The following is a 72,089-nucleotide window of genomic DNA, read 5'->3' as shown; positions in this document are numbered from 1 at the left end:
AAAGTACATGAAAGATATATTATATTGGACTGTAGCATTCAGGGTAAATTCCAGTGTTGGCACTTTGTGATAAATAAGTGGGTTTTGGGTTGCAGTTTGGGCACTCGGTCTCTAAAAGGTTTGCCATCACTGCCCTGTGCTGCCACCTTGTGTTAAGAAGCATTAATGCACTGTAAACTGGGAAAACTGATGACATTTTGTAAACATAGGTGTAAAAATAGCACATTAAAATATCTACTGGCTACCTATATAGCCCTTTTTACCTTGACATTTAACATGTTAACACCTTAAGGGCATTGCCTATTTGGCCTTTTTTCAGATTTTTTTATTTTTTTATTGTTGCATTCAGAAATTATTATTTTTTTAGCTCTATGAGGACTTGTTTTATTTAGGGCGATTGTATTTCTGAATATAACTATTTTGGGGTGCATATAACATCAGCAAAATTTTATTAACTCTTTTTAGGTTGGATTAAAGAAAAACCTTTTTTTTTTTCTCTTTCTTTCTTTCTTTCTTTCTTTCTTTCTTTCTCTCTCTCGCAATTTTTATTTTTTATTTTTGCATAAAAAATCCAGCCTTTTAAAATGTCTTCATTTTGGTGATTTTTATTTTTATTTTTAACACTTTATTGAATTTTTAAAACTTTTAACAGAAATTTTTCTAATTGCAGTGTATTATATAGCTGTCAGCATAATGCTAACAGTCATCCTATTAGACCCCGTCTTTGCCAAGGCCTAATAGGTGTACAAACGTAGCAGACCTGGGGGCCTTTATCTGACCTCAGTTGTCATGTAGACTCATCAGCACCCCGCAATCACATTGCAAGGGGGTCTATGGTGGTGTCACACACTGGGCCAGATTTACTTATATGTCTGCACCAAAAATCTGTCTAAAAAGTGGCACAATTTGGCTGAGTTTGGCACAGTTTGGGAGCCAGGTTGACACAACCGTGGGGGGGGTCAAAAGGACCTGGCCTTATTGCCGGTGTGCTGCCTTGCCACTGCCAGAAAAAACATTGACCTAGTGGGCTATGAAAGACAAGTACTGTACCTGTCCGTAAGAGCTGCTCCAGGTATCCACCATGGCATGAACCTCACTGCACAGTGAGAATCGTAGGGAGTGGCGCACATTGTCCTAGGCAATATTCGAATTCGCAATATTTCACAAATTTTCTGCCCGAATATTTGCCATAAATTTTGCAAATTCGAGAATTCGTAATCTCCAGTCATTATTTACTTGATTATGAAAATCAGCAATGTAATATATTCGTGATAAAATTTAGCGATTAGAATATTCACGATCAACACTATTCGCGAATACGAATATATAGCACTATATTCTAAATATTTGCAAATTCTCGAGGTGGGGATATTCGCGATAAAAAATTTCAATTTGAATATTCGCGCTCAACACTACTCTTTATTGCTGCCACCATCACCCTCTGCTTCTGATGTTGCCTTCTCCTCAGCACACTAATCCAGCACCCAGGTCCTGTCCAGCACACAATCGTCATTGGAATCCTCACCCTCCTTTCCACTTCTGTGGGACATCATGGTGGGCTCTTTGCCCTCCCTTTCCTTGTTCTGCTCTGACTGCAACTATCGCTGCCCCTGGCACCAATACCACTGTACCTGGGGTCTGTTTTGTGGACACTATTTTGGCTGGCTCTGAATCAGATTCTTATGGTCTTTTTTGTGCCTAACAAGAAAGTGAAATGGTGCCTTAGACCCTACTCAAATTAAAGAAGGGATGGAATGTGGTAAAATGAAACCACCCTCTCCGTTCTCAGTATCACTGTTTTCTCCCTCACTGATGAAGTGAAGACTACCACCCAAATTAAATAAGACACTTATTTTATAGATGAGTGAATTGATTCTAACAAATTGGTTTGTCTTAGCGGGGGGTTCTTCTGCTGTGGGGCGCTGTCTGGTTTTGTCAATCTTGTTGTAGGTGGGCACTTCTTCACCTCCAGGGCAGCCCCATAGGTGAAAAAGCCCTGCAGATAAGACAAATCGATTAGTTCGAATTACAGTAATTTTCTCATCTCTAAGTTATTCGCTAAAGAAACGATGGACAAAAATTAAAGGGGTTTTCTGAGCCCCCCATTATTTAGATAAAGGCAAGACATGTTATAAATTAACAAAATAAGACTTAGTCACCTGCTCTATCCTGCACCAATCCAGCTCTGCCACTCTGGTGCTGATAGTCTCCATAACTATATCAATGGCTTTCTCGACTACCCGACGGCCAGTTGCTGGCCTTAGTAATCATGTGGGGTAGTCAGTACAGATGGCCTTGTGGTTCGCCCGGCAGTCGTTCGCAGTGAAATTTGCTCGTTCACAATTCGCCGAACATGCGAACATATGGTGATGTTCGCATGCACCATATTCTTTTGCATTGTGCCGAACTTTGACCCATGACACATCCATCAGGTGGGACAGGACAGCCAATTGAGATATTTCAGCACATGGACACACCCCCACCCTATAACAGAACCCGATCTGGCAGCCATTTTACATTCTTTGTTTCTAACATAGAAAGTATATTATAGTGCATTTGTATTGTGCAGCAGTTGTGTGCGGTTCTGCTGAGATACCGCAGCTAGATAGAGGGACAAATGCTATTAGAACAACTAATTGCAACTGGTGTGATATACCTTTTGCCCCTAAAAAAACTGATTGAGGGGTGTGATATACCTATAGTATACTTTCTAACATAGAAAGTATATAGTGCATTTGCATTGTGCAGCAGTTGTGTGCGGTTCTGCTGCGATACACCAGATATATAGAGGGACAAGCGCTATTGGAACAACTATTTGCAACGGGTGTGATATACCTGTTGCCCCCCCCCAAAATAATGATTAAGGGGTTTGATATACCTGCTTACACAAAATACTGATTGAGGGGTGCGATATATCCGGCTTCCACCAAATATTAATTCAGGGGTTCTATATACCTGTTTCCACAAATTGCTGGATGAGGGGTGCGATATACCTGTTTCTACAAAATACTGATTAAGGGGTTCTATATACCTGCTTCTACAAAATACTGATTGAGGGGTGCAATATACCTGCTTCCACCAAATATTGATTGAGGCCTGCGATACAACGGCTTCCACAAAATACTGATTGAGGGGTGCGATATACCTGCTTCCACCAATATTGATTGAGGCCTGCGACACACCGGCTTCCACAAAATACTGATTGAGGGGTGCAATATACCAGCTTCCACAAAATACTGATTAAGGAGTGCGATATACCTGCTTCCACAAAATACTCAATGAGTAGTGCGATATACCTGCTTCCACAAAATACTGATTAAGGGGTTTAATATACTGTACCGGCTTCCACAAAATACTGATTAAAAGGTGCAATATACCTGCTTCTACAAATGAATGATTAAGGGGTTCTATATATGCCTTCTTTCACAAAATACTGATTGAGGGGTGCAATATACCCGCTTCCACAAAATACTGATTGAGGGGTGCGATATACCTGCTTCCACAAAATACAGATTGAGGGGTTTGATATACCTGCTTTCACAAAATACCGATTGAGGGGTGCGATATACCTGCTTCCACCAAATATTGATTCAGGTGTTCTATATACCTGTTTCCACAAAATACTGATTGAGGGGTGAAATATACCTGCTTCCACAAAATACTGATTAAGGGATTCTATATACCTACTTCCACAAAATACTGATTAAGGGGTGGGATATACTGGTTTCCACCAAATACTGATTGAGGCCTGCGATAAACCTGCTTCCACAAATACTGATCTTCTCTAGGGACTTTGGCACAGGGTCATTTTCAAAATGACAGGCAGAGGAAGAGGCAGGCTGTTCCACAAGGGTGGTAAGGGTCGGGCAGGTGCACCAGGTCGGATCCTAAGTGGGAAGTTGGAGAAGGTACGTGCGATTAGGTCAAAGGACGCACCAGAGTTGGTTGAGTGGCTTACTCAGCCTTCCGCTTCTGCGCCCCCCTCATCCTCTCTATCTGCACCCTCTTCACTCTCTGCTGTGTGCACCCCCAAAGACACCACCACCATATCCCCTCTGCTCAAGTCAAAGGAATTATTTTCCCATCCATTATAAGACCTTACCGATGCGCAGCCATTCTTGGCATCAGATCAGCAAGAGGAGGTATCCATGGTCGCCACCCAGCAGTCTGACAACAGTACCCAGATCATCCCAAGGAGGGTGGTCCCCGCTGTTGCTGCCTACTCCGAGATCTTTAATGTCAGTGGTGGTGAAGGTGATGAATCTGATGATGACGTGTGTGCCCACAAGAGAGGAAGAGGAGGTGAGTTCAGAGGGAGAGACGGAGCAGCAGATAGGGAGGAGAAGGTGTCCCTAACAGCCTGTCCCAACCTCTTCCTACACTGGCAAAACACTGAATGTAAAATGGCAGCCAGATCAGGTTTATTTATAAGGTAGGGGGTATGCCCATGTGCTGAAATGTCTCAATTGGCTGTCCTGTACCACCTGATGGATGTGTCATGGGTCAAAGTTCTTCACAATGTAAAATAATATGGCGGGCGCAAATTTCTCCATATGATCGCATTTTCAGCGAATCGCGATTACGCAAAGTTCGCCGCAAAACGACTGCCGGGCGAACCGCAAGGCCATCTCTAATACCTAATGTTTGGGGCCTGTACTCCACTGGCTTGCAGTAAAATTGTTATCCACTGACCGCCTAATATACCTCCAGCCACATAATCACTTGTTTTTTTCTGTCCAGTGAATGCATTATTTTTGGGGCCTGTACTCCACATTTGACTGTCTGAATAAAGTACGTTTAAAAACATTTTATTGAAAACTGAATAAAAATTGGTTCTCCACCAAATTCAAAAATCTGGCTGGTGGTGCGGGTTTGAGTCTGGAATCTCATATACAGTCCTGATCAAAAGTTTAAGACCACTTGAAAAATGGCAAAAAATCATATTTAGCATGGCTGGATCTTAACAAGTTTCCAAGTAGAGCTTCAACATGCAACAAGAAGAAATGGGAGTGAGACAAAACATTTTTTGAGCATTCAATTTAATGAAAACAACAAATAAACTGAAACAGGCTGTTTTTCAGCTGATCAAAAGTTTAGGACCACACCTCCAAAAAAAAACTAAACCCCCCCAAAACAGAAATCCAACCTCCAAACATGAACTCAGTAATGAGTAGCTCCGCCGTTATGGTTTATCACTTCAAAAATTCGTTTCGGCATGCTTGATGCAAGAGTTTCCATGAGGTGAGTGGGAACATTTCTCCAAGTAACATAGTAACATAGTACATAAGGCCGAAAAAAGACATTTGTCCATCCAGTTCGGCCTGTTATCCTGCAAGTTGATCCAGAGGAAGGCAAAAAAAACCTGTGAGGTAGAAGCCAATTTTCCTCACTTTAGGGGAATAAAAAATTCCTTCCCGGCTCCAATCAGGCAATCAGAATAACTCCCTGGATCAACGACCCCTCTCTAGTAGCTATAGCCTGTAATATTATTACACTCCAGAAATACATCCAGGCCCCTCTTGAATTCCTTTATTGTACTCACCATCACCACCTCCTCAGGCAGAGAGTTCCATAGTCTCACTGCTCTTACCGTAAAGAATCCTCTTTTATGTTTGTGTACAAACCTTCTTTCCTCCAGACGCAGAGGATGTCCCCTCGTCATAGTCACAGTCCTGGGGATAAATAGATGATGGGAGGGATCTCTGTACTGACCCCTGATATATTTATACGTCTTTTTTCTAACGTGAATAACCCTAATTTTGATAATCTTTCAGGGTACTGTAGTTGCCCCATTCCAGTTATAACTTTAGTTGCCCTCCTCTGGACCCTCTCCAGCTCTGCTATGTCTGCCTTGTTCACTGGAGCCCAGAACTGTACACAGTACTCCATGTGTGGTCTGACTAATGATTTGTAAAGTAGTAGGAATATGTTCTCATCACGGGCATCTATGCCCCTTTTGATGCAACCCATTATCTTATTGGCCTTGGCAGCAGCTGCCTGACACTGTTTTTTGCAGCTTAGTTTGCTGTTTATTAAAATTCCTAGATCCTTTTCCATGTCAGTGTTACCGAGTGTTTTACCATTTAGTATGTACGGGTGACTTGCATTATTCCTTCCCATGTGCATAACTTTACATTTATCAGTGTTAAACCTCATCTGCCACTTATCTGCCCAAGCCTCCAATCTATCCAGATCCCTCTGTAACAGTATACTGTCCTCTTCAGTGTTAATTACTTTACACAGTTTAGTGTCATCTGCGAAAATTTATATTTTACTATGCAAGCCTTCTACAAGATCATTAATAAATATATTGAAGAGAATAGGGTCCAATACTGACCCCTGAGGTACTCCACTAGTGACAGTGACCCAATCTGAGTGTGTACCACTAATAACCACCCTCTGTTTTCTATCATTGAGCCAGTTACTTACTCACTTACAGACGTTTTCTCCCAGTCCGAGCATTCTTATTTTATATACTAACCTTTTATGTGGTACAGTGTCAAATGCTTTGGAGAAGTCCAGATACACGACATCCATTGATTCGCCGCTGTCAAGTCTAGAACTTACTTCCTCATAGAAACTGATTAAATTAGTTTGACATGACCGATCCCTCATGAAGCCATGCTGATATGGCGTTATTTGCTTATTTCCGTTAAGATGCTCTAAGATAGCATCTCTCAGAAAACCTTCAAACAGTTTACCCACAACAGATGTTAAACTTACCGGCCTATAGTTTCCAGGCTCTGTTTTTGGACCCTTTTTGAATATTGGCACCACATTTGCCATGTGCCAATCCTGTGGAACATTGCCTGTCAGTATAGAGTATGCAAATATCAGAAATAAGGGTCTGGCTATGACATTACTTAATTCCCTTAGGATACGGGGGTGTATGCCATCCGGTCCTGGCGATTTGTCTATTTTGATCTTTTTAAGTCGCTGTTGTACTTCTTCCTGGGTCAGACAGGACACTTTTAATGGGGAATTTATTTCAACATTCAGCATTTCATCTGACAGTTTATTTTCCTCAGTGAATACATTGGAGAAAAAAATATTTAACAGCTTTTCTTTCTCCTCGTCGCTCTCTGCGACTCCCCCCTCATTACTCTTTAAAGGGCCGACACCTTCAGATTTATACTTTTTAACATTTATATAATTGAAGAACATTTTAGGGTTAGTTTTACTCTCTTTGGCAATTAATCTCTCGGTCTCTAGTTTGGCAGCTTTTATTTGTCTTTTACATGTTCTATTTTTTTCTTATAGTTTTTCAGTGCTTCCGTGCTACCCTCCTGTTTTAGTGTTTTATATGCTTTCTTTTTGTCATTTATTGCTTTCTTTACAGTTCTGTTTATCCACATTGGTTTCTTTTTGTTCCTTAACCTTTTATTCCCATACGGTATGTACCTCTCACAATGAGCTTTTAGGATGCTTTTAAAGATATCCCATTTTGTGGCTGTATTTTTATTTGTGAGGACTTTATCCCATTTAGTTAGGCCTATGGCCTCTCTTAGTTGGCTAAATTTAGCTTTTTTGAAGTTTGGTATTTTTGTTCCTCCCTGTAGAAACGCTCTTTTGAATGATAATTGGAAGGTTATTACTTTATGGTCACTATTTCCCAGGTGTCCCCCAACCTGCACGTCTGTTGTTCTGTCAGGTCTATTGGTTAATACTAAGTCCAGTATGGCCGTCCCTCTAGTCGGGTCCTGAACCAGTTGGGAGAGATAATTGTCTTTGGTTATTGCCAAGAATCAGTTTCCTTTATGAGATATACAAGTTTCAGTTTCCCAGTCTATATCTGGGTAGTTGAAGTCCCCCATAATAACCACCTCATTATGATTCGCCGCCTTGTCTATCTTGTTTAGTTGTAGATTTTCTGTGGACTCTGGTATATTAGGCGGTTTATAGTAAACTCCTATTAGTAATTTATTGTTGTTTTTAGCTCCATGTATCTCTACCCACAGTGACTCCACATGTTCATGTCCCTCACTTATATCTTCACGGAGTGTGGGCTTTAGACAGGACTTTACATAAAGGCAGACCCCTCCCCCTCTCCGGTTTTGACGATCCTTTCTAAAGAGACTGTAACCTTGTACATTAACCGCCCAGTCATAGCTATCATCCAGCCATGTCTCAGTTATTCCCACTATGTCATAGTCCTCCTCACACATCACTAATTCCAGTTCACCAGTTTTATTAGTCAGGCTTCTGGCATTAGTATACATACATTTGAGAGGTTTATGTATATTTTTTACCCTACACCTTTCCTTCTGAACTGTTCTAGTCTCTCCTTCCATTCCTCCCCCAGTCCCACTACCTTGCCCCCGGTCTCTATCTGCACTATCTTCCCCTTCTATAGTGTAATTACCCTCCCCCCCAGTCCCTAGTTTAAACACTCCTCCAACCTTCTAGCCATCTTCTTCCCCAACACAGCTGCCCCTTCCCCATTGAGGTGCAGCCCGTCCCTACGATAGAGCCTGTAGCCGATAGAGAAGTCGGCCCAGTTCTCCAGGAACCCAAACCCCTCCTTCCTACACCAGTTCTTGAGCCACTTGTTAATTTCCCTAATCTCCCGCTGCCTTTCTTGTGTGGTTAGGCAGTATTTCGGAAAATACTACCTTTGAGGTCCTTGCCCTAAGCTTTTGACCTAAATCCCTGAAATCATTTTTAAGGACTCTCCACCTACCCCTAACTTTGTCATTGGTTCCGATATGGACCATGACCGCTGGATCTTCTCCAGCCCCTCCCAGTAATCTGTCAACCCGATCCGCGATGTGTCGAACTCTAGCGCCAGGAAGACAGCACACTGTTCGGCGATCACCGTCTTTGTGACAGATTTCCCTATCTGTTCCCCTAATAATGGAGTCTCCCACTACCAGCACCTGTCTGGCCTGCCCTGCTCTCCTGGTCCCCTGCTTACCGGAGCTGACATTCCCCTGACTGGCAGAGGAAGTGTCCGGCTGCGGCAGTGCCGTCCCTGGACTGACATCCCCCTCATCTGCCAAACGTGCAGATCAGGGCTAGCCTCCCTGGCACTCTTCCCTCTACTGTTACCCAGCTAGCTACCTCACTTTCCTCAGCCTCCTCTCTATCACCCTCCCCCTCATCTACCCCAAAGAGTGCTTGCTCGGTGAGAAGCAAACTCTTTTGCAAATTGTCAATGCCTCTCAGTGTTGCAACTTGCCCATTTAGAGACTCGATTAGCGATTCCAAACGGGTAATTTGCTCACATCTTGAACAAAGATATACACCCTTAAACGGCTGTTCCAGGACTGCATACATCATGCAAGATGTGCACTGGACTGCGTTGTCAATTGTGCAACTCATACTAAATGGGGATTACACCACAAAAGCGAAAAATACAATATAATGTAGTATTAAGAAACTGGCTAATTGCAGTCCTCCACTGAAGTCCCTGAATCTAAAGTCACTTAATCTTAAATCACACACTTACGCAACCACACTTAATCAACTACGCGTCGCGGTCAAACTAGCGTTATATATCTCCTTATATAAATATAAATGCAGCTCACTACACCAGCCTGGTTTGTTTCCCCTCTGGATTCAAAAAGGCTGTGCTGCTCTCACTGCTGAGTTTTTATAGTCTCCTAATTAGACAGCCACACCCTAATTAGACAGCCACACCCTAATTGCTCACCTGTGCAACCCCTGGAGAAGGAAAAAAAAAAGTGTTACCACACAATACAGTCAAACACACAATACAAGTGGTGAAGAAGGCCGCATGAAGGCCATCTACTGTCTGGAACTGTTGTCCATTTTTGTAAACTTCCCTTGCCATCCATCCCTAAAGGTTCTCAATTGGATTTAGATTAGGGGAACACGCAAGATGGGCCAAAAGAGTGATGTTATTCTCCTGGAAGAAGTCGCTTGTCATGCGGGCATTGTGTACTGTAGTGTTGTCCTGTTGAAAAACCCAGTCGTTACCACACAGACGAGGGCCTTCAGTCATGAGGAATGCTCTATGCAACATCTGGACATAGCCAGCGGCCGTTTGACGCCCCTGCACTTCCTGAAGCTCCATTGTTCCACTGAAGGAAAAGGCACCCCAGACCATTATGGCACCCCCTCCACTGTGGCGCGTAGAAAACATCTCAGGTGGGATCTGCTTGTCATGCCAGTAACGTTGGAAACCATCGGGACCATAAAGGTTAAATTTTTTCTCATCAGAGAATAAAACTTTTTTCCACCTTTGAATGTCCCATGTTTGGTGCTCTCTTGCAAACTCCAAACGAGCAGTTCTGTGGCGTTCAAGGAGACAAGGTATTTGAAGACATTTTTGTTTTTGAAGCCCTTCAGTCTCAGATGCCGTCTGATGGTTATGGGGCTGCAGGCGGCACCAGTAAGGGCCTTAATTTGGGTTGAGGATTGTCCAGTGTCTTGACGAACAGCCAATTGGATCCTCCGGCTCAGTGCTGATGAAATTTTTTTGGGTCTTCCACTTGACTTTTTTGTTCCATAACCCTCAGGATCATTTAAGAATTTAAGAAATTCCAAATGACTGTCTTACTGCGTCCCACCTCAGCAGCGATGGCGCGCTGTCAGAGACCCTGCTTATGCAGTTCAACAACCCAACCACGTTCAAAAAGGGAGAGTTTTTTGGCCTTTGTCATCACAACGTGTGACTACCTGACAGAAAATGACAATGAATCCACATCTTTGCACAGATTTGGCCTTTTAAAGGCATGTGGTCCTAAACTTTTGATCAGCTGAAAAACAGCCTGTTTCAGTTTATTCGTTGTTTTGTCTCACTCCCATTTCTTCTTGTTGTATGTTGAAGCTCCTACTTGGAACCTTGTTAAGATCCAGCCATGCTAAATATGATTTTCTGCCATTTTTCAAGTGGTCTTAAACTTTTGATCAGGACTGTATATATATATATATATATATATATATATACAGTACAGACCAAAAGTTTGGACACATCTTCTCATTCAAAGATTTTTTTTTTTTTTTTTATGACTATGAAAAGTGTAGATTCAGACTGAAGGCATCAAAACTATGAATTAACACATGTGGAATTATATACATAACAAACAAGTGTGAAACAACTGAAAATCTGTCATATTCTAGATTCTTCAAAGTAGCCACCTTTTGCTTTGATTACTGCTTTGCACACTCTTGGCATTCTCTTGATGAGCTTCAAGAGGTAGTCCCCTTGAGGTTTTCACTTCACAGAGGTTTTTACTTCACAGGTGTGCCCTGTCAGGTTTAATAGGTGGGATTTCTTGCTTATAAATGGGGTTGGGACCATCAGTTGCGTTGAGGCGAAGTCAGGTGGATACACAGCTGATAGTCCTACTGAATAGACTGTTAGAATTTGTATTATGGCAAGAAAAAAGCAGCTAAGTAAAGAAAAACGAGTGGCCATCATTACTTTAAGAAATGAAGGTCAGTCAGTCAGCCGAAAAATTGGGAAAACTTTGAAAGTAAGGGCTATTTGACCGTGAAGGAGAGTGATGGGGTGCTGCGCCAGATGACCTGGCCTCCACAGTCACCGGACCTGAACCCAATCGAGATGGTTTGGGGTGAGCTGGACCGCAGAGTGAAGGCACAAGGGCCAACAAGTGCTAAGCATCTCTGGGAACTCCTTCAAGACTGTTGGAAGACCATTTCAGGGGACTACCTCTTGAAGCTCATCAAGAGAATGCCAATAATCAAAGCAAAAGGTGGCTACTTTGAAGAACCTAGAATATGACATATTTTCAGTTGTTTCAAACTTCCACATGCGTTAATAGTTTTGATGCCTTCATAGTCATGAAAATAAAGAAAACTCTTTGAATGAGAAGGTGTGTCTAAACTTTTGGTCTGTACTGTATATATATATATATATATATATATATATATATATACCAGCTCTGCAAAACTCCCCCCACAAATATCTCAGTGAAAAGATATAGGGGCTGATAGAAGCCCACACATAAAGTGGGGTGGTTGAAATCCAAGCCATTATAACTTGGTCTGTCCTAATACAATATTAGTATGGACAGACCAAGTTATAGTGGCTTGGACTTCAACCACCCCACTTTATGTTTGGGCTTCTATCAGCCCCTATATCTTTTCACTTAGATATTTGTGGGGGGTGTGAGTTTTGCAGAGCTGGTATATATATATATATATATATATATATATATATATATATAAGATTCCAGACTCAAACTCGCACCACCAGCCTGATTTTTGAATTTGGTGGAGAACCAATTTTTATTCAGTTTTTAATGAAATGTTTTTAAACGTACTTTATTCAGGCAGTTAATAGTGTTATACACCTTAGTACGCCAAATAGTTGTCAATCCAACAGTTAATTACCTGTACTCCACAGGCCTACAGTAAAATTGTTATCCACTGACCGCCTAATATACCTCCAGCCACATAATCACTTGTTCTTTTCTGTCAGGTGAATGCATAATTTTTGGGGCCTATACGTCACTGGGCTACAGTAAAATTGTTATTCAGTGAACCCCTAATGTACCTCCAGCCACATAATCACTTGTTCTTTTCTGTCAGGTGAATGCCTAATGTTTGGGGCCTGTATTCCACTGGTCTACAGTAAAATTGTTATCCACTGACCATCTAATATACCTCCATCCACATAAATTATAAAATCAGTGATACAGTCCTAACCTCAGTATCTGAGGAAAGGGATTTAGGGGTCATTATTTCAGAAGACTTAAAGGTAGGCAGACAATGTCATAGAGCAGCAGGAAATGCTAGCAGAATGCTTGGATGTATAGGGAGAGGCATTACCAGTAGAAAGAGGGAGGTGCTCATGCCGCTCTACAGAGCACTAGTGAGGCCTCATTTGGAGTATTGTGCTCAGTACTGGAGACCATATCTCCAGAAGGATATTGATACTTTGGAGAGAGTTCAGAGAAGAGCTACTAAACTGGTACATGGATTGCAGGATAAAACTTACCAGGAAATATTAAAGGACCTTAACATGTATAGCTTGGAAGAAAGACGAGACAGAGGGGATATGATAGAAACTTTTAAATACATAAAGGGAATCAACAAGGTAAAAGAGGAGAGAATATTTAAAAGAATAAAAACTGCTACAAGAGGACATAGTTTTAAATTAGAGGGGCAAAGGTTTAAAAGTAATATCAGAAAGTATTACTTTACTGAGAGAGTAGTGGATGCATGGAATAGCCTTCCTGCAGAAGTGGTAGCAGCAAATACAGAGAAGGAGTTTAAGCATGCATGGGATAGGCATAGGGCCATCCTTCATATAAGATAGGGCCAGGGGCTATCCATAGTATTCAGTATATTGGGCAGACTAGATGGGCCAAATGGTTCTTATCTGCCGACACATTCTATGTTTCTATAATCACTTGTTCTTTTCTGTCCGGTGAATGCATAATTTTTGGGGCCTATACTCCTCTGGCCTACACTAAAATTATCCACTGATCTTCTAATATACCTCCAGCCACATAATCACTTGTTCTTTTCTGTCAGGTAAATGCATAATTTTGGGGTCTTTACTCCACTGGCCTTCAGTAAAATTGTTATCCTCTGACCGCCTAATATACCTCCCGCCACATAATCACTTGTTCTTTTTTGTCCAGTGAATGCCTAATGTTTGGGGCCTGTACTCCACTGGCCTGCAGTAAAATTGTTGTCCACGGACAGCCACGAAACGTCCCGTCCGAGGTTCATCTATCACTAGTAGTCAGAGACATCATCACTGTAGAGGGACCAAGTATTACAGCAATGACTCTGCTTACTTAAACTTTGTAGGGTCTGGGAATACCTTTAACCATGATCTACTGGTTGACTGCAGATAAGCGGGTAGGAGATTTGGATGACTGACAACTTTCCACCCTTAGAAAATGGCTACCTTAAAAGAAAGCAGATAAATGGAGATAGTGATGACACAACATATATAACATTACTCCAAGACTGACTTGTGGCTGCAGTAGGGGAACGGAAAGAGGTGTGCCATATAAGTATCTGTGGACCGGCATGGGTAAGAGAAGTACAATAGGAAATATTTAACTGAGAGGTGTTTACGGGCCTCTGTGCCAGTTGTTTTCCCTCCAAAACGTATCTCTGCATAGTCATGGTAACTGTGGAAAATTACCAGCTTCTTAGTGCACAGGCTGGAAAGTCCCAAGGTCTCTCAGTATTAGCTGAGTGTATATTGACCCTTTCCACAGTGCACTGCAAATACAATTGGATAACAGTGCTATATAGGGCATCTTTGGCTATCAATTTTACAGAGGGAATCTGTGACTGGGGTATGCTGTAACAGGGGTCTGTGTGATTTGTGCAGGCTATAACAGGGGCATCTGTGACTCATGCATGTATAAAAAGAGCATGTGTGACAGTGGAGACATTTGTGACTGGTACAGACTATGACAGGGGCATCTTTGACTGGTGCAGGCTATAATGGAGCACTTGGGACTGGGACAAGCCATAACAGAGCATCTGTGACTAGAGCAGGCTATAATAGGGGCATCTGTGACTGTGCAGTCTGTATTTGGGAATCTGTGATTGACGTAGGCTATAATGGGGCATCTGTGACTGGTGCAGGCTATAATAGGGCATCTGTGACTGGTACAGGCTATAACAGGGGCATCTGTGACTGATGTAGGTTACAACAGAGGCATCTTAGACTGGTGCATGCTATAACAGTGCATCTGTGACTGGTGCAGACTATAACAGGAGCGTCTGTTACTGGTGCAGGCTATAGTGGGGCCTCTGTGACTGGTGGGAGCTATAATGGGGCATCTTTGACTGGTGCAGGCTATAACGGGGGGATCTGTGACTGATACAGGCTACAACGGAGGCCTCTATGACTGGTGCAGGCTATAACAGGGTCATCTTGACTGGTTCAGGCTATAATGGGACATCTGTGACTGGTGCAGGCTATAATGGAGCATTTGGGACTGGTGCAGGCTATAACGGGGGCATCTGTGACTGGTACAGGCTATAACTGTCAAGGTCCCTCACATGACAGAGGTGAGAAGATCAGAGAGACTGGCGGCACGTGAGGGTATCTGACAGTCTCTCTGTTTTCTCCTTTGAGTGTTGTGTTTGGTATGGTAATGACCACACCTCTTGTTTGGTGCAGCTGATGGTCATTACTGAGGCTATTTAGTTCTGACTCACACTGCTTACCTTGCGGTTGATATTTCCTTCTGGAGTTGGTTGAACTGGTGTGTTGTTTCTTTGGATCTCCTGCTCCTCCATTCTGCTTTAAGCTAAGTGCATTTTGTCTTGCATTTTGTTATTCGCTTGTGTGTGTTGTTGTCTAGGCCTCAGGGAGACGCTGGTTCCTTCATCTGGGGAGGAACCAGTAGTCTCCTTCCCTGCCACCATTCCTAAGGCCTTCCAGGGTCTTCAGGGTCTAGGTTACGGTGTATGAGTATTTCGATCTTCAGGGTCTACTTATACTGGCAGGAGTCAGAGAGAGGTCTAGGGATTCCTAGGAGGTCACCATCCCTCTCGCTTAGCTTTGAGGCCTAGACTCTAGTCTATTTCTTCTGTGTGTCATTTGGCGTTATCCCCTCCCCATTACTCGTCACAATAACAGGGCATCTGTGACTGGTGCAGGCTATTATGGGGCATCATTGACTGGTGTAGGCTAAAATGTGGCATTTTTGACTGGTGCAGCCTATAACAGGGGCATCTTTGACTGGTAGAGGATATAATGGAGACATCTGTGACTGGTGTAGGCTATAATAGGGTCATCTTAACTGGTGCAGGCTATAACAGGGCATATGTGACTGGTACAGGTTATAAGTGGGGCATCTGTGACTGATGCAGGCTATAATGGGGCATTTGGGACAGGTGAAGGCTATAACGGAGGCATCTGTGACTGGTGCAGGCTATAAAAATGGGGCATTTGGGATTGGTGCAGGCTACAATATAGGCATCTTTGACTGGTACAGGCTATAACAGGGGCATCTGTGACTGGTGCAAGCTATAACGGGGCATCTGAGACTTGTACAGGCTATAACGAGGCATCTGTAAGTGGTACAGACTATAACAGGGGCATCTGTGACTGGTGCAGGCTATAACTAGAGAATCTGTGGCTGGTGCAGGCTATAACTAGAGAATCTGTGGCTGGTGCAGGCTATAATTGGGGCATGTGTCAATGGTGCAGGCTATAACTAGAGAATCTGTGGCTGGTGCAGGCTATAACTAGAGAATCTGTGACTGGTGCAGGCTATAGCGGGCTTCTGTCAATGGTGCAGGCTATAACAGGGCATCTGTGAATGGTGCAGGCTATAATGGGGCATCTTTGAATGGTGCAGGCTAAAACGGGGGCATCTGTGAATAGTGCAGGCTATAATAGGGTCATCTTGACTGGTGCAGGCTACAATGGGGCATTTGGGACTAGTGCAGGTTATAACGGGGGCATCTGTGACTGGTATAGGCTATAACAGGTCATCTGTGACTGGTGCAGGGTATAATGGGGCATTTGTGACTGGTGCAGGCTATAATGTGGCATCTGTGACTGGTATAGGCTATAATAGAGGCAACTGTGACTAATGCAGGCTATAACAGGTCATCTGTGACTGGTATAGGCTATAATAGAGGCATCTGTGACTAATGCAGGCTATAACGGAGGCACCTGTGACTGGTGCAGGCAATAATGGGGGCATCTGTGACTGGTGCAGGCAATAATGGGGGCATCTGTTAATGGTGTAGGCTATACCAAGACATCTGTGACTGGTGCAGGCTATGTATCGATTATATGTCCTGTATGAACCTTCAAATGTATTATCTCTAGTAAGCCCAAGGAAGCCGAGTCCTATACTGTTTCTATGTATGATAACTTAAGTAAGATCACTGATAGAATTTCTGCAGATCTTTTTTTGGACACAAGGTGGCAGTGCTCTACAATTTTTTTTTTGTGTCTATTTTTACAGTAATTAAAATCTCGGCCATTTTTCTCCCAGTGACTAAAAATGCAAGACAATTGCAGCAGTTTATGCTCTCGCTGCTCTTTAGGTGGCTCTTGTTGCTACGGAAACTCACCCTGCGATAACCAGATGTTCGACTTGCCTGGTGCTTTAGCAGGAAAATTAATATAATGTCTGAGGATCAGTCAGAAATTCAATCAAATAAACAAGGAGCTGATAGCTTCAATTATTGCCAATTACAGTGGTGTTTACGGCAAAGACAGGGAAATGACTTTACTTGGGCTTATCGCAGATATCGTAATGCTAATAGAAATAGGTTTTATTAGGTTTATAGGATGTTTTAGCAACATAAGTAATGAATAGATCAAATTTTATCTTATAAGTATTAAGTGTGGAGTAGATCTCTTGTGTCTTCAAGTGCTTTCTTTCAGAAACAGTGCTACATCTGTCCATGGCTGGTATTGCAGCTCTTTCTTTATTAAAGTGAATGGCTCTGAGCTGCAATACCAGACACGGCCCATGGACAGTTGTGCTGTTGTGTCTAGATGACTTCAGCCATGTTTTTCTAACTCTGGACAACCTCTTTAACTCCTTGACGACATCTGCCATATGGAGTGAATGCCATAACCGCCAGGTGCCTGGTGTTTCACACAGCAGACACCTGGGGCTAAACTGTACAAATGGGATTGCAGAAATTTAGACCCTTAGATACCATAGTCAAATAAGACCACAGCTAGGGATGAGCGAATCGACTTCAGATGAAACATGCAAAGTCGATTTGCATAAAACTTTTTTGTAATACTGTACGGAGCAGGAGCTATTAGAATGTATTGGCTCCGATAAGCCGAAGTTATTGCTTCGTGAAGTCTCCATAAATTAATTTGTACTGTTAAAAAACATTTGTTTACATTATTTTCTTATGTTTTTTTACAGTACAAATGAATTTATCAAGTTATTGCGCAAAGCAGTACGTCTCCTGAAAATACAGTCTAGCTAGGACTGTTCTCTGTGGTCTTGCTGGGACAATGGTTGTAACATTCTTCGGAGCATTGCCGTGGCATCTTCTAGGAATAGAATCATCCGGTTCTATTTTCTCACTTAGTTCTGAATTAGGTGAGCCCCTTTCTTCTTCTTTTCCAGTAGAGATAGAGGGTAAATCCACACACCTTTTTCCTAACACTGGACTAGGCCTCTCTTTGTCTTTCTGAGCAGGGATGGAAGAATAATCACTTATTTCCTCACTAAGTGCTGGAGATTTCCTTCCATTCTCCTGGGAGTATGTAGAAGAGTAGGAGTCTGCTTCTTCACTTAGTACAGATTTGAACCTATGACTAATTTGATTCGTATACTCTTCGTGTACTCTGAGTCTGGCTTCTAAGATCTTAACTTCTTTTTGCCTTTCCAGACTTTTCAATTCAGCTTCCATTTTATGGCGCTGTGCCTCCATTTCAGCTTCCATTTGATGGTGATGTGCCTCGATGGCAGCTTCCATTTCAATTTCTGCTCTCTTGACAGCAAGTTGTTCAGCTAATTCCTTTCTTTTGGCTGAAGTATTTGAGGACTCTGATTTATGGGTGGCACTTCTGCTAGCGAAGGAAGTCACACTTGAGTTTGTGGTTCCCTCTAAGGATCTAGCATAGTCTCTCATAAAAAGCTCATTCATTCTACTTCTTGCTTTAACTTCATCATAATTAGCTGCAGATGAAAGTTCTCTCATGAGCTTCACTAAATCTTTAGTGACTGCAGTACATGTGTCGCATCTTCCTTACAATATCCTGGGAAGGTGTCGTAAGCGACCGCAGGTTGACATATGCTGCCATAAGCTCTGATTCAGATTCTTCTACCGTCTCTATCATATCACTCAAGTTCCCTTTTATACTTTCTTGCTTTAGCTTTTTATGAATGTCTTTAATGTATAATTTCCACTTATCATACATTCTGGCAACCTTTTTTCCTTTCAGTTCTGCTTCTTGCTCCAAATTTTCCAGCATCTTTGGGGTCGGTTTTCTGGCACGTGATGAATGTCTTTGTTTGAGGCAAGATGCTGCATCAGACTCTTCTACCTCCGACAGATTCCCTTGCTCTTCAACTTCTACTCTATCTATCTTTGCATCCTCTAACAGTGGCATGGTAATACTAGGCTCAAACATTTTACTTTAAATGCTATAACAATCAATACGAATATTAAAGGACCTTTCACTTTAAATGCAATATTGACAAATGCAGAAATAAACGACTTTCACTTTAAATGCAATACTGACAAAATGCAGAAATAAATGACTAACTTTAAATGCAATAACAATAGATGCAGGCAATAAATGACTTTCACTTTAAATATTTTTGAGTCTATATACTACAAACTGTGCTTTGTTTTTACTTTAAAATCTCTTATTTCTGAACACAAAAATGTCTCTTTATGCCAAAGCCTATATGCAATGATAAGTAATAAAAGGAAAGCTCTGACCTTATTCTGAAGAGTAGGAACAATTGTCAGTCTTAAAGTCGATGTGTCTTTTTTTTATATGATGCGATGCTCTGCGCTAACTTGCGATGCTCTGTGCTGACTTGCGATGCTCTGTGCAGACTTGTGATGCGCTGGCTTGGATATGCTGCTTCCGATGTTCTGTGCTGACTTGATATTCTTTGTGCTGACTTGTGATGCGCTGGCTTGAATAAGCTGCTGCAAGCTTTGGGCCTAGTGACACGAAACTAGCTGGCTGCAGTATGTGGTCTCTTTATGGATAGAGGTGCGGGCACTCTTTCTCTAGACTTTGGCCTCCCACCATGCATCTCTTTCTCTCTCTAGGTATTGCAGGATGGTTGGCGCTCTTTCTCTGACTATTTTGCCTTTGCCGTTCTGTCACTTTAAGAGTCGGCTGCAGTTTGATTAATGCACACGTTCTATGGCCTTTATGGTAGCTCAGCTGAGGTGTCTTTGCTTGCTCACTCAGGGAACAGTTTCTGCGCAGCGGTATATGCTGGCGCTCCTCTGCTCTAATGTGCTCTTTATTGTGCAAGTTGAGGAGCGCTATCGCTTTGCCCTCTGAGGGTAATAGTTCCACTATGGCAGGCGCAGCACTATGAAGTGCATTTTGCGCTGTGGCATTAGAAGAATTCTGATATCTCTGACTTTTAGTCTAACCAGACTGTCTATTACTCTGTAATTCCTCTAGCGCCGGAAACAGTAGGTTTAAAGAGCACACCAAATGCTTGAAATAATTTTTTTATTAACTTCAACTTTTTATAACACTGCTGCCTCCACAGCAGATAGTCCATGTACAAAACACGTGTTGAATAAAGTATCACAAAATGGCGGTATGCATAAGATGGTGGTTCAACTGTTCAATCTTGTCATTCAACATAAAATTGTGGATATATTTCTCTCTTCAGTATCTGTACTCTCACTTTAAGTTGAATAAAGTATCACAAAATGGCGGTATCAGGGGTGTACATAGAAATCATTGGGTCCCAAATCAAGAATTTAAATTGGGCCCCCATGCCCATTCCTAGTCCCTCCCACTATACGCCCTGGCTCTTCTCCCTAACTTCTCCCCTGCCCCACCTCATGCAGCAATATTTTGTTCTACAAAATAGCAGTACCGAAACCCAACAGACTTATTATAGTGAATGGGATCTGGTAGGTTCTGGCGGTGTTCAGCATATTATGACAAGAATCTAGGGCATTACATGATGTAATACCACCCAACTATCCTGCTGTCCAGCATGGCACATGCGCAGAGACATGAGAAAAGTTTGAGGAAGTGAGTGCCCCCCTTCCCCCATCCTCTGTGTCATGCAGGACAGCTGGGAGACAGTGACATTACTTGCTATCCTGCATGACACATGTGCAGAGACATGAGTCTCTGGGAAAGCTGAGTGAACCCCTCCCCCCTGCCTTTCCATGTTCTTATTATCTACATTTATGCCTTGCAGGATAGCAGGAAATCTGAGTGACCTTACATGATGTAATAGCACCCAGCTTTTCTGCTGTCCTGCATGGCACATGTGGAGAGACATGAGAATAGTCTGAGAAAGAGTAACACAACTCCCACCTACCCTCATATCTTATGCCTCCGCACTTGTGCCATGCAGGACATCAGGAGAGCTGAGTCACATTACATAATAGCACCCAGCTTTCCTCCTGTTCTGAATAGCATATGTGCAGAGGAATAGCCTGGGAAAGCTGAGTGACCAGACCCCCCCCGCTGTCCTCACCTACAAGTCATCACTTCATTATTGGAGGGGTTGTGGCAATTGCAGAGGAATCAGGCATGGTGGAGCTAGCAGGTGGGAGGCGGAGCTAGCAGGTGGGAGGCGGAGCTATCAGGCAGAAGGCGGAGCTAGGAGACGGGAGGCGAAGTTAGCAGACAGGACACAGTTAGGAAGATAGACAGGGGCGAGGACTCTCCTCCACTGTGGGCTCCCCTTCCTCACAGGCCCCAGAGCAGCTGCGTGGTCTGCCTATATGGCAGGTACACCACTGGGCGGTATGCATAAGATGGTGGTTCAACTGTTCAATCTTGTCATTCAACATAAAATGGTGGATATATTTCTCTCTTCAGTATCTGTACTCTCACTTTAAGTTATTTAAGCACTTTATGATCTCTCTGAGAGGTATATCTGAGGTTTAACCAATAGTTCTACTTGCTCTACTTAGTTTGCAGTTTGCTCTATACAATTGCTTTGAGCACTTTGAATGCTTTTATGCAATTTGGTTGCACTTTGCAATTTGAAATTTGCAGTAAATATTTGCAGATTGGTTCAGTATGATCTGGTATGGTTGTATACAATTTGGATTGCAATATGGAATTTGAATTTGTATGTGAACTTTGTAGTTTGCAATTGGTGGAACTGTAAGTAAACACACATATAACTGGTTCAGTATACAGTTCTAATCACTATATTAACAGTAGGAACATTATACCTAAATACCTATTTTGGCCTCTCTGCTTACATAAAACACAGCTCTTAGTGGAGTGAATGTCTGTTCAGATTCTCTCCTCTGGTGTAATGATTCTAGCAGAGCTTCTGCTAGGGGAATTTTCCACACAGGATGTGTGTGAGGCTGGCTGTGATTGGTCAAGACTCCTGCCCAGCAACAAAGTTTAACTCTATGCTTTCTGTTGTTTCTGCTATGTCATTGAGCTTACCTTACATTATATAATGAATCTTAAAGGCATATTATCTTTTCTGCTTCTGTGAACACAGTATATAACAGTTTTATGACATCCAAACATGAATTCACTGTAAATAACTCTGCTTTTGTCTTTAACACACAAACATAAGAACGGTAATAAGGTTATTGGCAGGTTTAGCTGTATAAACATATAAGCTATATTAGCAACCTAGGACAGGTCTTAACTGGCCAGCTACAGCCATTGCACCAGTTTCTCTGGTGCACGTCTCTTGCATAGTATTTATTAATGCAATTTTTCAAGATGCCAGTCTTGATGCCTCTTAATAGATTAGGCGCATCTTTGACAGTCCATGTCCCAATAGAAACCACAAGTCTCTAAGGGCTCATGCACACGAGCGTCTGTGCCCCGTGCTCGTATTTCGGACCACAAACAGCTGCCATGTGTGTTCCATATCATGGTTACAGAGCCACTGACTTTAATGGGTCCACAATCCTCAAGACATGGAGCGGAGCAGAGCAGAAGCCTGAATTGTAAGCCCATGGAAGCACTACAAAAATGTCTCTTCCTAGCAAAAAAATAGAACATGTCCCGACCGTCTCTTGCGGATCGCTGATCCATTCAGGTCAATGGGTCCGCATCCACAAATGGCATGCACACGAAGGGTGCCCGTGCATTGCAGACCACTATTAGTAGTCCACGTCATGGGCACGGGTCACACACGCTTCTCTGCATGAGCCTTCATACTGCGTAGACAGTCTGCAGCTAAAGACCCCTTGTTCAATCTGAATGCATTTCCCCATCAGGGGATTTTCTTAGGTAAAGACTAGAGATCAGCGAACCCGAACTGCAAAGTTTGGGTTTGTACCGAACTTTACAGGTTCACGGACCAGAACCTGAACCGGACTTTGTCACTGAAGTCTGGGTTCGGTGTTTAGGTGGGTTATGAATTCCATTTCTATTTTCAATTTATAAAGGAATTCATAAGGCGTCATAATAGTCTATAACATATCCGTCCTGGTTTCCGTTATGCAAGATGGAAAACAAAATCATGTCAATTTCCATCCTGCATAAGGGAAACCAGGACGGATACATTATGCTTGACCATATACTTTTATTATGACGGAATGCCTCTAAAGGTTTCCATTTTGCATTCAGTCTTATGAATTTCTTTATTTTCCGTTAGAACCATGTTATAACGGAAAACACGTTTGTGCTCTCATTCACTTCTATGGAGTTCAGGTCTAGCTCGGTGAACCCGAACCGAACTTTCACCTGAAGTTCGGTTTAACTCGGAGAACCTGAACATCCATGGGTTCGCTCATCGCTAGTAAAGACCAAACAAACGGTAAGAGTTTGCATAAATGCTAAATCTAGATGATGACCATGAAGGAACATGTTCTTGGATGTGTTCTGCAGGGGACCCTGGCTGCAAGTGTGTTCAAATCTCCTGCAGCGCCAACACAGGGGATATATAATACCCCTATATACGTAGCAACAAGGGGTCCTCCATAGAAGAGTTGCTGTTCATAGCTACTTTCTGCTCCTGCCAGTTGATGGAGGTTCCAAATGAGGGACTTCCAGTACGGTACATCTATTAAGGGGTATTCCAGTTGCCTCCCTTCTTGCTTGTGGGCCATTGAGAAGGCTGCAATGTCTTTGTCAGGGCTTAGCAACATCCCTAGCAACCAATAGGAAAGTTGCCTACCCCTTACTATATAAGAACCTCCCCAGCAGCCATTTTCTACATTTTTTTTTAAAGATCTGAGAGAGAGACAGCAGTGTCATTGCTGTGCTCTGTGCTTTCCACACTACATTAGATAGTTAGATATCTTATATATATATATATATATATTACAGATAGTTAGTGGGAGATAGTCAGTGTAGGTTATATCCTGATATAGTGTAGCTGTTGCAGTGCAGTATGTTAGGTAGTGTGATAGGTTCTGCTGTCCATACAAACTTGAAAAATGTGAATATCGTGCAAATTTCATTTATTTCAGTAATGCAACTTAAAAGGTGAAGCTAATATATGAGATAGACTCATTACATGCAAAGCAAGATATTTCAAGCCTTTATTTGTTAGAATTTGGATGATTATGGCTTACAGCTTATGAAACCCCAAAGTCACAATTTTGAGGTACCCTTTGCTCAGGGGGTATGGATTATTAGCTGACTAGAGTGTGACACTTTGAGCCTAGAATATTGAACCTTTTCACAAAATTCGAATTTTAATTCCTTTTAATTTGCATTACTGAAATAAATGGACTTTTGCACGATATTCAAATTTTTTCGAGTTTCACCTGTACACGCAGACCTGCTAAAATGTGAAGTTTCACGTATTGCGCCAAAATATTCGCATCATTAGTGCCGATTAGCGAAATCGCAAATATATTGGAGCACTCTATCTGCATATAAAGCCATTTTTAATGTTAAGCCATGCCAACCATTTTCTCCAGTCTGAGGAAACTTCTAGCAGCTCGGAAAATGTAGCAAAAGTGACCCACGCCTGTATTTTGCGCACATTACACGAATATTATATTGCCGATTTTTCGCAATCAAGAAAATAATCTCGAATTCGCAAATATATGACGAATATTCGCCCAAATATTCGTGAAATATCGCGAATTCGAATATACGTAGCCCCTGCCGCTCATCACTCGTAATTAGATCTTCCTCTGCTATTCTATAGAATAGGACGAACAGCTGTAATTACACAGCACCACCACCACAAGGAAGATGGCTCTGAAGAGGATGCTGCGCTCTTCAAACAGCTGATCGGCGAGGGTTGCCAAGAGTCGGATCCCCACCGATCTGAAACTGATGACCTTCCCAAGGATAGATCATCAAATTTATGAAACCAGAACAGCGATGGCCAACCTGAGGCTCTCCAGCTGTTGCAAAACTACAACTCCCATCATGCCCAGACTGACAACAGCTATCAGCTTACAGCAGGGCAATGTGGGATTTGTAGTTTTACAACAGCTAGATAGCCGCAGGTTGGCCATGCCTGAACCAGAATAACCCTTTAACTCTGAGTGCCCTAAAATAATGTCCAACTTTTTTTTATTTTTGTAAACCTAACCAGACTTTTTTTTTTTCGTACCACACAGAACGTATGTTACTAGATGATAACACAATGCCTGCTCTGTACAGTCTGTATCTTAATACACAATTTGCAAGTCAACTTTATCCCCTTCATGGCGGTAGTACTTTTGGCAAAATGACATTAGAAGTCTAAGAAAGTTCTGGACTAATTCCAGAGACATGAAAGTGCAGTTAGCTTTAGGGCTTTGCACGCGATCACTTTGTAAGCATCTTTATATGTTGGCATTGAATGCAAGAACAACATTACAAAAATACCACAGGCACTTGTAACATTTATCCCCAACAGTAGTGTTCACATGGGAAACCGGACCCCGCAAAGTGTCTGTCAACTCAACATGCTGCAGAGTGCGTTCTCCAAAAACTTACTCCAAGACGGCCTAAGGGTCAGTTCTCATGCAGATTACTGAGCAGAGTGACGCTCTTCAGCTTGTACTGTACGAACTGGGGGTAGGATCAGCAGTTTTTTCATCAACGTCAGAATGTGGAGGCTTTTAATAAATGTAAACACTATCTTCTAAATCTGGAGGAAGATAACACCGGATCACACCATTGAAAATGAGTAATATGGATGGCTCACCTTCTCCCTCTCAATGCTGTTGCAAAAGCTCACGCAAGATGAGTCTCACAATCAGGCCTCATGCACACGACCGTTGTGTGCATCCGCGTCCGTGTTTCCAGTCCGTGAAAAAAATAAGACCTGTTCTATTTTTTTCACGGACAACAGTTCACGGACCCATTCAAGTCAATGGGTCCGTGAAAAATCACGGATGCACACAAGATTGTCATCCGCGTCCGTGATCCGTGTCCGTTTTTTTTCCTATAATTTCAAAGGCAAACTTGACTTAGATTTTTTTTCCATTTTTCATGTCCATGGATCCTCCAAAAATCAAGGAAGACCCACGGAATAAAAAACGGACACGGATCACGGAACAACGGAAACCGTTTTTGCGGACCGCAAAAAAAAGTCTGTGTGCATGAGGCCTCATTATGTAAATAAAAAAATAAAAATAATTCAATGCAATCAGGAAATAAAAAAGATTATTAAAAAATATGTCATTAAAGGGGTTGCCCCATGAAATATTCTACCGTTTTCAAACCAGTACCTGGATCTGAATACTTTTGTAAATGCATGTAATTAAACATTTAGTACAGCTATTGGGTTATTCTCTGAAATCTATCTGTATATCGCCACCTGCTGTTTGTTTGTTTTCTTATTTCTTTGTCCTACTGATAGTGTTGAGCAGATCGAGCTTCGGATGCTAGATCCGAAGTCGATTCACTACAAATTTTGTTTTAATGCAGTACGGAGATAGGTCCGGCGAGGCGAAGTGAGATATTCTCGAAGTCTCAGTAACGAAGCCGACTTTGGATCCATGTCTTACAATGGTTTTAAAGTTGAAAAATCAAATCCTGAAGTTATTCACCAAAGTCCAGCGAGACTTCGGTAATGACAAATTTCCCTCGCTGAAGCCCATACATTCGAATTCTGTACGGAGACGAATCTTCCTTCGTACAGCATTCAGATTAAGTTTTGAACGAATCGACTTCAGATGTAGGATCCGAAGCTTGATTTACTCAATAATACCTACTTACTGAGATGGTCGCACATGCTCAGTTTCATCTTTCAACTGCCTCCTGAGCTGTGATAGGGAGAAAGCTGCAGAACACGCCACCCGAGAATGGACTGTCCCCTTGAGCTGCCAGCTTGATATAAATCTCGTAGAGCAATTGGAGCAATGAATGGTGCGATCTCTGGATCCGTGTGAGGTACAGGGCTGGTTCTATCTTTGTTAGAAAAAGATTGTCATGTCCTATATCATGTCTGATTTTCATTTTTTACATTAATCATGGGATAACCCCCTTTAAGATAAAAGGTGATTGTTACAGTTATGTATCAAAGACGCCCCCATTGCTCCTAGAGGCTCATTTGCATGTATTAAAACATCACTTTTCTCAGCAATGCGGGCACATACTGTATGAACATGAGACCAACACAGATGCCTTCAGCTGCCAAGCGCACATGTAACAGGTCAGTGAGTGTCATAGGGACAAATCTTCTGACAGATGTCCTTTAACCCTTCACAAGGAGATATGTACTTTGCATTAGGAAGATTTCCAAGTTGCAGTCCCTAAAATAGTAACAGGTTGGTGGCAGTAGCACTGATGTAGACATATCATAGTCAGGAACAGAGCCAAGGGTCATCACCAGGATTGCAGTCAGTATGCAACAGTCAAGAGGACACGATATGAGAGCTAAGTCTGGAATATAGCCAACAGGAGTCAAACAGGTATCAGGCAAACAGTACAAAAGAGAAAGGAACAAGATGCAGAACAATGCTACGATCAGGAACAAGCAGTAGACAGTCTGTATCCCTGGTGGTCTAGGACAGGGATGCCCAACCTGTGGCCCTCCAGCTGTTCCAAAACTACAACTCCCAGTATGCCCTGATAGCTGTAGGCTGTCCGACCATGATGGAAGTTGTAGTTTTGAAACAGCTGGAAGGCCACAGGTTGGGCATCCCTGGTTTAGGGTAATGAAGAGGTTATTGTCTTTATGTTGGGTGTTCGATGTCAGTATAGGTGCTCATGTCAGCATCCTTGGTGGTTTAGAGCAGTAAACGGGCTAATATCGATATACTAGGATGTCTAGAACAGTGAGGGGGTTCATTTCAAAATCTCTGATGGTTTAGGGCAGTTAAGGGGTTACTGCCAGTTTACATGGTGTTCTAGGGTAGTGAAGAGCTTAGTGTCAGTATACCTGGTGGTCTAGGGCAGTAAAGGGTGCTTTCCAGTATCCATGGTGGTCTAGGGAAGTGGAGGAATTAAAAGCATACCTGCTGGTTTATGGCAGTGAAGAGGCTAATTTCAGTATACCTGGTGGTTTAGGAAATTATAAGGGGAAAATCAGTATAATTATTAGTCTATGGCAGTAAAGGGGTTAATGTCAGAGACCTAAAGCAGTGAAATTTTTAATGTTAATATTCCTGGTGGAAGACAGTGAAAGGGCCAATGCTGCAAGCCTGGGGTATAGTGCCTATTCACTTCTCCAAACTCAAGCGTTGACCTGCCTGTAACTTCTTGTTTCCTCTGTGCACTGATCATGGAGATGAGGGAAGGGAGGTACAGATGTAGCAGGGTTAACACACAAACTCTTAACTCAAATTTATTAACTCATCGCGTTATCTTTAAACAAAAGCCATTGAAAAGCAATCGAAGGTGTTTGCTTAGCGCATTTAGTTTAGATAACATGTCTCAGAAAGCATGTGCGTTAACTCTACTACATCTTTAATAGAAAGGAGCATGCTGTAACTGAAAGGCTGCAGAGTTCTCTCTATGTTCAGACAGAGTGAATTAGGAGTGTTTAAATCCCAGGTTAGGCTACTTTCACACTAGCGTTTTTTGCGGATCCATCATGGATCTGCAAAAACGTTTCAGTTACAATATTACAACCACATGCAGCGGTCATGAACGGATCCATTTGTATTATGTCTTCTATAGCCATCATGGATCTGTCATGAACACCATTTAAAGTCAATTGTGTGAGCGAAAACGGATCCGTCCCCATTGACTTACATTGTGTCTTGCTCCGCACCACATCGCGGACAGAAAAACGCTGCTTGCAGTGTTATTCTGTCCGCAATGGGAGCTCAACCAAACGGAACGGAATGTATTTTGCAGTTCAGTTTTGTCCCCATTGACAATGAATGGGGACAAAACAGAAGCTTTTACCCCGCTATTGAGATCCTATGATGGATCTCAATAGCGGAAAGGGAAAACGCTAGTGTGAAAGTAGCCTTAGATTGGACTTTTGTACTGTAACTATGTCTATGCAGGGAAATCAGAGCTCTGTGTAAACCAGACAACTGATGACTGACAACTGACTCCTATAAAGTTTTATTAACAATTTAGACCTAATGGGACCCTAAAGTAGACCTAAGGGAACCAGTCAGGGTGAAAATACAGTCCATCCTGCAGGCAGGATGGGACAGAGCAGGAGGAGCTAAGCAGGCTGATATATAGTTTTATGGGACAAGATTCACTGTCATTTGTCATTTATACATTTAAAAGAGTTGTCCCATGCAATATATTTTGCAGTTTTCAAACCAGCACCTAGGTCTGAATACTTTTGTATTTGCCTGTAATTTAAAATGTATTATAGCCACTGGGTTATTCAATAAAATGTTTCTTTATAGCGCCACCTGCTGTTTGTTGTTTTTTTTATTACTTTGTCCTGCTCACTGAGATGGTCGCACATGCTCAGTTTCATTCTTCAGAGTTGTGATAGGAAGAGAGCTCCAGCAGAATGGACACACACCCTTAGCTGCAGCATAAAAAACACTCCCCCTGTGTCTGATTTTCACGTTTACATTAATCATGGGATAACCCCTTTAAATCGCTGCTCACTCTGAACTTAGGACTAGTGTCGATCGCGAATATTCTAATCACAACTTTTTATCGAGAATATCGGCACTTCGAGAATTTGCGAAGATGTAGAATATAGTGCTATATCTTCGTAATCGCAGATATTCTAGATTGTTTTTTCATCAGTAACCTCCCTGCTTCTTGCTTGTGGGCCAATGAGAAGGCTGCAATATCTTTGTCTGAGCTTAGCAACATCTCTAGCAACCAATAGGAAAGTTGCCTACCCCTTACTATATAAGAACCTCCCCAGCGGTCCTTGTATGCAGTATTTTGAGATAGAGAGCAGTGACATTGCTGAGCTCTGTGCTTTGCTGTGTCATTACATTAGATAGTTAGTTTATATATATAATACAGATAGTTAGTGGGAGATAGTCAGTGTAGGTTAGATCCTGATATAGTGTAGCTGATAGGTTCCAGTGCAGGGTGTTAGGTAGTATGATAGGAATTACTGTACTGCGCATTTTCTCCAGTCTCAGGAAACTTCTAGCAGCTTGAAAAATGTAGCAAAAGTGACCCACGCCTGTATTGTGCTCGCAATACGCGCATATTATATTGCTGATTTTCGCAATCAAGAAAATAATGACTGGAGATGCCGAATTCTAGAATTTGCGTATTTATGGCGAATATTAGGCCAAAAATTCGCAAAATATTGCGAAAACGAATATTGCCTATGCTGCTCATTACTACTTATGACGGACCAGTGTGTAAACTCACTCATCAATTGGCAAACTTCCCTGTAGGAGATTGCATACAGAGAATGCTGTCAATCACTGACTAGGCCCTCCCACTGGACTCCCATATATATACTGCATGTATGGGTGAGTCTGCTCAGCTCCTCCTGCTCTGTACCACAATGCCTGCAGAATGGTCAACATGTACAATGTGACAGGTCAGGTTCAGTGTTTCCTTAGGGTTTTTATGTAGTTTTTGAAGCTAAAAGCAGAAATAGATAAAAAATAAAAAAAACATAGCAGAAAAAGAATCGCATGTCATATACTATGTACATTCTTTACTTTTATGAACCATATCTGGCTTTGGCTTTCAAACAGTCTCAAAAAACCTGAACAAAACCTGATCAAACCCATCACCTAAATGTGTACTAGCACCCAGAAGGTCATGAAAACTTCAAGTACAGTACATTATTCACTCCAAAGACATACTGATAGGGACCTTAGATTGTGAGCCCCATTGGGAACAGTTAGATGCTAATGTCTGTAAAGCGCTGCGGAATATAGCAGCGCTATATACGTTCATAAAATAAATAAATACATTATTTAAAGACTTAACCATGCACTCCTGAAGGTTAAACGTAGAACAAATAGGCCTTCTTATGCCCCCCCCACCCCCTTTTATGGTATCAAGCTGTGCCACCCAGAAAATTAAGGGGTATTTATTTTCCCATTTACACCCTTTAATGGCCCTTGGGGCAGTTCCTCAGCCCCTTTTCCATTAACAAGAGAAGGTAGTCCTTTGCAGGTTCATGCCTCACAGTAATAATGGGGAGAGGACCAACCATGACTGGGCCACTTTAAAAAAGGATAGGACCAACCAGGACTGGGTAGCTTTATAAAAATTATAGGACCAACCAGGACTGAGCCTCTTTATAAAAAGTTAAGGACTATCCAAGACTGGGCCACTTTATAAAAAAATAAAATAGGACTAACCATAACCATGACTGGGTAAATTTGTAAAAGGGATAGTACTAACCATGACTGAGCCGCTTTATAAGAGGGATAGGACCATCCAGGACTGGGTCACTGTATAAAGTAAATAGGACCAACCAGGACTGGGCTGCTTTATAAGAGGGATAGGACCAACCAGAACAGGCTCAATTTATAAAGAGTATAGGATCGACCAGGATGGTGCTGCTTTATTAAAGGGATAGGACAAACCAGGACTTGGCTATTTTATAAAAGACCAACCAGGACTGTGCTGCTTTATAAAGGTGATAGTACCCTTCAGGCCACATAATAAATGTTATAAAACCAACCAGCAATGAGTCACTTTAAAAAGGGGATAAGACCAATCAGGACTTAGCTGCCTTATTAAATGGCTAGGATCAACCATAACTGGCTCACTTTATAGAGGGGAGAGGACCAACCAGGATAGGGCTGCTTTATTTTAAAGGGATAGGTTAAACCAGGACTTGACTACTTTATAAACAGAATAGGACCAACCAGAACTGGGCTTGTGCAACGTGCCAGACCGCAGGGGTAGAACACGTGAGGTTCACGGTGGGTCGAAGCGTACAAACAGTTCATCGGTTGCTCAAGGTTTAGCAGATGCCTCCCTGGGCCAGCAGTGCAATGAAGGGGAGAACAGGCACTGGATTCTCCGGGGCACACTCTATTACAGGGGACACCGGCCAGGGGTGACTGAGGTGCCCTTGATGGTGTTTGGGTTTCTGAGTGCTTGTGCGGCTGGGCCCCTGACTTAAGTATTGTCGTGACGCCAGCACCTTGATGGTGCAAAATGTTGAGAGTGGTAGTGGTATGAAGTTAGAAGTTAGAAGAACGAGGCAGGTTTAAATCCAACGTTAAACTTTACTATAACCAGGTTCTTGATAACAGTTTACATCCAGTAATAAAGCAGTCTCTGATACACAAGTTGGATGTGATGAATCCCAGTAATAGGCTGTGCTGGTGGTAATATGTCAGGCTAGGGTAGTTAGTTAGGTTCTCACTGATATTCAGCTCCTTGCCTTGCTTCAGTCTCAGTTGAGGTAGTTCAAGTCCTAGTCTTCTACACACAAGTGATGCAAACAGAAATCTTATCTGTTCTTAGAATAATGGTGAGGCTGCCAGAAGCTTATAAGTCCTACACCCAGATACAAAGGCACCTAGAGCCCAGAATAATGGCTTTGTCCCTCCTTTGTCTTTCTCTAACAATAAACTTGACCAGAATTCACGTGCTACTCCGCAAGAGTGAATGGTAGAATATAGACTTCACCTCTGCCTATCTTCCTGGCTTGATACTGAGATCCACGATGGCTCCTCTGGGCCGTGGAGCCCAAGAGACAGAGCTGAGAGGGGAGGAGACCTCTCCTTCCTCCTCCACACTCTGCACTCAACCTCTACATCTTCCTAACTCTCCTTACTAGGCCTGAACTGTCCTATATATACTGTGGTGCTGCCCCCATCTAGTGGTGGAACGTATGTAATGCATCTGACAGCCTGGTAAAAGGGATTTCACATAAGAAAACTATACAGCATGATATTACAGATGACAGATACAAGCTTTTGCAGTGTCCACGTAAGCTAGTGGGATGTTAAACTTGTTTAAAAAGGAGATTGGACCAGCCCAAAGTGGGCCCCTCTCTCGCAGTGCCATATGATTTTCCCTGCATTCATGCCCTTGCTGAGAAGTTCTTCCCGATTCTGTGCCATGCATCCTTGTTAATCGATTTGCATATTTCTTAGATATAATGAGAATGTCTCAATCAAGAAAAACAATTATGTAATTGCCTTGGTGCCATTGGTGAGTTCATCCCTAGTTTTGCAGCATGCGATAACAGTCCTTTAATTTTATTTTCGCAGGATACAAAGCAACAGCCTTTTGTCTATGGATATAAAAAAATTAGGAAATCAGGCAAATCGTAAGTAAAAGCTTAATTGCTCTTCCAAGCTGCTCTATGCTGTGCGGCTGATTGGAGTGATATTTCACTGTTTGCCTGCGATGGTCACAATGGACTGAAATGCTGAAACAAAATAATAAAACAAAACCATCAAATCCTATCAGTCATTTATAACATATTCCGTTAGCCCTAAGAGGTGCTTATATATTAGTCTCACAGAACCTCTGAAATGATACGGCTTGTTTCCCTTAAGTACCTTCCAGAATTTGTTTATGAGGAAAGAAATCTTCTTTGCAGTTTTTTTTTGCTCCTGTATCCATGGAAACTCTACGGAGGCTACATCTAACGAGGGAGCGAGCTTAGGTTCATTAGCTATGAGCAACCAAAAATGTGCAACCTGAAAACCTTCTGTCTTTTCAGTTTTTTTTATTTGGAGATATTACACCCAATCAATCATATAACTGATGAATATAACATAACCTATAAGGGAATATAATCCATCTGGCTTTCAGCAGGTTTTATTATATCTTCTCGAGATGTTTTTCCTTACTTGGAGACCTTTATTATATCATTTATTATTGTAAATGGTGGTAGATTCAAACTTATTGTTATTGGAATGTTATACACATATGGTAGGTTCTCTAGATTTTTAACAGTTTTGGCCCACCACCAGACCTGTTTGGGGAAGAATAATTACCTGCCTGGTTTTGGCTCATCTGGTCCATTGCTGTGTTTGCCATGCTCTGGTCCCTGTCATGAATGGGGGTTACGTGTGCTGATCTAGTCAATGAATGGCTGTAACAATAATGAATCCATCAAGCGACACTTGACCCAGTGATGTGCCCTTTGGATGAAACATCACCATGGTGGTCAGTCTACGGCTGCGTAACTGCTGTCCACTCAGGAACTTTACAAGCAGAGAACCAACATGCAGTGAACTGAAGGAGCCAAAACCAGGCTAGGGGAGCAGAGTAATATCCTTCCCTCCTCAGGTCCAGCGAGGAAGGAGGGGTGCTGAAAAGTGTTTCAAAGCTGGACAATCCCTTTAACTCACAATCGGCTTGGCGCTGTCTAGACTAGCAACATAGTTTATGTTTAGGGTGCAGAGGTTAGAGGATCTCCCTATTCTTTACCCTTAATCCCACAAAGCCAGAGATGCCCAACCTGCATCCCTCCAGCTGTTGCAAAACTACAGGGAGTGCAGAATTATTAGGCAAGTTGTATTTTTGAGGATTAATTTTATTATTGAACAACAACCATGTTCTCAATGAACCCAAAAAACTGATTAATATTAAAGCTGAATATTTTTGGAAGTAGTTTTTAGTTTGTTTTTAGTTTTAGCTATTTTAGGGGGATATCTGTGTGTGCAGGTGACTATTACTGTGCATAATTATTAGGCAACTTAACAAAAAACAAATATATACCCATTTCAATTATTTATTTTTACCAGTGAAACCAATATAACATCTCAACATTCACAAATATACATTTCTGACATTCAAAAACAAAACAAAAACAAATCAGTGACCAATATAGCCAACTTTCTTTGCAAGGACACTCAAAAGCCTGCCATCTATGGATTCTGTCAGTGTTTTGATCTGTTCACCATCAACATTGCGTGCAGCAGCAACCACAGCCTCCCAGACACTGTTCAGAGAGGTGTACTGTTTTCCCTCCTTGTAAATCTCACATTTGATGATGGACCACAGGTTCTCAATGGGGTTCAGATCAAGTGAACAAGGAGGCCATGTCATTAGATTTTCTTCTTTTATACCCTTTCTTGCCAGCCACGCTGTGGAGTACTTGGACGCGTGTGATGGAGCATTGTCCTGCATGAAAATCATGTTTTTCTTGAAGGATGCAGACTTCTTCCTGTACCACTGCTTGAAGAAGGTGTCTTCCAGAAACTGGCAGTAGTACTGGGAGTTAAGCTTGACTCCATCCTCAACCCGAAAAGGCCCCACAAGCTCATCTTTGATGATACCAGCCCAAACCAGTACTCCACCTCCACCTTGCTGGCGTCGGACTGGAGCTCTCTGCCCTTTACCAATCCAGCCACGGGCCCATCAAGACTCACTCTCATTTCATCAGTCCATAAAACCTTAGAAAAATCAGTCTTGAGATATTTCTTGGCCCAGTCTTGACGTTTCAGCTTGTGTGTCTTGTTCAGTGGTGGTCGTCATTCACCCTTTCTTACCTTGGCCATGTCTCTGAGTATTGCACACCTTGTGCTTTTGGGCACTCCAGTGATGTTGCAGCTCTGAAATATGGCCAAACTGGTGGCAAGTGGCATCTTGGCAGCTGCACGCTTGACTTTTCTCAGTTCATGGGCAGTTATTTTGCGCCTTGGTTTTTCCACACGCTTCTTGCGACCCTGTTGACTATTTTGAATGAAACGCTTGATTGTTTGATGATCACGCTTCAGAAGCTTTGCAATTTTAAGAGTGCTGCATCCCTCTGCAAGATATCTCACTATTTTTGACTTTTCTGAGCCTGTCAAGTCCTTCTTTTGACCCATTTTGCCAAAGGAAAGGAAGTTGCCTAATAATTATGCACACCTGATATAGGGTGTGGATGTCATTAGACCACACCCCTTCTCATTACAGAGATGCACATTACCTAATATGCTTAATTGGTAGTAGGCTTTCGAGCCTATACAGCTTGGAGTAAGACAACATGCATAAAGAGGATGATGTGGTCAAAATACTCATTTGCCTAATAATTCTGCACGCAGTGTACAACTCCCAGCATTATGGAAGTTGTAGTTTTGCAACAGCTGGAGGCATCCAGGTTGGGGATCCTTGCACAATGCTATACAGTCTTTCTGGGTGAAATTATTACCAAGTCACATTCTTCCGAATAGTCACTGATTACTGATGGATGCGCAGTAGTGAAGAACTTGTAACAAAGAAGACAGAGAAATACTTAGAGATTGTCAACTAAATAACACGGAACTGATGTCAGGAGAAAGACTAGGAGTTTATACCAGGAACGAAACCACAGGAATAAGGTGACAGAATCTTTGCTGGCTGAAAAGTGTAGCATAAACCAGGAACTAGGTCAAGGTCAGGCTTCAATCAGAAGTCAGGAACAGATTCAAAATACAGGAAAAATAATGGCCCCTTTACATTGCTCGATGGGGTAGACGATTGTTGGGAAGGTAGCATTCCTTTCTGACAATTGCATGCTCATCAGTTAAGGAGACCTCTGCATTTACATGCAGTAATCCCTATCGCTCGTCCCCATACAGATTAAATGTTTTCCGGCAGCAGAGTGCTGTTTAGACACCATGATATGCTGCCCACAAATGATGATTAAGGTGACCGCACCAACGTTTCTCTCGTTCATCGGGTAATCAGCAGCATCTTTAAACGGACTGGTAATCACTAACGAGCGTTTGTACCAACCTGAATGTTGGGCACTGTAAAGGTACCTTCAGTCAAGCGAAGAATGTACCTTAATCTGCAGACCATTAAGTAAAAATGATAGTCCCTTTAAACAAAAACTGCTTCTGCCCCCACCCCGGTTGATGTCTGAAAGAAGCACCTGCTGCCATGACCGCAAGATTACTGTATATATAAACAAATAGTTATGTTAAAATTAACAATAGTTTTATTTGAAGCAAAACGGCCATATTTACTCTATTTGCTTGCTGGTCTGATACATCGATGATGTTTTTGTTTGGTTGCGCTGTAACTTCCTCAATGCCTTCTCTTCCAGACTTGTCTGACTTCTACTCTTCCCAACATAACATTTCTGTCATATCTGTAAATTGTGTGAAAGTCGAGGTATCTACTAATAGACAATTTAACTAAAATGAATATTATCCAAAAATTATACACAAAAAAAAGGTTTATTATAGAGCATGTCACAATGATATAGCATTGTTATGGACACAGAAAAATGGTATGTCATGTAGAATAAGATAATTCAATGCATCAAAACGATTGATTCCTTACCACCAAGCTGATGTAAGAAGGCTAAGGCTAGTTTTACACTAGTGTTAAAGGGGTAGCCCGAAGAGCTAAATCCGGACATACCCATAGTTTCGCCCAAGCAGCCCCACTAAGATGAGCATCGGAGCATTTCATGCTCCGATACTCTCCTTTGCCCTGAGCTGAATCGCGCAGGACAAAGGCATTTTCAGGAGATCCGCTCATGTCACTGAACACACTACTGGGCGGAAGCCTCCGCCTAGCAGTATGTGGAGGTAAACACACAAGCCCTTGCCCTGCCCGATCCTGCGCAGGGCAAGGGAGAAAATCGGAGCATAATATGCTCCAATGTTAACATCAGGGGGGCTGCCTGGGTGAAATACTAGGTATGTCCGGGTTTACTTCTGAAACTGTACAACCCCTTTAAGGTCTCTTAATCCAGGGAGAGATTCGGCCTCTACTTGGCAAATGCTGGTATATGTTGTGTGCAATGGTTTTTGTCCGGCTGAATCCCGGGATACAGTATTTGCCAACTAGATCTCCGCCAAATCCTATTAAAGTCAATAGAGCTGGCAGGCATTGCAGTAACATCCGGCTATGCCAGATCCAGAGATCTCCGGCTGGCTGTTCTCTGTTGGAACAGCCTGCCGGAAACTAGAGATGAGTAAAGTTATGGAAAATTCAATTCAGCTGCTTCATCGAATTTCCAGAGAAATTTGCATCATGACGAATTACTTTGTCACAAAGCGCATTTCTTTGTATGCAGCGGGCACAATGATGGGGAATGTCGATTGCACCTCCCCCCGTTATTGAACCCCTCAGATGCCACGTTTATTACTGATCGGGGCATCTGAGGCTACCATTTAGGTCTTTCAGGGGTTAATCAGGGTAAAAGATCACATAGACGCCGTCTCGGCCTTCTTGATTGAACATGGTCAGCGTGGTGTCATCATACGTCACTACGCGCGAGATTTCACATGGTATCTTCCATCGAGATGGCTGAGATGGCCTCATTGCGTGCAAATGGATGAGGTGAGCTTGTATTTTTTTGGGTTTTTACCGCCATTTCAGAGAAAATTGATTCGTTACCACGAAGAGTAATTAATGAATTCAAACAGCTGTATATTCTGCTCAAAGGGGATGGCCCATCTGGGACATTGATGGCATATCTCCTAGGATAGGTGCGGGTCCCACCTCTGGGACCCACCTTGGAGACTTGCTCCAATCTAGAGAACTGGGCTTCTGAAGTGAGGGGGAGCACACCACGCATGTGTGGCTTGGTCTCCATTCACTGCCATGTGACGTCCAAAAAAAGGTGAGTGAGCATGCGCGGCTATTTTTGGTAGTTCTGGTGAATGGAGAGGGCACTGTGCAAGCATGGCCACGTCTCCCTTTCCTGCTATGAGACTGCCCAAAATAGCTGAGCCAGCCTTCTGCTATTTTCAGGAACTCCCGAGTTGAAAAGAGGGTTGCCTTGCATGCACTACTGCTCTCTGACTTCAAATGTCTGGTTCTGGAGATAGGAGAAGGTCCAAATTGTTTGGATACCTACGCCACAGAGCCTCTTTATAGGCTGAAACTTTCTGTTCTGTAGAGATCATATCAAATCAGTCATCTCATTATCATCACAGACATGATTACAATGAAAAGGAACACCTATACATAGATAACACATGATCCACTATTCACAATAGGTGATGGCCACAGCTTATTTACTACCTCTTCCTGTACAATAACCTTTGGTCAGATCACAGAACATGCCCATAACACTATTCTATAGAAGTCAATGGGAAGAATAAACCATTGGATGTATGGTAATTTTATGGCATGCAAAAATTGCTAATTTTTGCACAAGTAGAATCCAAAGAAATTTGCAACTTTTTCCCATTTTACACCACTCTTGCCATAGCTCGTTGTTGAATTCAATATTTCTGGTGTATAGACTGCCAGAGGATGCTCCGTATCTATTATACACCTCTTAATAAATTTGGTGACATTAGAAATCATCGAAAAAACATTCTGAACCTCTGCCTTAGACACCAAGAGGACTTTTCCCATCCCCTCCTTAAAGGGCCTAAAACCCCCCTCCACATACAAAGACAACTGTATTATAAATGGCACAGATGGTTCAGATTTTACACTGGACCTCAGGGAGCTTAAGGTTATGCTATGTTATAAAACATTGTTTTCGTAGTGTTCCTCCAAAGAATTTGAAATTCTCCTAAAAAAAAAACAGCATTGTGATGAGTATGTTTTTTTAACATTTAGGACTCTCCCTAAACCCTCCTTAGTAACAGTGAATAGGGAAAAATATGGACCTTACACCTTATTACCTCCTAGGCAGTTTCCTAAAATGTCTTGTACATGTCCTGTCCATGTACTATGTCTACTACTTTTTCGGAGAAGTCACTATTCGTAGACTAGTACCACCTGAAAACAGGAGATGGCAGCAAATCATTACACATGGTTGTCACTCCTATGAACTGTATCCCATTAATCACATATGACAGGTTTGAAAAAGCACCTCTAAAGTTGATGGGTCTTCTGCTCTACTCTAATGCTTTGTCGTCAGGACTTTCTAAAAATTTCATGTTATTTCTCCTCATTTGTATCTGAAATTGCACTGCATTTTTTAATGAGAGAGCATTCTGACTCGAGATGATTCTAACAATTCATATCATCTCATTAGCCTGAATTCTTCACCTGTGGAGGGCTGTCCCCACAGGCGACAAAGCGCCCCCTTGCCGTATGTTTGAAATGGCTGGGCATGCTGTCAATATCCTGCCTATGCTGCTGACGAGGCTCAAATGTGGCTTCGGGAGCATCTACTGAGCATGCGCCTCTACCCGGAAGTGTAGCAGCGCATGTGCACTAGATGCTCCCAAAGCCGAATTTGAGCTTCAGCATTCCCTTAAAGGGGTTGTCTCACTTAAGTTATCATGTAGAGAAAGTTAATACAAGGCACTTACTAATGTATTGTGATTGTCCATATTGCTTCCTTTGCTGGCTGGATTCATTTTTCAATCATATTAATCTTTGCTCATTTCCATAGTTACGTAATCCATCAGTGGTGGTCGTGCTTGCACATTATTGGAAAAAGCGCCAGCCTCTCTGATGGCTGGGACCGTGGGAGATCTCATAGGCTAGTGCTTTTTCCTATACTGTGCAAGCATGACCACTGCTGCTCTATTGCAGGGTGGTCATAACCATGGAAATGAGCCGTGTATAATGTGATGGAAAAATGTATCCAGCCAGTAGAGGAAACAGTATAGACAATCACAATACATTAGTGTCTTGTATTAACTTTCTCTACATGATAAATGCTATACGCTGAAGTGAGATAACCCCTTTTAAAGCCATTGAGGTAAAGGATTGGCTCACCTGCTACTGGCTGTGGTACCTCATTCTAGCAGAAACCATAACCTATGGGATGGATCTTTATGGACCCAACAAGCAGTTTGCTCACCTTTGACCTCAGAGTCCCCACTAGAGGAAATAATTCTGAGGTCCACCTGCCATCTATATAGATAAAGTACCTGTCCACTTTTAATTGCATTGTACACTTTGTTGCTATTAGAGATAAACTTGATTTGCCTTGAAGCCGAATTTTCTCGTGCTTCGTGTCAGGGAATCGATTTAACCTGAAATAGTGCCAAAAAACTAAAAAAATCAAACTTACCTCCTCCATTTGCTCACGACAGGCCGCCAGCCTCCATCTTGATTGAAGATCTCGGTCGAAATCCCGTGCATGGTGACGTATGACATCACCACGCCAGCCGGCGTGATGACGTAATCTCGCGCCGCGCAATATTTCGCTCCAGATCTTCAAGCAAGATGGCGGCGGCCGGCCCATCGCGAGCAAATGGAGGAGGTAAGTTTGATAAAAAAAAAAAATATTGTTAATTTTACACTGTCTTTTCACTCAGATGCCGCAATCATGTATAAACGCGGCATCTAAGGGATACAATGACGGGGGCAGCGCTATCGCAGCTCCCTGTCATTCCACCCGCTACTTACAAAAAAGTAATTCGTCACAAAGCAAAGTTTTTTTATAAAGTTCGGCGAATCAGCCGAATCAAACTTTTCAATTATTCGCTCATTTCTCGTTGCTATCATTGTACACACAGGACATATCACCAATAAGCTCCCATAAAAAAATAGATCCTACTGGCAAGTGATTTACTCCAAAGACATCTCCAAATGAACTTGTCTTCAACCTTTGGGGCCCATTATTTAGTCAGATCCTAGGACCACCGGCAGATCCTCTGGCACTTTGATAGGAAGCTTCCTACTCCTGCCCATTTTATTAACTTCCCTCTAGTAATTTTCATTTATTTTTCGTTATGTGACAGTTGTTGTTGTGTTTACAGGGGCCCACTGGTTAATTAAGCTGGTTCAAGCTAAACCACAGCTAGCGCTGGAAAGATGTGTTAGTGGCTAAGCTGGACCGCCAGGCTTGATATTCTGCCAAGTTAATGGTTATGGAATGTGGTAGTTGCGGGATTGTTATTAGATTTATAGCTCTTATTATACCCTGTACCCATATATTTTCTTGAAATGCCAGGCACATTTTGAATTACAATCAGAACCGCCTTCATGCAATTTTACATCAAAGCATAATGTTTTGTAAAAACCCAAATGTTTGTGGCTAGAAGTCTGACCTAAGCAGAGACTGATTTACACAGAACTTCCTATAAAGGAGGAACTGCGTCGGCAAACATGGCATGGAGCTGAAGAGGAATGGAGTGCTGGACAACTGCATCGGAGCCCGGATATCCAGTCTGACCTGCACCACAAGGTGAAAGTGCAGTAATGTATCCATATGTGCAATGTATGTAGGGCAGTGTGTGATCTATCCACTGCACTACATACATCACACACTGCATCACACACATCTCACACTGATGTATGTGCTGCAGTGTGTAGTAAATGCACAGCAGGCTATTACAGCCAAGTGATAAAGTACAGGGAAGATCCGCCATATTAGACTGGACTTTATTATTTTGCCGTAATTGCTTAATGTTATTTAGACCAGTAATGGTTCCCTGCATACCCACCTCTTAGGCTATGTTCACACCACCACTATTTATATTTCTGTTGTTCTGCTCCATTAGATGAGAAGAACATTGAAAATAATGGAAGTGTTGGATTTTTTTCATATGTTTAACGTATACAAAAAAAAAAATGTATGTTAACGGACGCCTCAGACAGATGCCATACTGTGGCATCCATCATCATAGAGTTCCATTGAAAAAAAAAACATATGCTAATGTTTCCGTTTTTTTTTTTTATAGGATGGTAAATCGTAGAGTACCACGTCTTCCTATCTTGCAAAGTCCAGAAAAAAATATATACATGTTTTGTACAATGGGCATCTGTCTAAGGCGTCCGTTATAGTATAAGTTTTTTCATGTACGTTAAATGTATGACCGAAACATGATATGAACCCAGCCTAACTGAGAGGAACAGAGCTGAACAGACTCCAATGACTATGATGGGATCTGTTCAGTTTCTGTTTGAGATCCTCTCTTTTTACCAGACAAAAAAGTCCTGCATGTAAAGATTTTTTTTGTCCAGTCTTTTTAACAAAATCTGTGATGGAGGCTCCCAACGCAGACAGGGCCGGTTCTAGGTGAAATGGGGCCCTGAGACGAAAAACAATTAGGCCCCCCCCCCCCCCTCATGACACTTGATGACTTTTACAGAAGAAACTGTATATTGTGGGGCACAGTGTATGCTATATGTGTATAACATAAACATATTTCATATGTAAACTTACAGTTACTTTGCTTGACCTTTGGGGATCTCGGAGGCCACTTCAACACTTAGGCCGGGGGCTCGGTGGAGCTGATGTTGTGTTTTATCCTAATGAGAAAGATTTCATAATAAGGATTTGGAGAATGGGCAGAGGGATAGCAGAGCAGAGAGAGGCTGGTGCTGCTACTAGGGTGCTCATACCATGGGGGAGTAATAAAGCCCACCATAATGCCCCCCCCAGTAGAAATAAGTCTCATTATAATGTGACAGTGCAAAAAATACCCCCTTGTAATGCCCCCAGTTGAGCTAATGTCCCCATAGTGCCCCCATAATGTGCCAGTATAAAATTCCCCTATATAGTGCCCCCAGTAAATGCCCCCAGAGTGCTCCTCTCCCCCCTCCCTCCTAGTGCCCCTCATAATGTACCAGTATAAAATTCCCCATATATAGTGCCCCAGTAGATGCCCTCAGTGTCCCCCATAATTTGTAAGTATAAAATACAGTTTCTCAGTTCCCCCGTAGATGACCCCATAGTACTCCTCTCCCCCTTCCCCATAGTACCCACCATAATGTGTCCCAGTATAAAACGCCCCTACAGAGCCGCCATATAAAATAACCGTTCTTTGTGGCCTCAGTAGATACCCCTATAGTGCCCACCAATAATGTGCCAGTAATAAGTGCCCCAATAATGTGCCAGTAATAAGTGCCCCCATAGATGTCCCCCAATAATGTGCCAGAAAAATGTGCCCTCATAGATGCCCCCCAATCATGTGCTAGTAATAATAGCCCCCCATATCATGTGCCAGTGCCAGAGGACCCCCCTATCATGTGCCAGTAGCCAGAGGACCCCCCTATCTTGTGCCAGTAGCCAGAGCACCCCCATCATGTGCCAGTAGCCAGAGACCCCCATCATGTGCCAGTAGCCAGAGACCCCCTATATCATGTGCCAGTAGCCAGAGCCCCCCCATATCATGTGACAGTAGCCAGAGCCCCCTATATCATGCGCCAGTAGCCAGCGCCCCACCTATATCATGTGCCAGTAGCCAGAGACCCCCCTATCATTTGCCAGTAGCCAGAGGCCCCCTATCATGTGCCAGTAGCCAGAGGCCCCCCATCATGTGCCAGTAGCCAGAGCACCCCCATCATGTGTCAGTAGCCAGAGCCCCCCCATCATGTGCCAGTAGCCAGAGCCCCCCCCCCATCATGTGCCAGTAGCCAGAGCCCCCATCATGTGGCAGTAGCCATAGGCCCCCCATCATGTGCCTGTAGCCAGAGCCCCCCTCATCATGTGCCAGTAGCCATAGGCCTCCTATCATGTACCAGACAGTAGCGCTTGCACCTTCTCTGCTCTGGGGGCGGAGCCTGAGGCAACGTCAGACAGGCGCGAAGACGTACCTGCCTGTGCCGTGCGTGCCGCTTACAGCCACTGCTCTCAGTCTCCAGTCTTGACTCTCGAGTCTCTTAAAGAGGCAGGCAGCTGCAGGCAGAGCGGCCGCCGGCGGGGGGCTCCTGCTTTAATTACATTACTCCGGACCGCCTGCCGCCCGGGACTCCTGCGGAGTTAGCAGCGCCGCCACACTGTCCCACAGACAGAAATAGAATTATAAAATAGAATGAATAGTAGTTAATTGCGGGCCGGCGCTGGGGGCCCCTAAGGACTCGGGGCCCTGGGGGCAATTGCACAGATGTGAAAAAGTGCAGGCTAAGTATTATGTATTTAAAATTACTTTCGTACTCCTCCCCGGCTAAAAATACTCCTCAAAAATGGTAAGGGTAGTATTTTTACTCTTCCGGTAAAAATGTAGGGCGGCCTCTGACTGTCCGAGCATCATTGAGCCGCACAGTCCCACCACTCTCAGCCACAGCTGCCACCAGTCTCAGCACCACCAGTCAGTGCCAGCCGTCTCAGCCATCAGTCAGTGCCATCAGACACAGCCATCATTTACAGTGCCATCAGTCTCAGCCACCAGTCAGTGCCAGCCTTCTCAGCAGTCAGTGCCACTAGCCACAGCCACCAGTCACAGTGCCTGCAATCTCAGCCACCAGTCATTGCCAGCCGTCTAAGCCATCAGTCAGTGCCACCAGCCACAGCCACCAGTCACAGTGCCAGCCGTCTCAGCCATCAGTCAGTGCCACCAGCCACCAGTCACAGTGCCAGCAGTCTCAGCCACCAGTCAGTGCCAGCCGTCTCAGCAGTCAGTGCCACTAGCCACAGCCACCAGCCACAGTGCCTGCAATCTCAGTCACCAGTCATTGCCAGCCGTCTCAGCCATCAGCCATCAGTCAATGCCACCAGCCACCATTCACAGTGCCAGCAGTCACTGCCAGGAGTCAGTGCCAGCGGTCTCATCCATCAGTCAGTGCCACCAGCAACAGCCATCAGTCAGTGCCAGCCGTCTTAGCCATCAGTCAGTGCCACTAGCCACAGCCACAGTGCCAGCTGTTTCAGCCATCAGTCAGTGCCACTATCCACAGCCACCAATCTCAGCTACCAGTCAGTGCCAGCAGTCACAGCCACCTTGCAAAAATATTTTTGACAAAAAAAAAAAAAAAGACAAGAAACACAATGTGGTCAATTTCCCTTGCCATTTAATAGACTGCTCCTACTAATGTTTATGCACTACTGTTCTAGCACCCGTTATTGTAATGGGCTTAATGTCTAGTTACCATATATTTATTACTAATGTTAATATTGATACTCATTTTTATGACCAGATTAATACAAAATTATTGTCTCAGCAAATCGGTCACTTGTTCGACTATGGCTTCAGATCATGAAGGTCATTTGCTACCTGTAGATATGAGCCAATTGGTTCCAAAATTTGGAAATTCAACATGAATTTTTCGAAAATATCTGATTCTAATAAATCCTAATTTTGTATGATAAAGAGAGATAGAGAGATAATCGTCCTACAGCATGTATAGTACATAGGACAATTATTTGATATTGTGATTACGTTTAAATGGTAGTGCAGTGAGGGGCCAGTGTGGGGGATGGGAATTGTAGTGCCCCTCATAAAGTGTTGTGTCGCAGTGCACTCCCTCAGGCCATTGCTCCCTGGGAATCATTGCAGTGGAAAGGCAGTTTAAAGAATCAGGCCAGAAGTTAACATATAAAAGTGCAAAATATAACTTTTCACATACCAAGCTTTATTAAGTACAAAGTGCAGTTTCTGACACTAGATGATGAGGTATGGTGGCTGGCTGTACGGAAATTAATTGGCAGTGGCAGGCACTTCTTGATATAAGTGTCTACTGTGGTACAGGAATGATGTTAGTCTGTCCTAGTGGTTGTTCTAGGTGATGATGCAGTGTTCTGGATACTGATAATCTGATAATCTTCCTGGAGTGATAATCTCACAGGAGAATTGGTTCTTAGAAATAGGAGCTCTAACATATCCTTCCTCTTCCTTCACTATATTGACTGGACCAGCCCACTCCTACCAAGAGACAGGGTGGGGAGTCCTGTTCCTGCCAACCATTGCATCCTCTGCTGGAATAAACGGCCAAAACAACAACATAACATGAAAATACACAATAAACATTTTCAGATACTCCCAGGTCGAGGTACTACAGTAGTCACATGGTAAAGAAGCATGGAGAAAAGTCTAAATGGTGCACGCTCCTAGATGGTTTTGCAAGGTAACACCATTTTAATGATAAGTGCATCGAGCGACTGCATTTACACAACGTGATTTGCTGATCTTTCTATCGCAATTTTTTCGAAGATTTGTGCCGCGATTTCGACCATCTAAAGAAGCTGTCAACGCACCGGAACAATCACACAGTAATCAACATTAGTCGAAATCTGTGAAGTCGAAAGCTGCTGAATTTCCAACCTCAAGCTTCTTCCAGTTCCAATTTACCTCTGTCATAAAACCCAAATATCAAAGACACTTTGTAATTTAGAGCTGATTGTGATTGAACTGTCATTGTAAGGCTGCATAATGACTTGGACGAGGACATAAACAAGATTTCAGAAAATGGCTGTCTTCCCCCACAACTAGGGCGGCGTTTATTGGATCTCTGCTTCACAGTCTATAATACTTTGTGATTTAATGCTTGAGTCCAGAGTCTCCTTTCTCTTCTAAGTGTCACTTTAACATGGATATCTGCCAGTGATGAATTTAATGATCATCGACTAACACCGAAGGTACAGAGTGAGTGGCTTGGAATTTAACATGAGAACAAGAGGACACAAAATGTTACAGTAATATAAAAGATATCTTTGCTATGCCCTTTGGCAGCGATGGACGATTAAGAATTCTGACATTGCCAGAAAATGTATTTCTTTCATACTCTTCGGATGAGACGTTGTTTTACTTACAGGCTGGCGATATTCTAAGAGTTTTCTGTACATTTATTTCTTTTGATTTCCGCCATGTTGTCTTCCTGCCATTGATGTAAATAAGCAGTGACAAGAATTTAAAGCGGTCCTTACTATTTCAGTGAATAAAGGTTATTCACTGTATTATGTAAAGTTATACTTTGCAATCAGAGATGAGTGAATTATTCAAAAATTCCATTCGGCTGCTTCGCCAAATAAAAAAATAAAATAAAAATTGCTTTGTGACTAATTACTTCCTCACTAGGCGCGATTCTTTTCAAGTAGTGGGTGCAAATGACAGAGAGCGGCGATTGTGCCCCCCCTCCCCCGTCATGAGATCAGGTAAAAATAGTGTAAAATTAACAGAAATAAAAATTAAAGAGGACCTTTCACCGATTATGACAATGTGAACTAAGTATACAGACATTGAGAGCGGCACCCAGGGATCTCACTGCACTTACTATTATCCCCGGGCGCCGCTCCGTTCTCCCGCTATGCCCTCCGGTATCTTCGGTCACAAAGTTATGGTAGGCGGAGTCTGCCCTTGTTCTGCTGTAGCGCTGGCCAATCGCATTGCAGAGCTCACAGCCTGGGATAAAATAACCTCCCAGGCTGTGAGCTCTGCGCTGCGATTGGCCAGCGCTACAGCAGAACAAAAGGAGACTCCGCCTACCATATCTTAGTGACTGAAATCTCTGCCTACTATAACTTACTGAGCGAAGATACCGGAGGGCATAGCGGGAGAACGGAGCCGCGCCCGGGGATAATAGTAAGTGCAGTGAGATCCCCGGGCGCCGCTCTCCATGTCTGTATGCTTAGTTCACATTGTCATAATCGGTGAAAGGTCCTCTTTAAATCATACTTATCACCTCTATTTGCTCACAACGTGCTGGCCGCCGCCATCATGCTTGAAGTGGTGATGTCATACGTCATCGCGCATGGGATTTTGTGCGAGATCTTCAAGCAAGATGGAGGAAGATGGTCCGTTGCGAGCAAATGGATGAGATAAGTATGTTTTTTGTTTGTTTTTTTACTCTATTTCAGGTAAAATCTGATTTGCTACCACGAAGCAAGAGGAAATTAAGTTTACCCGGCAAATCAAATTTATCCTGAAATTCAGATTAAAATCCACAAAGTCGCTCAAATCTATTTGCATTAGTAACATACACCAGAATTTTACGCCAGTCTATGATATCCCCTTCCCTGATAAATTATGGCAAGGCATAGATCTCATCATAATTTACGCGCATCCTCTGGCAGTCCGTGCACCTAGACTGAAGTGTATTCCAGCTCGGAGCTGCAATAGATTTCAGTCTTTATTTAAGTCAATGCACTGGCTTTAAAATAATAAATTAGACAGGCCCTCTGGCCCCGTGCCCTCCCCTTGCCACACTCGCTTTTCTGGAGTTGTCAAGGGAAGCGCAACAGCGGCATTATGGCATACATTTATGTGCAATGGTGTTTAAAAAGTCACAAACACAAGGTTTCAACTTTTTTTACACAAGAAAACTAGTGTGAAGCGGGTAATAAACCCCCATAACTTGCAAGCCTGGAAAAAAAAGGACATCCATCCACTCAGTTCAGCTTAATATCCATGTGCAGTAGACCTGGAGGTATCGTCAATTGTTTCATGTTTTATATGTAATGTAATGTGATGTTGCAACGTGCCAGTCCGCAGGGGTAGAACACGTGAGGTGAACGGTGGGCCGGAATGTATATACAGTTCATCGGTTACTCACGGTTTAGCAGTCGCCTCCCTGGGGCCAGCAGTGCAGTGAAGGGGAGAACAGCACTGGATTCTCCGGGGCACATTCGTTTGTTTGCAGGGGACACCGGCCAGGTGGTGATTGAGGTGCCCTTGATGGTGAATGGTTGTTGAGTGCCTGGGCGACTGGGCCCCTGGTTTGAATAATGTTGTGACACCAGCACCTTTATGTTGCAAGAGGTTGAGGATAATACCCTGTTTCCCCGAAAATAAGACAGTGTCTTATATTAATTTTTGCTCCAAAAGATGCCCTAGGTCTTATTTTCAGGGGATGTCTTATTTTTCCATGACACAGGGGGATCAGAGGGGAGAATCAAAATGACACAGGAGAATCTGAGGGAAGATTACAATTTTAGTACCCTTTCTTATCCTCCTGTGTCATTTTGATTCCCCCCTCTGATCCCCCTGTGTCATTTTAAGTGATCCCCCTCCCCTGTGCCAGCGGACAGTGGATTATTTAGTCTCTCCCCCCTCCCACCTTCACCAGACATCCCCCACCACTTTATCAGACATTCCCTCCCCCCATACCTCAGTCACCCCTGTATGTCCGTGCCGGCCAGATTCCACACAATGTGCCCGATTCCTGCCCTGCGCAACTCACTCACATTTAGACAGTGAGTCAGCCAAACTCCGTCAGGGCAGAGCGAGCAGCAGGCGGCAGCTTGTCCTGGCAGTGGCGCGGGCTCTCTGATTTAAAGAGACCTCGCACCGCCTGAACAGCTCTGGCTGTGCTGCGGCCAATCAGTGAGCTGCGCGGCGGCGCCCGCCGCTACTATCGGGAGGAGTCAGATGCCTTGCAGTAACTTCTGGGACCTTATATTCCGGGGGGCCTTATTATCGGGGAGGCCTTATTTTCGGGGGGATGCCTTATATTTCAGCAAGAGGCAAAACTAGAGGTAGGTCTTATTTTCGGGGGATGTCTTATTTTTGGGGAAAGACGGTAGTGGTGTGGAGTTGGAAGAATGAGGCAGGTTTAAATCCAACCGTAAACTTTACTTCAGCCAGGTTCTTGATAACAGTTTACATCCAGCAACAAAACAGTCTCTGATACACATGCAGATAGGATGTGATAAATCCTAGTAACAGGCTGTGCTGATGATACTGTGTCAGGCTAGCGTGGTAAGTTATGTACTCACTGAGAAAACAGCTCTTGACCTTGCTTCAGTCATAGTTGAGGTAGTCCCAATCCTGAACTTCTACACAAGTGATATGACAGAATCCTTATCTGTCTTCAGAATAACAGTGAGGCTGCCTGAAGCTATTAAATCCTTCACCAAATTACAAAGCTACAAAATCCAGCTTTAAGTAAGCATCAGAGAGACAAAACCACAGAGTGATCAGCGAACCACAGCTTTATAGACACTGTTGCAAGGTGAAGGACTACAGTTCAGACACCATCACCTACCTAAATCACTGGTAGGTCAGACCAACATCAAGTCTGTATTACAATAGACAGTCTATATCTATAAATTATTCCTAGTGGCAAACTATTGCCATACAACCAGCCACCATACCTTCTGATTTGGTGCACTTTGAATTTACTGGTGCTGAATGTGCCAGAGTTATATATTGCACTAGTAAAGAGAGACTGTTATACGTTTACTTCTGCCCTGATTCTTCAAACTACATATTCACTCTACCAAATCCCAGGGAATAAACCATGACACAACACCTCATCAGGTCCACTACCACTCCCATCATCTGCTCAGCTCCTCAGGGGCTCAATGCACATGTTGTTCCAGAGGAAGGTCAAAAAAATAAAAAAACACATAAGGTAGAAGCCAATTTTCTCATTTTGGGGGAAAGATTCCTTCCTGACTCCAATTAGGCAATCAGAATTCCTATGTGGATCAAAGACATTTCTCCAGAAATCTAATAACTAAAACCTGTAATATTATTACCCTCCAGAAATACATCCAGGCTCCTCTTGAACTCTTTTAGTGAATTCACCATCACCACCTCCTCAGGCAGAGAGCTCCATAGTCTCACTGCTCTTACCGTAAAGAATCCTCTTCTATGTTTGTGTAGAAACCTTCTTTTCTCCAGATTCAGAGGATGTCCCCTCATCACAGTCCTGGGTATAAATAGATGATGGGAGTGATCTATGTACTGCGCCCTGATATATTTATACATAGTTATTAGATCGCCCCTCAGTCGTCTTTTTTCTAAATTAAATAAACATAATCTTTATGATCTTTCTGGTTACTGCATTCCATAAATTAGTTCACCACGTTTTGAACCCACTGAGGCTCAGCTCAGCTCTGCTATGTCTTTTTTTTGTACTGTTGCCCAGAGTTGCCCACACTCTATGTGCGGTCTGACTAGTGATAGAACTATTTTTTTGTGCATCTTTCTTGCCTTGGAAGCAGCTGCCTGACACTGTTTGTTAGCTTTAAGTTTACAGTCTTTCTATATCAATTCCTCAAAACTTTCAAATCATTCACAATCTGATTACACAGAGGCTCAGCTAGTTACAAGACTCAGCTCTGATAACTTTAACCAAATGTCCGCCTTTGTGTCTGTCACAAAAACAAGACACATTAATGGTTCTTATTAACTAACTGCAAGTAGAGATCTTGGAAACTGTAAAGTATTGATACTGAAAGTATATGTAAAAATTGTAAGTTAGTTCATTATGCAATTTTTAAGCAGTTTATTAAACTTCCAGTATGATTCATTCAGCCGTTGACTAGAAACCTAGAGGACATGTGAGTTGAAAAAAGTATGTGAACCCCTAGACTAATGATATCTACAAGAGCTAATTGGAGTGAGGTGTCAGCCAACTGGAATTCAATCAATGAGATGAGATTGGAGGTGTTGGTTACAGCTGCCCTATAAAAAACACACACCAGTTCTGGGTTTGCTTTTCACAAGAAGCATTGCCTGATGTGAATGATGCCTCGCACAAAAGAGCTCTCAGAAGACCTACGATTAAGAATTGTTGACTTGCATAAAGCTGGAAATGGTTATAAAAGTATCTCCTAAAGCCTTGCTGTTCATCAGTCCACGGTAAGACAAATTGTCTATAAATGGAGAAAGTTCAGCACTGCTGCTACTCTCCCTAGGAGTGGCCGTCCTGTAAAGATGACTGCAAGAACACAGCACAGACTGCTCAATAAGGTGAAGAAGAATCCTAGAGTTTCAGCTAAAGACTTACAAAGGTCTCTGACATATGCTAACATCCCTGTTAGCGAATCTACGATACTTAAATCACTAAACAACAATGGATTTCATGGGAGGATACCACAGAGGAAGCCACTGCTGTCCAAAAAAAAACATTGCTGCACGTTTACAGTTTGCACAAGTGCACCTGGATGTTCCACAGCAGTACTGGCAAAATATTCTGTGGACAGATGAAACCAAAGTTGAGTTGTTTGGAAGAAACACACAACACTATGTGTGGAGAAAAAGAGGCACAGCTCACCAACATCAAAACCTCATCCCAACTGTGAAGTATGGTGGTGAGGGCATCATGGTTTGGGGCTGCTTTGCTGCGTCAGGGCCTGGACGGATTGCTATCATCGAAGGAACAATGAATTCCCAAGTTTATCAAGACATTTGGCAGGAGAACTTAAGGCCGTCTGTCCACCAGCTGAAGCTCAACAGAAGATGGGTGTTGCAACAGGACAACGACCCAAAGCATAGAAGTAAATCAATAGATTAAACAGAAGAAAATGCGCCTTCTGGAGTGGCCCAGTCAGAGTCCTGACCTCAACCCGATTGAGATGCTGTGGCATGACCTCAAGAAAGCAATTCACACCAGACATCCCAAGAATATTGCTGAACTGAAACAGTTCTGTAAAGATGAATGGTCAAGAATTACTCCTGACCGTTGTGCACGTCTGATCTGCAACTACAGGAAACGTTTGGTTGAAGTTATTACTGCCAAAAGAGGTTCAACCAGTTATTAAATCGAAGGGTTCAGATACTTTTTCCACCTGCACTGTGAATGTTTACATGGTGTGTTCAATAAAAACATGGTAACATTTAAATTCTTTGTGTGTTATTAGTTTAAGCAGACTGTGATTGTCTATTGTTGTGACTTAGATGAAGATCAGATCACATGTTATGACCAATTTGTGCAGAAATCCATATCATTCCAAAGGGTTCACATACTTTTTCTTGCAACTGCAGACACACCTCTATCACTGCCCTTCCCATGGACATAACATCACAGGAAATAAGGAAAAGCTGCATGAACATGGTCATAGCCCAGAACGGGAGATAGGAGCAATAAAGATAAAATAAATATATTACAAAATTACAGCTACCAGTGGCGTAGGGATCACCATAGCAACGGCTATGGGGCCCGTCCGACCGCATTCATTTATTTATTTATTTTTATTAACACACACAGACACTACACACAGGCAGCCAGGAGGTGGCGTAACTACCAGGGAAGCAGCTGCTTCGGGGCCCGACAGTTTATTTTCAAGTTAGTTAAATATCGATATCTTAATGTTCAGGGCCCCCTTCACAGCAGCGGTCTTAATGTTCAGGCCACCTCGCTAATGTGCTTTAATCTTACTGTATTCTAAAGTCTCCTGATGTGTCTGGGATTCGAACCCACAACCTCCAATGTATCAGTGGCAAAGCATTTACCCTCACAACCATAAAGGAGGCATTGCAACTGATTGAAAAAATTTGACACTTCTACTGTTATAGCTGGCTAAGTGTACATCTATACATATGACAGCTGCCCCAACACACCCAGCACTGCTATATCTCTATGTGACAGCTATCCCAGCACACTCAGCACTGCTATATCTCAATATATGAGCAGCTGTCATGTGTATAGATGTACACTTAGCCAGCTATAACAGTAGAAGTCTCATAATTTTTCAGTCAGCTGCAAGGCTTCTCTTATGGTTAGGTGCTTTGCCTCTGATACAGAAAGGTCGTGGGTTCGAATCCCAGCAGAAACCTTTTCTGAAATACAAGCAGTGACTCCATATATGGACATACAGGGCGGGACACAGGAAGAGGCTGCATCGCATTGCTGACATGGAGGTAAGTAGAAGTGTTTATTTTTTATTTTTTTAATATCCCAACTGTTACTGCCATGGGGGGGGGCACTTGATACTGGCACATGGGGGGAGGGGGGTTGGTACCTGACCTGATACTGGCACCTGGGGGGGGGGGGTTGGCACCTGATACTGACTGGCACATGGGGGGGGGAGGCACCTGATACTGTGGATGGCACTGTTTAGGTGAGGGGGATCTGTGTATGGCACTATTTAGGGGAGGGGGGGATCTGTTGATGGCACTATTTAGGGGAGGGGGATCTGTGGATTGCACTGTTTAGGGGAGAGGGATCTGTGTATGGCACTATTTAGGGGAGGGGGATCTGTGTATGGCACTATTTAGGGGAGGGGGGGATCTGTTGATGGCACTATTTAGGGGAGGGGGATCTGTGGATGGCACTGTTTAGGGGAGAGGGATCTGTGGATGGCACTATTTAGGGGAGGGGGATCTGTGGATGGCACTATTTAGGGGAGGGGGATCTGTGTATGGCACTATTTAGGGGAGGGGGGATCTGTTGATGGCACTCTTTAGGGGAGGGGGATCTGTGGATGGCACTGTTTAGGGGAGGGGGATCTGTGGATGGCACTATTTAGGGGAGGGGGATCTGTGGATGGCACTATTTAGGGGAGGGGGATCTGTGGATGGCACTATTTAGGGGAGGGGGATCTGTGGATGGCACTATTTAGGGGAGAGGGATCTGTGGATGGCACTATTTAGGGGAGGGGGATCTGTGGATGGCACTATTTAGGGGAGGGGGATCTGTGGACGGCACTATTTAGGGGAGGGGGATCTGTGGACGGCACTATTTAGGGGAGGGGGATCTGTGGACGGCACTATTTAGGGGAGGGGGATCTGTGGATGGCACTATTTAGGGGAGAGGGATCTGTGGATGGCACTGTTTAGGGGAGGGGGATCTGTGGATGGCACTATTTAGGGGAGGGGGATCTGTGGATGGCACTATTTAGGGGAGAGGGATCTGTGGATGGCACTATTTAGGGGAGAGGGATCTGTGGATGGCACTGTTTAGGGGAGGGGGATCTGTGGATGGCACGGGGGGGGCATAATTTTTTTTTGCTATGGGGCCCATGCATTTCTAGCTACGCCCCTGACAGCTACCTTCATAAATGATTATTTTAAAGGATGCTGGGCACTATATGGTGGCATCATCTGGAATATACTATATAAGGCAGTATTATATTGGCAGTATGTATTGGTATTACATTATTGTGTGGGCTGAAATCATGAGGAAAAACTATAAATGGCAAGTGTGTATATGTGGGGGGAATCGGGTACTTTGTTGCCTAAAGCCATACTTTCTATGAAACTGGCCATGCTGGGGATGGGCTCATAATTGGTGCTGCTTGTTTATCTATACAGGGGCCCTTTTGCCAGGGGATGATTGTCAGGGGGTTATGTCACAAAAAAAATAGGACACCAAGGTTTCCTTGGCTCAAAATAACTGGTCAATTCTGAACCATCAGATGAAGTAAGGAAGAAGACTATGATGAGCCTCACATTCTTGATAAATGAATATATTGTTTAGGCAAGGTGGAGCCCACATGCCAATAAAAAGGGCAACAAGACTGCATTTGCTCAAAATTGCAGGTTGATCGTTATTTATCAGCTAAAGGATTGAGTAGGAATTGTAAGGAGCTATTAAACAACAAAGAGCCCATATAAAAAAAATTCACAGGAGCCCACTGCTGTCTACGTCTACCGTATGGCCCTCGGGCAGATGTTTGTGGGCTTCAGGACAGTGAATGCCTATTACTATCATATTCTGGTGCACTGTACATGGATTGTCTTTTAGAGCTCGGGATTTGGAGTTCCTTCTTCTGCTGTATCTTCATAGCTCTTTTAAATCTTGTTTGTTCACTATAGTGAAGTTGCTTCAGTGGCGCTCTGTGGGCTCCACTTTTGTGTGGCAGCGGTATCGCAGCAGGACCGCAATACCTGCTGCACTAAGAAAAGATGTCACGTCTCGCTGAGGTCAGGGATCGCTGATATCGCTGATGCCAAAGTCCGGGATGTAACTTTGTATGTAGTCCGCTAGTGGCGTGCTGCCTCGTGCCCCGGCCGGCGGCGCGATGCTGCAACAGGTAGGAGTATAGCAGTTTTTTTGCGCTCACTAGGAGCAGCGAGTGACGTCACTTCCGATGCCAAAATTGCCTCCATTGCGTGTCGAACAGACGCTGTTCTTCATCAGGGAGTGTTACATGGCTGCTTGCGCTGTCTCTATTTATGCGCTCACTACCTTAATACTGATAATTAACTCCTTCTGTGCCTCTATTGTGCAGAGCTACCAATACGGCTGTTATTCAAAAAGCAAACAGCTCTATTTCGGCATTCAGGCCATTCGGTATTAATGAATCTATATTAAATATCCATTTGGCTCTGTACATTTCCTTGATAAAATCGCCACCTCTTTTATTTCTCTTCATTATTTCTACTCCGCAGAAGTTTGAACCAGCAAAATTCCCTCTATGTTTCATTTTATAATGACGGGACAATGGATGGCCCTCATGTTTCCTTTCTATGTTGTATATATGCTCCCCTATTCTCTTTTTAAGGGGTCTCTTAGTGCGGCCAACATAAACCTTTTTGTAGGGGCACATTATTGTGTATATTACCCCCCTGCTGTTACAGGTTATAAAATGTTTTATAGTTTGCCTATATGACCCATCGGTGTTCCTCTGGATAGATCATCAGCATCTGATCGGCGGGGTCCCGGGTGTCATCAGCTGTTTGAGAAATCAGCGGCGCTTCAGCAGCGCCGCGGCCTTCTCGCTGTTTACCGCTGGCCCAGTAAAGTCACGACTAGTATCAACTAGCGTGGGTGGGGCTAAGCTCTGTTCACTTGAATGGAGCTTAGCCCCGCCCAAGCCAGTTGATACTAGTCATGACGTCACTGGGCCAGCGGTAAACAGTGAGAAGGCCGCGCCGGTCAGATGCTGGGTGTCGGACCCCCAACGATCAGAGGATAGATCATCAGTTAAAACAGAACCCCTTTAAGTGCAGAACCCCTTTAACTTTAATAATTAAATTTATTTTCATTTTGAGGGACATCTTTTCCATTCACACGTCCGCAAAATGGGTCCGTATCCGTTCCGCAATTTTGCGGAACGGGTGCAGACCCATTTATGTTCAATGGGGACGGAATGTGCTGCCCGCATCCGCATTTGCGGATCCGCAATTGCAGACAAGATTAGGCATTTTCTATTATAGTGCCGGCGATGTGCTGTCCACAAATTACGGAATGCACATTGCTGGTGTCCGTGTTTTGCGGATCCGCAAAGCACTTACGGACGTGTGAATGGACCCTCATAGTAAAATTATTAAAGGTTACGTTTTATCTTTATGTATATTTTAATGGATTGCCTTCCTTGTACAATGTTATAATATACATTCTATGTTAGAAAGTATATTATAGTGCATTTGTACAGTCGTGGCCAAAAGTTTTGAGAATGACACAAGTATTAGTTTTCACAAAGTTTGCTGCTAAACTGCTTTTAGATCTTTGTTTCAGTTGTTTCTGTGATGTAGTGAAATATAATTACACGCACTTCATATGTTTCAAAGGCTTTTATTGACAATTACATGACATTTATGCAAAGAGTCAGTATTTGCAGTGTTGGCCCTTCTTTTTCAGGACCTCTGCAATTCGACTGGGCATGCTCTCAATCAACTTCTGGGCCAATTCCTGACTGATAGCAACCCATTCTTTCATAATCACTTCTTGGAGTTTGTCAGAATTTTGTGGGTTTTTGTTTGTCCACCCGCCTCTTGAGGATTGACCACAAGTTCTCAATGGGATTAAGAAATGGGGAGTTTCCAGGCCATGGACCCAAAATGTCAACGTTTTGGTCCCCGAGCCACTTAGTTATCACTTTTGCCTTATGGCACGGTGCTCCATCGTGCTGGAAAATGCATTGTTCTTCCCCAAACTGTTGTTGGATTGTTGGAAGAAGTTGCTGTTGGAGGGTGTTTTGGTACCATTCTTTATTTATGGCTGTGTTTTTGGGCAAAATTTTGAGTGAGCCCACTCCCTTGGATGAGAAGCAACCCCAAACATGAATGGTCTCAGGATGCTTTACTGTTGGCATGACACAGGACTGATGGTAGCGCTCACCTTTTCTTCTCCGGACAAGCTTTTTTCCAGATGCCCCAAACAATCGGAAAGAGGCTTCATCGGAGAATATGACTTTGCCCCAGTCCTCAGCAGTCCATTCACCATACTTTCTGCAGAAGATCAATCTGTCCCTGATGTTTTTTTTGGAGAGAAGTGGCTTCTTTGCTGCCCTTCTTGACATGAGGCCATCTTCCAAAAGTCTTCGCCTCAATGTGCATGCAGATGCGCTCACACCTGCCTGCTGCCATTCCTGAGCAAGCTCTGCACTGGTGGCACTCCAATCCCGCAGCTGAATCCTCTTTAGGAGACGATCCTGGCGCTTGCTGGACTTTCTTGGAAGTCCTGAAGCCTTCTTAACAAGAATTGAACCTCTTTCCTTGAAGTTCTTGATGATCCTATAAATTGTTGATTGAGGTGCAATCTTAGTAGCCACAATATCCTTGCCTGTGAAGCCATTTTTATGCAACGCAATGATGGCTGCACGCGTTTCTTTGCAGGTCACCATGGTTAACAATGGAAGAACAATGATTTCAAGCATCACCCTCCTTTTAACATGTCAAGTCTGCCATTTTAACCCAATCAGCCTGACATAATGATCTCCAGCCTTGTGCTCATCAACATTCTCACCTGAGTTAACAAGACGATTACTGAAATGATCTCAGCAGGTCCTTTAATGACAGCAATGAAATGCAGTGGAAAGTTTTTTTTGGGATTAAGTTAATTTTCATGGCAAAGAAGGACTATGCAATTCATCTGATCACTCTTCATAACATTCTGGAGTATATGCAAATTGCTATTATAAAAACTTAAGCAGCAACTTTTCCAATTTCCAATATTTATGTAATTCTCAAAACTTTTGGCCACGACTGTATTGTGCGGCAGTTGTGTGCGGTTCTGCTGCGATACGGCAGGTATATAGAGGGACAAGAGTTATTGGAACAAATCATTTCTACTGGTGTGATATACCAGTCCCCCCAAAAAAACTGATTGAAGCGGGGTGTTATATACCAATATACTTTCTTTATAGCGCATTTGGGTACTGTATAGTGCATTTGCGAATGCGCGTACACGAAAATTATATTGGCAATATTTCACATTGAAAAAAATTATGAATGAAGATCGCAAATTCGAATAATACATCTGGTATGTCACTGTCCATGTTGTGGGACTATTTGTGCACTTCTAGTACCGTATTTTTCGCCCCATAAGATGCACTTTTTCCCCCAAAAAAGTGGGGGGGAAATGCCCCTGCGTCTTATGGGGCGAATGCTGGCATTTTACATTGTAGTCTGCGATGCTGCAGCATCGCAGACTGCAATGTATCAGCTGGAGGGGGGGGAGGAGGGGCCGGTGTCATGCAAATGCGGCGGGGCCGGTGCGGTCACTGTACTCCGGCCCCGCCGCTCACTCACTTCCTTAATGCCTAAACCTTTTATAATAATAACTTTAATTGAAGTTCCGATCCCCAGCCCCATCTGTACTACTTACTAAATGTACTGTAGCAGGCAGAGCAGGGCGGGCGGCCGGCCGGCCATAACTCACTGATGTCACGTGCCTGCGCCACCTACTTCATTCTTAAAGTAGTCGGCGCAGGCAACTGACATCAGTGAGTTACTGCCGGCCGGCCGCCCGCCCTGCTCTGCCTACAACAGTACATTTAGTAAGTAGTACAGATGGGGCTGGGGATCGGAACTTCAATTAAAGTTATTATTATAAAAGGTTTAGGCAATAAAGCAGTGAGTGAGCGGCGGGGCCGGAGTACAGTGACCGCACCGGACCCGCCGCATTTGCATGCCACCGGCCTCTCCCACAGGTTTAGCACCGGTATATTAGGGCATCTGTGGATGCCACTATTATGGGGTGGGGGATATGTGGATGGCACTGTTATGGGGTGGGGGATCTGTGGGTGACATATATATAGCAGTGCCATCCACAGAACCACCCCCCATAAAAGTGCCATCCACAGATCCCCCTCCATAACAGTGCCATCCACAGATCACCCCCCCATAACAGTGCCATCCACAGATCACCCCCCATAACAGTGCCCCCCTCAGATCACCCCCATAACAGTGCCATCCACAGATCCCCCCATAACAGTGTCATCCACAGATCCCCCATAACAGTGCCATCCACAGATCCCCCCATAACAGTGTCATCCACAGATCCCCCATAACAGTGCCATCCACAGATCCCCCCATAACAGTGCCATCCACAGATCCCCCATAGTAGTGTCATGCACAGACCACCATTAGTTCAAAACCCACCAAAAGCATACCTTTTGGTTAAAAATATATTTTTTATTATTTTCCTCCTCAAAAACCTAGGTTCGTCTTATAGGGCGAAAAATACGGTAATTATTTCTTGGCTGCAAATATGAGCTGAAGGTTTTTCAGGTTCGCCTGCCATTAAAATGAATGGGACCCGCCGCGAACTTGCGGTTCGCGAACATTTGATCGTGTTCACGCGTTCGCGAACCGTCCCGGCAGATGTTCGTTCATCACTATCTGTATGTTTAAAACCATCTATAGGTTCCTCCTCTGTTTTTTGGTCTTTATTGTTCTGATTATATTTAGATATTTTGTTGCTTTTTTTATGAAATATTTTTTCAGCACTAGCCTTTTTATGAACCTTCTGACCCCTATAAAGGCCTGGAATTTATTAAGATATACTGTTGGAGCAAACTTTAGTCCCTTTTTTAGAATCATTTCCTCTCCTCCTGTGAGTGTATGGTTGCTCAGATTGTATATTTTTTGCCTCAACCTTTCATTTATTGCTGTTTCCCCTGTTAGTTGTTTTTTATTCTTTCTGGAGAATTTCCCCCCTCTACATCCCCTTTTTTGTTTCCGTTTTTTTGAATCTGAAAAAATCCTGTTTGACTTGATACTGTTTTCTTGATACTGCCCATCTTTTTGTTAGTTGTTCAAGATTTTCGTTAGTTATTTCTAGTTGAGTTGAGCGGACACCTGGATGTTCGGGTTTGGCAGGTTCCGCCGAAATTGAAAAAAAAGTTCGGATTCGGGACCCGAACTTGACCCGAACTTGACCCCGAACCCCATTGAAGTCAATGGGGACCCGAACTTTTGGGCACTAAAATGGCTCTAAAATAGTCCTGGAAAGGGCTAGAGTGCTGCAAAAGGCATCAAAATGTGCTTAAGAGCATGACAACTGTTCTGCAAATAAATATGGATAGGGAAATGACTTAAAATAACATAAAATACAGAAAAATTAAAAATAACAATCTGGATTTAGGAGTAGGAGGTTTAGGAGGCGGTGGATAGGTGGATGTGGTGGTGTAGGTTGACGTGGCGGTGTAGGTGGAGGCGGCGGTGAAGGAGGAATAGGTAGCCAACACTGATTTGTGTTATTTTTTTATTCTTAAATTGGGGTATCCCCCAAACTATTGGGACATATAACAAAATAAAACAAAGTATAAGTGCACTTGAGTACAAGAATGGATGGTTGAGGCTGGTATAAATGTCTATTCTGCACAAGGTACGGACAAGTCCTGTGGGATCCATGCCTGGTTCATTTTAATAAACGTAAGCTTGTCCACATTAGCTGCGGCCTGTGATAATGCTCTCTGCCGTGCTAAACACACGTTCACACTATACACTGGCTGCAGGGCAGGTCAGCACCTCCAAGGCTGACAAAGCTATTCCACATTTGGGCAATGCTAACCCTGCCTTCTCAGGTGCTGGCGGTGCCCCAGCTGCGTTGGCGACCTCTTCCTCCTCCTCTGCCTTTGCCTTTTGCTTCCACTGTCAGGTGGGAATGCTATCATAAGCGTGCGCTTGTAGTCGCGCATCTTCCGATCAGTAACAGATGTTTTCACTAAATTTAGTTCCCTGTCAGCAATGCAGAGCAGGGGTTCATTCACGGAAAAGGGGGTTCATGCCACCCAGCAATAGAACAGAGGATTTTGAGAGATTTATGCCCCTGTCACCCACTCACAGCAGGGGTTCATTCACGGAAAAGGGGGTTCATGTCACCCAGCAATAGAACAGAAGATTTTGAGAGATTTAGGCCCCTGTCACCCAGGCACATTAGGGGTTCATTCACGGCAAAAGGGGGTTCATGTCACCCAGCAATAGAACAGAAGATTTTGAGGGATTTAGGCCCCTGTCACCCAGGCACAGCAGGGGTTCATTCACATCAAAAGGTGGTTCATGTCACCCGACAATTGAAAATAAGAATTTTTTCAATTTAGGGCACTAAAATTGGTACTTTTTTGCATTAAAATGGCTCTAAAATAGTCCTTGAAAAGGCTAGAGCGATGTAAAAGGCAGTAAAATGTGCTTAAGATCATGGCAACTGCTCTGCAAACAAATGTGGATAGGGAAATAACTTAAAATAAAATAACTAAAAATTACAAATTATTAACCTGCAACTCAGAGAAGGAGGTGGATATGGAGTCGGAGGTTGAGGAGGCGGTGAATGTGGTGTTGTAGGTGGAGGCAGCAATGGAGGAGGTAGCCAACAATGTTTTTTTTTTTTTTTATTGGGGTAGGTAGCCCCCAAAATATTGTGAAAAATAAAATAAAATAAAACAAAGAATCATTGCACTTGACTTGAGTACAAGAATGTATGTTTGATGGTGGTATAAATGTCTTTTCTGCACAAGGTACAGACAAGTCTTGTGGGATCCAAGCCTGGTTCATTTTAATGAACGTGCGCTTGCTCACGTTGGCTGTGGACAGGCGGCTGCATCTGTCTGTGATGACGCCCCCTGCCGTGCTAAACACACGTTCAGATAATACACTGGCTGAAGGCCAGCAGCTCCAAGGCGTAAAGGGCAAGCTCAGGCCATGTGCCCAATTTGGAGACCCAGAAGTTAAAGGGGGCAGACCCGTCATTCAGAAAGTGTAGGCGTGTGCACACATACTGCTCCACCATGTTGGTAAAATGCTGCCTCCTGCTACGACGTTCCATATCCGCTGGTGGTGCTGGTTGTTGTGGCGTGCTGACAAAGCTTTTCCACATTTCGGCCATGCTAACCCTGCCTTCTGATGTGCTAGCGGTGCCCCAGCTGCGTTGGCAACCTCTTCCTCGTCCTCTGCCTTCGCCTTGTGCTTCCACTGTGCCCCCGCTGTCAGGTAGGAATGCCACCAGCAGCGCGTCTACCAGCGTGCGCTTGTACTCGCGCATCTTACGATCACGCTCTAGTGACGGAATTAGGGACGGTACGTTGTCCTTGTAATGGGAATCCAGCAGTGTGGCCACCCAGTAATCAGCACAAGTTAGAATGTGGGCAACTCGGCGGTCGTTGCGGAGACACTGCAGCATGTAATCGCTCATGTGTGCCAGGCTGCCCAGAGGCAACGAAAAACTGTCCTCTTTGGGAGGTGTATCGTCTGTGTACTTTGTATCCCCTTATCCACACTTCAGTGATGGCCATGAGCTGGTCTGGGTGCCACCCTGCTGTTAACATGGTTCCTCCTCCTGCATCTCCTCATCCTCCACCTCCTCATCCTCCAGAACTGTGCCCTGGCTGGGCAATTGTGTACCTTGGGTTTGTGGGTGCAGGAACCCACCCTTGGAGCCACTTGGGAATGACTGGTCGGAAACCCTATGAATTGATCGCTCTTTCTCCTCCTCCTCCTCCTGTGCCACATCCTCTTCCATCATCGCCAGAAGTGTTTTTTCAAGGAGGCATAGAAGTGGGATAGTAACGCTGAGAACGGCGTTATCGACACTGGCCATGTTGGTAGAGTATTCGAAACAGCGCAACAAGGAACACAGGTCTCGCATGGAGGCCCAGTCATTGGTGGTAAAGTGTTGCTGTTCCGCCGAGCGAATCACCCGTGCGTGCTGCAGCTGAAACTCCACTATCGCCTGCTGCTGCTCGCACAGTCTGGCCAGCATGTGCAAGGTGGAGTTCCACCTTGTGAGCACGTCGCATATGAGGCGGTGAACGGGAAGGCCGAAGTTACGCTGCAGCACTGACAGACGAGCAGCAGGGTGAGAACGCCGAAAGCGCGCACAGACGGCCCACACTTTATGCAGCAGCTCTGACATGTCGGGGTCATTTTTAAGGAATCTCTGCACCACCAAATTCAGCTCATGCGCCAGGCAAGGGATGTGCGTCAAACCGGCTAGTCCCAGAGCTGCTACGAGATTTCGCCCATTATCGCACACCACCAGGCCGGGCTTGAGGCTGACTGGCACAAACCACTCATCGGTCTGTTGTTCAAGGCCCGTCCACAGCTCCTACGCGGTGTGTGGTTTGTCCCCCAAACAGATAAGTTTTAAAAATGCCTGCTGGCGTTTACCCCTGGCTGTGCTGAAGTTGGTGGTGAAGGTGTTACGCTCACCGGATGAGGAGCTGGTAGAGGATGAGGAAGCAGAGTAGGAGGAGGAAGCAACAGGAGGCAAACTGAAGCGCCCTGCAATCCTCGGTGGTTGAAGGACATGCGCCAAACTGCTATCCACCTCAGGTTCAGCCGCCACTGCATTTATCCAGTGTGCTGTTATGGAGATATAATGGCCCTGACCGTGCTTACTGGTCCACGTATCCGTAGTCAAGTGCACCTGGCCACAGATGGCGTTGCAAGCCTGATTTTGTCCCCTACTTGGTTTTGAAGGGAAGGGATGGCTCGCCTTGAAAAGTAGTGGCGGCTGGGCACAACGTACTGTGGGACAGCCACCTCCATAAGACCTTTAAAACTATCCGTCTCCACCAGACGGAATGACAGCATTTCAAAGGCAAGTAATTTAGAAATGCTGGCATTCAGGGCTAGGGATCGTGGGTGGGTAGGGGGGTACTTCCTCTTCCTCTCCAGCGTTTGGGATATGGAGAGCTGAACGCTTCCGTGTGGCATTGTGGAGATGCTTGGTGACCCAGGTGTTGGTGTTGCTGACAGATCCTCTGTTTGTGGGGTGCCAGGTTGCACTGTCACTCCAGAGGTGGATGAAGAGGCCGCAACTGCAGCAGAAGAGGAAGCAGGAGGAGCTAGAGACCTTTCTTGGTTTTTTAAGTGTCTGCTGCACTGCACCTCGTGCTTTGCAGGTTGTGCTCAGGTTGAGAGCGTTTATGCCTCGCTTCAGGCTCTGATTGCACAGCGTGCAAACCACTCGTGTCTTGTCGTCAGCACATTGTCTGAAAAACTGCCACGCCAGGGAACTCCTTGGAGCTGGCTTTGGTGTGCTCGGTCCCTTGCTGCGTTGGGCAGTAGCAGGCGTACTGTGTAGAGGACAGCCGCTCCGCTTTTGCACCCTGCTCCCTCTTCTGCTGTGCTGGTGGCTCTGTGCGACCACCGCCTTTTCCTCCGAACTACATCGGTCACTCGCATGACCTTGATTCCATGTGGGGTTGAGGACCTCATCGTCCTCCACATCATCTTCCACCCAGTCTTCACCCCTGACTTCCTTGTCGGTCTGCACACTTTCGAAAGCCCCAGCAGTTGGCACCTGTGTTTCGTCATTATCCAAGACGTGCTGCGATGGTCCTCCCATGTACTCATCTCGAAAGATAAGTGGTTGGGCATCGGTGCACTCAATCTCTTCCACTTCTGGGGCAGGGCTAGGTGGATGGCCCTGGGAAACCCTGCTAACAGAGTCATCAAAAAGCAGAAGAGACTGCTGCATGACTTGGGGCTCAGACTGCTTGGCTGATTTGCAATGGGGTAAGGTGAAAGACTGATGGACATCGGATGAAGGTGCCAACTGCGGTCTTTCAGCAGGAGACTGGGTGGGAGACAATGTGAAGGAACTGGATCCACTGTCAGCAACCCAATCTACTATCGCCTGTACTTGTTCAGGCCTCACCATTTGTAGAGCAGCATAAGGCCCGACCAAATATCGCTGCAGGTTTTGTCGCCTACTCGCACCTGAGGAAGGGGTTTCACTTGTGCGTGTAGCTGGCACAGATCGACCACGTCCTCTCCCTGCAACAGGAGCTCCACCAGCAGCACCACGACCTGGGCCACGTCCCTTATTTGATGCTCTCCTCATATTTTTTAAATTTAGGATCTTGCCCTAAATTGCTGTTTATTTAATAGTAGAAAAGAACGACAGTATGTAAAGGGTGTATCTCACACGGCCTGAACCAGACTAGGCCTCAATTAAAGATTTCTTAGCACATGGCTGTATTTCAAATGGCTGTATTTCAAATGCCTAATTCAAACCCCTGTATGTAGAAGTAGTATCTCAGAGGGCCTGAACCTCTGTAGGCCTGCAGTAAATATATCTTTTGCTGTATTTCAAATGGCTGTATTTCAAATGCCTAATTCAAACCCCTGTATGTAGAGGTGGTATCTCAGAGGGCCTGAACCTCTGTAGGCCTGAAGTAAATATATCTTTGCACAAAATGGCTGTATTTCAAATGGCTGTATTTCAAATGCCTAATTCAAACCCCTGTATGTATAGGGGGGATCACTCACGCCCTAAACCAGTGTAGGCCTGAAGTAAATATATATTTTCACAAAATGGCTGTATTTAAAATGGCTGTATTTCAAATGCCTGATTCAAACCCCTGTATGTAGAGGTAGTATCTCACAGGGCCTGAACCTCTGTAGGCCTGCAGTAAATATATCTTTCCACAAAGTCGCTGTATTTCAAATGACTGTATTTCAAATGCCTAATTCAAACCCCTGTATGTAGAGGTAGTATCTCACAGGGACTGAACTCTGTAGGCCTGAAGTAAATATATCTTTGCACAAAATGGCTGTATTTCAAATGCCTAATTCAAACCCCTGTATGTATAGGGGGGATCACACAGGCCCTGAATCAATGTAGACCTTAAGTAAATATATCTTTGCACAAAATGGCTTTATTCCAAATGGCTATATTTCAAATGCCTGATTCAAACCCCTGTATGTATAGGGGGGGATCACACACGCCCGGAACCAGTGTAGGCCTGAAGTAAATATATCTGCACAAAATGGCTGTATTTCAAATGGCTGTATTTCAAATGCCTAATTCAAACCCCTGTATGTAGAGGGGGTATCTTACAGGGCCTGAACCAGTTTAGGCCGGAATTCAATATTGGTGCACCAAATGGCGGTATTTAAAATCTCTGAATGTAACCCAAATGTATTAAGGGTGTATCTCACAATGACATCTGCATCAAAGGCTGCCAACTACATTTTTTGCGCCCAAATAAGTGTTTGTTTAAAAACTGAATTTAACAGCAGTATATAAGCCTGTAATTTCACACGTGCTGATGCTGCAAGGCCTGAAAATAGTGTTTTTTGTCAAAAGAGTGTGTTTTTCAAACCCCAGAAAATGATGGGTGTATTTCTACCTTAAATTGCACACTGACTAATACAGATGTTGTAGTTTGCCCCAAAAATGTTTTGATTTGCAATGTCTTAAAAGCTCAGATGCAGTGCTGGTGCACTGAGCATGCATAAAATGGCTGCCGCCGCCACCGCCACCCAGCTAACTAACAGAATTCTAAAAGTTAGCATTTTTTGGTCAATGAGCTCAGGCCAGGGTAAAACGATTGTGCCCTGCACCCTCACAACTATTTGTCTGTAGATTGCTGAGTTAGATTCTCTCCTATGCTCTCCCTGAAATCACAAGTCCAGCAGCAACCTCTCCCTACACTTGTAACAGCAGAGTGACGTGCAGCGTGCAGAGCCTGGGTCACATGCTGCTCTGGCCAATCACAGCCATGCCATTAGTAGGCATGGCTGTGATGGCCTCTTGGGGCAAGTATTATGACGCTTGTTGATTGGCTGCTGTGCAGCCTTTGAAAAAGCGGCAAGAAAGCGGCAAACACCAAACCCGAACCCGAACTTTTACGGAAATGTTCGGGTTCGGGTCCGGGGTCCCAAAATCCTAAAGTTCGGTACGAACCCGAACTTTACAGTTTGGTTTCGCTCAACCCTAGTTATCATGGATTTCTTGATTTTCCCCAAAAATATAAAATAAAGCTGCAGAACTTTTCATTCTGGAATAATTAAGCTCTACTGTAGCTGCCACTAGAAAATCATTTTAAAATTTTAATTTAAATTAAAAAAAATGTTGGTGCCACTATAGCGTGTGGTCTGCCTGGATGTCTATAGACTACATACTATAGTAACACCACATTTTTTGTTATTATTGGATCACTGTGGGCAAGAGCTAATGATCGGTCCCTGCAGAGCTAAGCTGTGGTTGGGCAGATTTGGTGGCTTCAGCTGTTCTTCGAGTCTCCGACAGTACTACATCGTCCTTGCCACTTGAAGCTAAGGCCAAGCATACTGCAGATAACCAGAAGATCAAAGAAGCTGCATCACAGAACCAGACTGAGAAGGTCAATATCCTCAGAGCCTCTGGTAACAGGCAAAAATGTTAGAAGTACAGTATGTGTGACACATACTGTAATTGCAAAAGCTCTTGAAACGTCAAGGCGGCTCCAAGAAAAAGGTAAGCCCTCCTGTATTGGAAAATCTCCCTGAAAACAGCCTTCCATGGCCACTAACTGTAGGTTACACCAGGTTACTGCAGTCCAGTCACCCGTATGAGCTCTGGCAGTGGGCATAATGCAGCAAGGAAAGAGGAATGGCACATTTCAAAAGGGAGAGTGATTATATAGGATAGGGGTGGGTCTTTGAAAAAAGGGCATATCTACACCTGGAGATATTTTGGACAAGCCAAGTCTGAAATACTGGCAACTATGGTGTAACATAAAAGGTACAATAGTGCCCGGTCTACCATAGTACAAGGAAGGGACTACAAACCACAACAGACTACAGATACTTTGGGACACCACACTTTAAATGAACACCAAAATGTTTCTAAATCACCTAATTAGCTGTGACGAGCATGTAGTTAGACCACAGTATGGATGATATCTCTTTATATCTAAATTGGTATCAATTTGGAAAACAGTCACTAAGAAATGAAGTTTGTTTGACTTCCCGAGGGTTGAATGAATACTGAATGCATTGAATGGTTTGAGTGTACGTGTAAACAGGGCTCCACTTGACTGAGGACTCAATAAGTACTCTAGTCGCGCACGTGTGCTGTAGATGAAGATTTGAAGCTCATTTTCTTCATTTGAGTAAAGCCATGCTCAGCACCTCACAAGTGCTCCAGAGACTCTTCACATAACAGATGTTTTTTAAGAATTTGGAAGCATTTTTAAACGGCTTTATCTGGACTCTATTGACTTGTGCACAACTGTGTCCTATGCTGTAGCTTGTAATGTGTAACCATGTAAGAGAGAGCGATTCAGCTATTCCACAGTGGGGGCAATCAGGAATCTGGAACAATAAGCTGAGATTGTAGTAGAAATATCATAGTATTTTTTTTTTGTGGATTAACAAGGATGTTGAGGGCTTATTTACAAGTCACGATTCACATCTGTGTGCTACAAGGGTTCCCCTTGGACAGTGCACGGATCCATAGAATTCTATATGTGTATTTAGATATTTGTGTTTTATTGTGGACCATTCTATTTGGTCCGTTTTACAGACAAAACATGCCCATTCTATACAATGGATCCAGGAAAAGCACACACTGCACACAGATGCCGCCCCTTTTCACCGATCCATTGCATAAGAACATTGTTCAACAGTGAAAACACGTCTGGAACTTGGACTATGCATATGTAAAATTTAGATGCAAAATGGTCGGAATGTTTGTGTCTACAAAATGGATGCAGATGTGTGAATATGCCCTGACTCAGGGTACTGAGGCTTGCACCCTTCATCTATTTTCCTTATGTATGGTGGTGCCTTCTTTTTGTTTTCCTTTGTAGATAGATAGATAGATAAATAGATACAGATATAGCCAGTTACCATTTTCTTGCCATTGTTTACTTAACGCGTTAACCATCAAGTTTAGCTTGTCTACATCTGTAGATAGATAGATAGATAGTGTGGGGATTCGCTCTGGAGGTTAAGATAAGCGGGCGCAGTACAGAGGCAAAGTACAAGTTCGTAATTCAAATGTCCGTGTTTATTCACACATTAGGTCAAAAAAAACACTCTTTGCAAGATTGGTGTTTGTTCACACCCAGTAGAAAGTTTGTGCATAACAAAAACATCACCTTGTCGGCGGTTCTGCCTCCAGCAGTCCAAATGCAGGCTTTAGGTTGCCTGCACTCCCAACACACAGGTCTCAGCTTTTCAGCCCAGCACAGGGCTCAGTTCCCACACCAGCGATTGCCAAAGCTCCTCTGTCAGTGAGAGGTAATCACTCCCAGCTGACACTGCCGACTGGGTTTTTATAGGCCAGTCAAGACGCGGCCTGGAACGTGGGTGAGTAGTCACCCACCCAGCACTTTGACTACTCCCAGTAAGAGCCATCCCGGATCAGCTATACAGCCATACTAAAATAGCAAAATGTCAATCAGCATTTGCTGCCGCTGATACCAGAAAATATCGTCTCTTACTTCATCGAGGCCAGGAACCTCGGTCACACATACCTTCCGTCAACGACTGACCCTTGTGCCTTCCTTCAATAGATAGACATGTGTTATGGTCAAATACTGAAGATGGGGAAGTCATAATTCATTTAGCACATGCTAGACTGGTGTACAGAGTCAGGGATCTTCAGATCTTCATCTTTAGTGATCACAAACAGGTAGGTACTTCGCTACAGGAAGATACTGAGGTTATTTTTGGCCAAAATAGTCATGGATTGGTGACAGGAACACTGATACAGAAGTATTGTAGTTAGGAATGGAGCCAGGGGGTTTCAGCGTGGTAGTTAATAAAGCAACTTCAAAAACAGCTCACATAAAGGACATAGGACGTAGCGGCATGACGTAGGTGTGCCGCGCTCCTCCTCTGGCTGCCCTCTCCTCTCTCTCCCCACCTCGCTCCTGGATGTGTGTCACCGCAGGAACGCCGATCCTATACCGGACTGGTCCTGGCTAATCGAGCCCAGATGGGACCGATGGGACCGTGATCTGCCTAGAGTAACCTCCTGACTTGACTTGCCTGATGGGACTTGCCGCCGGCCGCTTCGACCTGCCGCCTGCTGCGATCTGCTTTGGCGTGGCTTGCCGTCTGCTGCCTGTCTTGGGCGGTCTTCTGCTGCTGGATGCGATCTGTTGTCTGCCGCTTCGTCCTCCCGCCTGCCGCCTGCTGCTGACCTATGGTGCCTGCCTTGATCCGCTGCCTGCCTGCGGCCCGCTCTATGGTATTTGCTCTGCCCCTTGTTCGCTGCCTGCTGTGACCCGCCTAACGTTGTTCGTTGCCTCTGATCGGTGGTGTCCCTGTGTTTTGCCTGCATGTGGTCTGCTGCCTTTGAGGTATTGGGGGCGCTGGAGCTGGTGAGCTTGCTGGGTTTCTGAGCTGCGGTGTCCGTGGGTGGAGTGGAGAGCCTGGGTTTGGTGTCTGGCGGGTGAATTCGGCGATATCTCCCATCTATTAACACACTAACATTCTTTTGGAGACGGCAGTGGTTTGGTGTTGTTTGCGGGGGGCGGTGTGAGGTCGGGGTGCATTATACTTCTCAGAATTTCTGTGGCCCTTCTGTGGCCCTTGTTGGATTCCTGTTGGATTCCTGCCAGCTGTATGCCTCGCTGTGGTCGTTGGAGCTGGGTCCTGTGAACTTAAGAACTTAAGGAACTTAAGGAACGGTATCACCCCCCCTCTTCTCTACAGATGAAGCGACAAGGCCCAGGAGGACCCTTTTCCATGGATAGATTTTAGGTCTCCCTTTATCTATTTATTTGGATGGTCCGTCTAGATGGATTGCCCCTGTGAAAATTGCAGTCGTCAGGGGGAAACTTACTTGGGCGCTTCTGGTATTATAGCGGGGTGACTGAAAAGTTATAGTTATTTAGTGGTCCCGCCACACTTTCATGTATATGATTCTTATAGAATGATTATCAACTATATTTTGTTTGTTAGTGGCTATGTACTTTTCCCTGCCCTAGGTGATGACTGTTATATAATTACCTGTACCCGTTTATAATTTTATATTTAGGGATGTAACTATCTTTTTAGTCTGTAACTATTTTGAGGGTAGGGGTGTGCATCTACCTAGTATCCGCTCTTTTTCGGGGCTATATTTTCCTGTAATTTACTTTCTCCTGCCTATGAGTATTTGATACTATCAATAACCGTCTTTTTGTGGGGCTGAGTTGGGT

This window comes from Bufo bufo, chromosome 2 (genome assembly GCF_905171765.1).
Source record: "Bufo bufo chromosome 2, aBufBuf1.1, whole genome shotgun sequence".
NCBI classification, from domain to species: domain Eukaryota; kingdom Metazoa; phylum Chordata; class Amphibia; order Anura; family Bufonidae; genus Bufo; species Bufo bufo.
This window is presented reverse-complemented; position numbering follows the sequence as displayed.